Source organism: Rhipicephalus sanguineus, chromosome 3, assembly GCF_013339695.2.
Source record: "Rhipicephalus sanguineus isolate Rsan-2018 chromosome 3, BIME_Rsan_1.4, whole genome shotgun sequence".
Classification (NCBI taxonomy): Eukaryota; Metazoa; Arthropoda; class Arachnida; order Ixodida; family Ixodidae; genus Rhipicephalus; species Rhipicephalus sanguineus.
Genome location: NC_051178.1, coordinates 126,048,113 through 126,120,201, shown reverse-complemented (window position 1 = coordinate 126,120,201; position 72,089 = coordinate 126,048,113). Strand labels below are relative to the sequence as shown.

The window sequence follows — 72,089 nt, the reverse complement described above, 5'->3', positions numbered from 1 at the left end:
CAAGAATATACTGTTTACATTTTATAAGACACTCTGGGGGGTTGAACAAGAGAAAGACATAACGTTTGTTAGAGTTTGTGACTTTAATCGGAAATAAGCAGATCTGATCGGAGTACAGTTGGTAAATAAACGTATTACATCGACGATTTCCTAACACCACTCGTGGTTGTGGCGCGTCTCCAGCGTCAGTTGTGGTTGCAGTGGTGGTGGTTGCAAGCTTGCAGTGTTCGCTGTCACCGTATAATAATGTACTCCTATGACTCAGCAAGGCATAGCCTATTGCTGGTCGTCCCCGCATGAATGCGCCAACGAACGCTGCTTGCACTTCGTAAAAGTGACGTCTTTGTTGTAACGTGAGTGCCGACGTGACGTCGTACCTTAAGCTATCACTTATACGCCAGTGTAGTCGACGTGCCTGATAAGCCCCCGTTATGTACGCAACTACTGAACTTACACAAAGACGTCGATCCACCTCGTAAAACTTGGCTCAAATCTATTACCACAATGCGTGAGATCTGCCATATTTTTTTGCGAGTGCCTTTGACTTCATGGTGCTGTCTGTGGAGAAGCACGCGTTCGCCGTTTTCATCTGTCTTTTCCTTCTTTCAGTTCTCCTTTCCCCCACCGTAAGGTAGCCAACCACGTGCTTTGCTGGTTAGGAATTGAACTGAAACCAACTTTATTTGGTCCTGAGGAACACGTCGGGTTCGTGCTACCGGCTCAGTGCTACGTAAGGACCGGCAAGCCGAGCCTGCCAATCCCTGTCTTTATTTCTTTAGTCGTGCTCTCTCTCTCTCTCTCTCTCTCTTCTCAGTAGCTCGCACCAGTTCTGTGGCACTCTTCTTCCCGATAAGAAAACCAATCGGAGCGTCATCAACGTCACGTCATGAGTCAAGCTTCTGAAATACTTTTCCTCGTAGGCTATTGCTCATTATCAGGGAACGATCAGTTGAGGTTTCGAAACTTGTGAGCGGTCTAAACTTCACGCTTTCTTGCAAAAATCTTGCCAGGGACGCAGCTTGACGCTACTTTAAGAGGGCTACGGTAAATATGGCCAAATAAACTTCTTCGCGCCGCCCATGCGCTTTTTGAAAGAGATACGCAAAGTGATGCTGGTAAGTGTATTTAATGGGAGTAAGTGCAACGGGGCGTAACGCAACTTTCATTTCATCTTGTCTGATCTGAGCCGGGGAGAGTGTTGTTAATTATTTAAGTACTAACTAGCTTTTCTAATCACTATGTATCTATCTATATATATATATATATATATATATATATATATATATATATATATATATATATATATATATATATATATATATATATATATATATATATATATATATATATATATATATAGAGAGAGAGAGAGAGAGAGAGAGAGAGTTTCATTCATTCATTCATTCGTTCATATTTGAAAGTGCTTATGTACAGCTCTGGCCTCAGTAACGGTTCACTTTTGCTGTCAAAGAAGCAAAATACTAAAATATAAAACCCGAAGAAGCAGTGGTACAGGATGTATCAAAAAGTTTAAATTAGTCAAGCACAGTATTCAGACAAAGGGCAAGTACAAGAACTAAAAATCTCAAGATTGTGGCGCACGGTATGTTGGTCGGTTACAATACGTGTAGTAGCGCTGGAGGAACAGACTGGGCCTGGATACTTACACAATGAGTTGAATTCACATGTGAAATGCTAGGATTACTAAGTTAGGGCGATGGTCGCAGAAAGTTATGGCCTACATTAAACGATTCAAGTTGGAGTCTGTTACGTACTTGCGATATCGCTACGCGAATAGCGACGCTACACTAAGTTGATGTGTTCGTGACTGCAGTAGCACACAACTTTCGAGACAATACGACTTTATGATGTCCGAACTTCGACGCATTATTTTGCAGCGCTATATGGGTACATTCAACGTCGTAGCTTGTCCAAATTTATACTGCGACAGCCACCACGCTTCCTCCGCGAGAGCGCGCTTCTGCAGAGAAGAGTGACGGGTACTTTCGGCGGCGCTATGTATATACCGTGCTAGGTAAACACCACGTGACCCCACTCGATTTGCAAACCAGCCCTCATGTTCGCTCTGCTCTGCCCCGTGTGTTCTTTTCTTCTTTTCTTTTTCTTTGCCGATCGCCTCACAGCTTGAGCCGCGGCCCAGCAACATGTGCTGGCCAGCAGGACAGCGTAGATTGATGCGTTCATATCGCCGAGTGACCGCGCTGCTTCGGAAAGCCAATAAGGAAGCGATGCTGGCTGGGCACGCCAGAAGCTTTCAGCGGCGTCTTCGGCTCGGGGTAGACGCGGCTTCGCGTCGCAACTACCACCGCCGCCGCTCGACCAAACGGACCACACGACGCGGTGAAATTCAGGAAGCACACCAACGTTCCTGACGCAGATCACATCCAGTGACTTGTGGTAGGTTGCGCACGTTTCGCATGTACAGTACTCACGCATTGAAATGCGACATCGTTTTAGTATAACGACTGCTATGAGCACTTACGCGCTATAACCGCGCCATGTCGCTGCAAATCTGGCTGCTATGGATAACGTTGGCTCTGATGAAAGTGTTAGAGTCGGAACTACGCCGATATGACACGAACTGTATAAGCTGGAAACGAATATAATAATACAATTGCTGGGATATTACGTCTCAAAACCATATGATTATGAGAGACGCCGTATGTAGGGGGCTGCGGATATTTCAACCACCTAGGTTTCTTTAACGCGCACCTAAATCTAAGCATAACGGCCTGCTGAAAACGAAAGTACGAGCATTACTTAGATCTATATATGTTCGCGTTTCAATCTGCGAGTCTGTAAATCAAAGAGTGCAAGTGTACTAGACCACAAAAATTATTCATTGTGAAGCAGCAGTTTTTGATTGATCACTGAAACAGCAGTTGAATAAGGTGAAAATACTTTTTTTTTATAGATAACCTTATAAATAAAAGTGCGCTTAAGCTGCAGCTTAATCGAGATTTGTCGCTGATTTACAATGTAATTGTGTAAGGCCCCTGTTCTCGTAAAAACACTATACCCTCGAAATGTTCGTATAAAGACAAGAGAGAGAGAGAGAGAGAGAGAAACTTTATTTGCGTATAACGCGGAGCAAAGCAAATGGTCGGGCCCCTATTCCAGGGCTCCGCTGGCCCTTGCCATCTTCTCTGCCCGTTGGATCAGACAAAGCTGATCATCAAAGGCCGAGCTGGACAGCAGTGCCTCCCATTTTTTCCTCTGTGTTATTCATGTTGTGGTGTTCTTCGTTGTGAAGTGTACACTCCCACAAATTCCAGGCAGTTCTCAACTCTGACCATTGCGGGAGGTCGATAGTCATGGAGGAGCAAATACCATGTAAAAGTTCTGTGTACTCAGCTTAATATGTTACCCACGCATTTTGCTTACAAAGTTTTCTGTTTGGGATAGAAGCCTCTTGTTTGTCGCTTAAAATGTATGCCTTTCACGAAGAGCCGTGGGCCTGAACATTCAAATATTTACCATTCAAGTTAAAATATCCCTCGAGAGCTTTTAGAGAAACATAGAAATGTTCAAAAGTTACAGCCAGTCGCGGCCAAGGCTCATTAGCCTTGACTTTCTGACTAATGCAACGCAAGAAGGGGTATCCGTTCGTCAGGCTAAGGACAGTCTTAACATAGCTGATCAATGATTTTGGTGCCTACGTAGACTGCACACTCGGCACTGCAAGTCATTCCGGCGAAGGCAGCGTATATTGGCCGCGAGATCGACCTATAGGTGGCAGCACCGTCGCCGCGTTAGTGTGGATAGGCGGTCGGGGCCGCGTATACAAATGCACACAGCGGCGCTTCGTTGTGAGTGATTTGCGCCGATTATCGGCAAATAAAACGTGTTGACTGCAGCTTACTGGTAATATATACGCTCTTCATTGTTGAATTCGTGCACGAAGATTATCCAACGTTACTATTACTAGTGAGAGAAGCGGAATCTGCCGATGAAAGGGATGCTCGCCCTGGATGACAGTCTGCGCTTACGCACTGTGTGACGTTTTTTGGCTGTTTTCTGTGTACGTGTTTAGCTTGTGTTCTGTGTAGTACGCACTGTTGTAGCACGACTGAACTATTTGAGTATTTACTTGTTCATTTGTATACCAGCCAATATTCCTGTGCACTGAGTTCAACAGCACTGTTCGCGCGAATACGCGACGCATTTTTTTATTGTTCAGTTCTCCATGAAATGTAGGACAGTTGATAAGTTTAGTCAGGCAGGGCCGTACCCAGGAATTTTTTTCGGGGGGGGGTTTGCGTGTAGAACGGCTGCCATTTTTTAAGATTTATACTGGCTTATTTTTGTGAATAAATCAAGTACATCGCTTACTTGTAATAATTCGATGGTACTTTTCAATTATTTGTACCCAAATAAAGAAATTGGTATGTCAACCTCAAATTCTGGTTAAAGCAAGAAATAAGTTTGGACAATAGCACCACCAAAGCCGGGGACACCGCGACCAACGGCTCCTGATGAAGTAACACAATGTAACCACGGTACAAAAACGGTATGTATGTGTTACAAGCTGCCACTCTAGCGTCGCCAGCGCGAAGTCGGCGACGGGAATGGCAGCAGGTTAGGTCGTTCCGTACGTAAGCAGAGACAGTGAAGAGATCAGAGACGTGTGTGGGGAAAAACAAAACTCTAGTGATATTGCAGCACGAGGAATCTAGTACAACACTTAATACCAACTAACAAAATACATATAAAATCAATAAATCAGCTTACAAGAGAGAAGTATTACAAACTACACAAAACTAACCAACAATAAAACTACAGATGAGAAAGTCCGAAGGTATAAGCAGGTGAAGGGATACCTGTGATGACCGCCAGCTTCGAGTCCACGACGATCGGATGCAAGAAGTCAGAGAGAGTTCTGGCACAACTGCGATGTCGGCGGTGTTGCAGCGCTGGTGTTTCCGGTAGGCTAGTGCTTGAAGCCGATCTCGGGCAGGTTGAACTTACTCGAGATTCAAGTACCGATGCCTACGTTACAGACGTTAATTTCGCGTCACAACTAGACGAATGGCTAAGTTTAGGTGGCCAGCCGATACGGAGCCACAACCACTTAAGGGATACTTCTTGATCTCCTTCTACACCATGTTCAGCAACTACACCATGGTCAGCAACTAGACTGCTTAGCAAGGCGAAATCCTGCGCTTAAATCGACCTCCGTGTCCCCTCATTCTCGTCCTGGGGGAAAAGAGACCTCTACATGGGTCCAATCATGCACGTTTCATTGTTAGAAACTCCACCCTAAAAATATATTGACCGCGTCCCTTTTTAATTAGGAGAGGGTCCTCAACTGAGCGAGAGTGACAACCTGTTGGGGTTCTCTCATACGGCTTGTCCACAAGCAGTTTTGCCCGTGGGAATGGTCAGTTTCCTTGGTTTCAGCCGGTGCGTCTTGCAGTCTACAGCTGGTTCGGGGTGCATCGCGGCCTTTGACGACCCTGCCGACGCCGCCGTAGGTACAAAGGATCAAACATCGGCGACTAACGTTTGAAGAAGAACACCCATTCAGTACTTCCCTGCACTAAAGACCAGTCTTTTCATGAGCGAACGGTTCCACCGGTCAGCGGGGGGAGTGCGGCGCCCGTTAATTTGCCGTTACGCCGGGTCGCAAAAATGGCAGTCCGTGACAGTATGTATGCAAGCAAACAAACAAGTCGCCCGACATTCCGATCTTCTTGTTACCGTTCGCACATTCTGCTTGCTGGATAGTTTCCTCGTAATTGCGAAAGAATAGAAGGGTTGAAGCTTGGGCTAGCTGGGTTTAGCTTTTAATCGACTCTTGAAACATAGAGGGAAGTTTAAACGAGGAAGTTTTTCCTTCTCGGCAACTTGCAAAATTCTGTGAGGACTTGTTCTGGGGTCACTTGAAGTTCTCGATGGATGCTGAGCAGTGCTAGTCCGGTCATCTGTCGTTGTTCATATGATTTCGAAGGTAGCTCTTCAGCCTTCTCAGTGTGGAAAAAGTCCGTTCCGGGGTCGACGTCGACACGGGTAAAGTCGCCAGGATAGAAAGTAGGCTGTGGATGTTCGGAAAAAAGTCGCGGTTGCACATCTCTAAGGGCCTGTAAAGCACAAGCTGGGCGATTCTTTTCTTCGATCTGGCAGCATTTGTTCACCCACAGTGTGAACTCTGCTTCGATGACATTAGCGGAAGGAATGTCGCCAAGGGTAAAACTGCACTGCATCATCAATATCAGAAAGGCTAGCCGATGCGCAGAATTTCGGCAGCAGCATATTAAGGCCAACCACGACCTTCTTATGGGCATCGAACCGGTCTCTTAATTGATTTTCGAAGTCAGCCAGCAAAGGCAAATACACATTCCTCCGGTAGTACTCTTCGGGAGTAGCAGAAGGTACGTTGCTTCTTTGCATCTGCCTTCCAGTGATGCGTGGTAGGGCCATCTCAACATTTGTGATCTTCAGCAAAGAGAGCGACTTCAGAAAAATCTTATTAAATTCCGTTTCCGCACTAGCCCTTTTTGTGGAAAGAACGTCTATAACCCCTTAAGTGCTTTATTTTTTTGAAAATTTCCCAACCAAAAGTGCCTATTTTTTTTATTGCTGATTTCGAATCTGATTGTACTAAAAATAGCTAGTCGATGTTAAAAAAATATTTGTACCACATACTTAGTCAAATCAAAACATGGAATAACGCAAGGGGGCCTGTTGCAGCTCCTGCACCAAAAGCGAGTTTCCTTTCTCAATTTTTTCCCGTTTTCTCCTCGCTTCCGAGAGCAAACGAAGCACATTTGAAGAAACTGCTGAATATATTCCATAAGGTCATCTAGCAATGACAAGTTGAAAGTCTTGCCTGGAATGACCAAGAATGGAAAGCGAGGAGGCTTCACAAGAGGATTGTCCGCATCAAGCAGGATCCACTGGCGAGCACTCGCAATGTTCACTTCCGAGCTGTTTTCATCATCACCGGAGGAGATGCTCAATTCGCCGCCTTCGCTGTCTTCACTTCCGGACACAAGATAAACATCTGTATCCGAATGATCATCACTCGAAGAAGATGATAAAAACGAAAAGCCTCTTTTCGTGTTGACGAGCCAGTTATGCATAGGTGCCCGCCACCGCAAGCCATCTTTTCATACAAAAACCGCGCTCTTTCCGCAGGAGAAAAATAAATTGCCAAGTAAATGCTGCCATCTGGTGGATTACATGCAATCTAAGCTGTAGAAGAGCGCCTCTTGCCCTGAACGCTAGAGGGGAGTACCTATACCGCTAGGACGAGCTCTGCTCGTCCAAAGCAGTTTGGGGACAGTTTGGGCAGGACGAGCTCTGCTCGTCCAAAGCAGTTAAGGGGATAACATTCTTTACGTGATCGCACGCTTGAGCCAAGTCACAGTCAATTTTTTGAAGAAACTTGCAAAGTGGCAGTGTCAAAGAGAAGAGGTCGCTACAGATCTGAAGCGAAACGACAAACTCGGGCTTCGTAATGGCATTGATCAGTTGAGAAGCTTTTGATGAAGTATCAGATGACGCGGCCTCTTCTTCCAAATATTCGAGGAATTGTACAATAGGCACGTACAGTTCAAGGAAACGCTGAAGTGCATCGTGACTCTCTACCCACCTTGTTTGGCAAAAGGAGAGAACTGATTTTCTTTTTTCTTGTGTTAAATCTTCTACTTTGTCTCGCAGTTGGTTCGTCCTCTGTGGCGAAGCTCTCACAAACGTACAGGTTGAGGATACAGTTCCCAAACAGTTGCGGATGCTGGGGAGTTTGCATGCGTGAAGCAGAGCAAGGTTCAACGAGTGGGGCGCTACAATGCACGTACAACGCTTTGGGCGCTGTTTGACGAAATGAAGGCTTGAACACCGTTAAGGTGGCCGCTCATTGATGCCCGCGCCGTCGTATCCTTGCCCGCAAAGTAGGTTCAGGTCAAAGCCATGACCTCTAAGGCTGTTCAGGATTGTGCTCGCCAGCGCCTTGCCAGTGAGATCGTACACGGGAACGAAATCTACAAAATCTTCTTTAAGTATGGGCACTCCCGACGTGTCGTGTCCAACGTACCTTACACATAGGGAAATGTGGGCGGTGCGAGATATATCAGTGGCCTCGTCAGCTAGAACTGAAAAACACGAACCTGAGTTGACGTTTTCAACTATCTTTCTTTGTATGATTTTACCACAGAGGGTGATCAACTCATTTTGAATTTTTGGGCTCGTGTACAGCGCATTCGCCGGAGATGTTTCCATGTGAGCTCTCAAGGCGGCATCTCCACATTTTGCTCTCATCCTAAGCAGTGCGCGGAAATTTCCATCATTTTTCAATGGCAGCACTTCAGACATATTTATCGGACCAGAGTCGTCTGTGCCGCGAAGCGGTACTTCTTGCCTGCCACAGAAAAGGATTGTTTCTATTATTGGCAGCAAGTTCTTGCGGTTTTCTTCCGCCTGCTTTTTAAGACCGTGGTCAAGTTGTGTTAAGATGTCATGCTGTGAGCGGGACCGGACTGCTAAAAAGTTCTCCGATAGCGTTGTTGACATGGCGTGATAACTGCTGGATGCGTGGCTCTTAAAGGCGTCCATGGCTTTCTTGTAATTGGTGAACTCCTAGTTACAAAACAGCCCAAGCGCTGGTGCTCCCCTTTTCCTGCACACTCGCTTGCGAAGACTACGCAATATTTGCATAATGCTCCTTGAAGCTTCTCTGAATAAACAAGCCATGGGTAACGATTACCCAGTGAGGTTGGAACTTCAGATTCCTTTTCCCTGTGGCTGGATAATCATAGTTAGCCGGAGGGGTCCACGGATTGAGCAGCAGCTTCTCCGTCGTCTCTGGATCATTTACATTATTGCTTTTCGAGACAAACAGTCCCAAGTCCAAAATATTCGCACTCGTCGCACAGAGGGGAGGCGAACCAGAATGTGTAGGTGCCATGCCACTCACCTTCCTTGGGCATTGCCCAGTGGTAAAGGCGTCACTTTGCCCAGCGTTGACTGTAGAACAAAGGTCACTTGGAGTTGCACTGCGGCCACCATCATTTTCCGGCGGCGCATGGGTGTCCTGCTTGTGTTCGTTCTCAGGTGATTCACATAAACCGGTGCATTCTCCTGAGTCGCTACAGAAGTTCCGACGCGCTTGGCTTTCCACCAGTGCTGAGGAGGGCGAAGTTTTATCCTTCGAAGGAGGCGGTTCTTCTCCGTCCGCTTCATCGGTTCGAACTTTCTTGAAGTAAGACGCAAGACTCCTTTGCTTCGTTGTTACAGAGTGTCTTTTCATTTTGCTGCCGCAATCCTGTGCACGCACACAGAAGTGGCCAGTGGCTCCAAAAAGACGTTTGCGACTGCTTCGACTGCCTGGCGTGAACGGCGGGCGATGTTTTCTTCCTCTCTTATCCACTTTACAGTGGCTAGAATGTAGAAGTGTGATGAACGCGCCGGCTCCCGCGTGGCGCATGTGTTTTCTGAACGCCGCTACAGCTGGTGTGCATGCAGGACCATTATTGTACTCCCGCTGCAGCAAACTGGATTAACGCTACTTAAAGACCTTTTCACAGAAGACTCCATGGGCACTCCATACTCCCCTTAATATACGTGAACCCCCCAAGAATGCACTGCCGAGACATTTGCACTCCCGTGGTACAGTCCAGAAAGCAGGTGTTGCTCCGTTCCTGTGAAAAAAGTCACCTTTTCACAGACGGCTCCCTGGGCGCCTGCATAATTCTCTCTGGGCTGCGCTAATTAAATAGCCGTGACCCCCCAAAAATGCACTTTGTAGGCTGTGACGTCAGCCTCTGTACTCCCGCGCGCAGCCCAGCTTGGCGGCGTTTTTTCTCTCCTGTGAAAGTTGACCGCTGGTGCCGGATTGTGTGCCGGCTGTATCCTCGCTTTGTGTGCTTTGTAGGGAGGCGCATATACCTGTGTGTACAGAAGAGGTAGATTTCCTTGCGTGTGGTTAAGGTTGTTCGAAGTTGCTCGGATATGCCAGTCTTTCAGTAGATGTCATCTTCGATGATTCGTTTCGGTGGCGAAGACTACAGTTTGAGAAAAGTTTACCCTGCAGCCTGCGTCCTCGGAATGAAGTTTTTCCGCTTAGGGGTTTCGTTCCCTGGCAAATTTGCGCACGTCGTGTTGGTGTTGCCGTTGCTGTCGAACTGTTTACTTTCACAGAAGGAGACGCGCTTTTCGTAGAAACCCAAAGCCGACACGTGCGGTCCGCACAGACGGATAACTTCTCCAGCGGCAATGCACAAGGAAAGCATCTGGAATCAATAAAGGAGCTGCTACGGGGTGAAAGACGAAAAAGAAAAGACTCGAAGGAACGCGAGGGCGAAGTGCAAAGCTGTACAAATAGGGCAGGTGCGCGTGCGGGGGAGGGAGCGCTGAGGTGTTCTGGTAGGTTTGAAGAAAGGAAGAAGAGGGAAGCAATGCCAGGAAAGTTGCAGTGTAACTTTGGCAGCTGGGGGTCGCTGTGAAGGCGTTAAAATATTTTAGTATCACCCGAAAAGTTAAAGCATCAAAAAAATTTCGGGGGGGGGTCAGAACCCCCTCAACCCCCCCCCCCCCTAGTTACGGGCCTGTAGTCAGGAAAGCTACGTGGTTGACAGCGCTTTAGCGCCACGGAGGCGTTCAACGCGTACGCACTTGTTCTTGCTCAAGTAACAGAATAAAAAGGTAAGAGTTTAAGACAGAGCTTTCATCCATTGATTACGTGCACGACAGTGATGCAACGAAGGTTCGGTTATATTATAGAATAAGTGTTTGTTTGTTTTTTCAAACTAATAATGTCCGCTGCCTTCCATCAATGCATAACAACTCCACACAAACGCTTAAGATAATGTAAAAAAAAAGGATGAGGTTTTGCGTGAAATTATACGACATAAATGTAAGGCACGCCGTCAGAATTACGAACATCTGGGTTCGTCAAAGCGCACTTAAATCCAAGCGCACGGGTGGTTCTGCATAAATTTCGCCCCAAGTTAAAATTGCGCGCGGCAACTTCGTTTTGTCACTGCCGTGTCATTCCATTGTCTGTTTTTTTTAGGGGACAGTTTGAGTACCGAAGTGTCAGACTTCACTTGATAGAAATATTTCGCTGTAGTGGGACCACGACCGTACAATAAAAGGACATCTCAAGCACAACTAAAGCTCAACGCATAATCGATTAACTACAGCGCCGCAGTTATACACCTAACAACAACGCGAAAGTGCATGACCTAGAGCCTCATTTTTGTTTACCACCGAGTCGGTAAAACGCTGCGTTCACACATTATTTAATGCTCGTCATGTTTTGGACTATGCCAAGCGCACTTTACGATGGGCTTGAACCAGAAAGCGGCCACAACACTGAAATTATTCTGGCGAACGAAGGGTACGACACCAGTACACAGATCTTTCGAAAGTCGCGCTCACTGATCTTATTACAATACGTATGCAACCTAGCAAGCCCATTTGCTTCTGTACACCATGTTAGGTATACGTGCAAGCAGTTAAACTCGCGCTAACATTACAGAACAAACCGCCCTTTGAGAACGTTCATGACGTACGCGCACATGCAAACACGACGTGGCTATAGCAGACGACGCAGGGAGAAATCCACACCAGGCGCGCTTCAGCCAGTAGCCGTCAGGCGGCGACTCTGCTCGATCTCGCGGCTAATAGCACGTGAGTGTAAAGGTACAAACAGTGCTTATGTATATACTAACAGGGTTCTGGAATTCGTATACCTCACCGTTTTATCGGCGCACAAGGATGTGATGGCGCTCTAATGTTTTATTAAGAATAACTGGCCTGTGTAATGTCATTTTACCGCCACATAACACCGATGAGGTCATCGCCTTTTGTAAAGAAATGTTTCAAAAGCCGCATGGGGGAGGGGGGGGGGGAGGGCCCGGCCCCCCCCCCCCCCTCCCCCAATGTGAAGTAGGTGTGTTTTGGTGAAGTAGATGTGTTTACCAAAAATAAATAATGAATATATGTGTTTTTCTCAAATAGTCATGGTTTTCAGCAAGTACCCCTCCCCCCCCCCCCCCCCCCCCCCCCCCGCCCCCGAAAGAAATTCCTAGCTACGGGCCTGGCTTAAGCAGGCGGTCAAAACAAGTTGACGTATCTTACACTAACAAAACAGGCTCAAAATTCGGTTCAACTTTAACAACCTCAATTATTGTGCATGTTTCTTTTCTTCTGCTTAGGTTGGTCTTCGCGAACGCAAACCACACTCCACCACTCCCGTAGAAGCGCTATCTCGAAGGCACCGAAATGATGTTCCGGACTTCAAAAACACGGACGAGCCCCCTGGTGGCACCCGAGTCCATGCTCAACGGACGACCCAAGGTGATACGCCTGTCCAAGTCTGCCTTCCGCAAACACCGCTTGGCGGACGAGATGCTGCGGCCGCCTTCGCTGCCGCCACCGTCGGCCCCGGCCTCTCGTGGCTGGCCAGGTTCCGAAGTCGCTGGTTGCCTAACATCAACAAGAACGTGCTCCTACCGGCGCTCATCTCGTTGCGCAGCGTCGGCCTGCGAATCATCGACAGCAACGACCACGTGGTGCTGTCGGCCTGCTCCACGCTGTGGGCCATCATTTCTGTCGCCTTCCAGAGCGTCAACGTCTGCATGACCGTCATGGGAGTCGTGTCCAACAATTTTCACGGCTACCTCCTCGATCAGGTCTCGTTTGCTCGCTTCTTATCCATCGCATTGAGCTTTGCTGTCATTGATCGCTGAGTGGTACTTCTTCCTTTGTCTGCGAGTGTGCTAGAAGCATAGGCGTGCGCACGAGGGGAACATGAGAGGCGCCCCCCCCCCCCCTAATCAACTATAGAGAGGCGTCATTTCGGCCCCATACGTTCACTCAGTCGGACCTTTCACGTAGTTTTTTTATGCTCAGGGTTGTGGCTACGCATGGATTTTGTTCTTTTTTTGTTTTGTTTTTTACGATAACGGTGACGAGGGACTCTTGATGTTGCATTCAAAGAACTGTTTAATTCCCACCTTTACCCCGCAAAGCCGCGGACCAATGGCAGGCCTTTATGAAAAGAAGGTCATCACTTATAAAAGGGACGCTATCCTCAGAGGCTCGAGCAAGTGGACACGTGTCACGTGATGCTGTTTCCAGTGCAAAAGCAGGTAATCGACGTGTTCGCTACGCAAGATCCAAACACGCTTACAACTACCAGCACGCCTGTCTCTAGCGCGATAACGCGCCCTTAGAAATATATGTCAGCCGCTTGTAGTCGTGATATCTGACTCGAGACAACCTGTATTGAGCGGTATGGGCGCTGCCAGTCGCATTTCCTGTTTATCGCTCTACAATTCGCTTTCACAAGTGCGCGTTGGCCTAAACCAATGTCGGCGCTATGCGTGTCCTATTGCTTCGCACAGCCAGAAAAAACGTTAGCAGGCTTGTAGTGCGTCTGCGCCGCCTATTTGCACAGATTTCCCTTAGACGACAGCACTGTAGCACATTTGCTGAAATTCAAATGATTAAGGCCTGGTGTTAGCCGCGGATGGCACAGAAAGCCTTTCGTGGGAGCACTTTTCGAGCAACGCAGCTCTGGTGACCATCTGCAGTCCTTATGCGAGTTCTTATATACCGTGTGCGTACCGTGCTAACTTTTTCTCGTTTTCTCTCTTCCTCTGTCGGTTCCCTATTCATCTTACACCCAGCGTAGGGTAGCAAACCGTATGCTCGTTCAGCTGACCTCCCTGCCTCTTCTTCCTTTCCATCTCTTCTTCCTCGAGTTCGTAGAACAGTCCATCCGGTCAGCAGTCAGTAGTACCTGTATTTCAAGCTTTGCTCAGTCTAAAGGAACTTGCCTTGATCAAGCAACGTCAGGTAGACAGCCGCAAAAGCAATATGCAATTTACAAACGCAATCAGGCTGCTTAAGTGAGGCGTAATTACATACTTGACAGAAGTGGCATATATTTTTCTCGCGACAGGTCTCGCTGGTATTGGCTACGCTGTGCTCGATCATCTGCTCGGTGCTGCTGGCGTTCAGCCCGGGACGGCTGAATGCGCTCATCGAAAAGGTGGAGGACACGCTGTTCGAGCTGCACTGCCCACGCGACCTGCGCCAGTACTGGATGCCCATCAGTCTGCTCACCGTGGTCGGCTGGCTGTACATGGCGCTCAGATTCGTCGCCGTCACCTGGGTGCTCGACAACCAGCCGCCAAGAGACGTCTTTAAGGTAAACGACGCTCCTGCTCGGCGTCGTGTGGCGCAGCTTGTGATCCCAATCAGGGAGGCTACTTCTCTCGAACTCGAGTACTAAGAGAACGAAAACTCTGCGTATGCAGGACCATGTGCAGGAGACCAAAAACCGGATTGCCAGTTCGTCTAGATAATTCAATGGCTGTTTTCCCATGCTGTTCTAGTACTTCGTCAGAAGTCAGAGAGGCAGTCGACTACGTTGTCAATAGGGTTGTTAAATTCTCAGAGATTAACAATTAGAACGGAATAGAACGAGAGAAATAAAACGCCTCAATAATCTTATACCGGCCTAAGATACCTTGCACGCATCTAACGCATCGTACTCATTTTGCGACGAAATTGCGGCAGATGACAAACGGTCATCTCGATCCAGAGTGCAGAAAATTTCGACCTGACTTAACTAGTTCGGTTGAATCGGAGAAGTTGGATGATCACTTTGATAAAAGAGAGAGGCTCTGGAATACACAGTGAACCAAGTTTACGCATGTTTGCCATTCTTCAACACACGTCAGCTGAGTTGTGTTGGAACTAAGGCTCGCCGTTATGTACTCAGGTTAACCTGGACATTTTTCACCTCGACACATTGACGTAATGTATTCTGCGTTCAGCTCAATAACACAGCTCCACATAATCTGAGTATGGAAAATTTTTATGAATGGGAACGGTACCTAGCAGACAAATGAAAATCAATGCTTCTTCATCGCCATTTGTTATTCAAGTGCTCTTCCAGGACCGCGTAATTGTTTTTAAGGCAAGCATGTATTCGATCCGATACCCGTTGCACAGGGTGTGTTCTTCACGGAGGCGAGCCGCAACTATTCTGAGAACACGCTGCTGTTCCTGGTGGCGCTCATCTGGTACCTGAACACCCTGTTCGTCTACGGAACCCTCGTGTTCGTCCCAATTCTGTTCATCTCCTTCTGCATGATCCTGGCGCGCGCTTTCCGAGTGCACAACGCCGTCATCCGTGACGTGCACCGGTCGGGCCGCTCGGTTGAAGCCGACACCCTGGCTCAGATCCGCATCTTCTACGAGCGCATCTGCACTCTGGTCACCGACCTGAACGAGATCTTCGGTCCGGTCATCTTCTCCTGGTACATCATGATCGTCCTCAGCGTCTGTATCGACATGACCCAACTGTTCAGTGACACAAACCTGTTGAAGAACACCAAAGAAGACGAAGGCTTTCTCTTCAGCCTGCGTGGCATCTACTCGCTCCTCTCCTTCCTGGGGACGTGCCTCGCAGCGTCGCGGGTGTCAGAGGAGGCGCTCGCGCCGCTGCCGCACCTGCACGAGCTAACTCTGCGCAGCTGGCGCCTCGACATGAACACCAAGATGGAGGCGCATTTCTTTCTCAGCCGCCTTTCGTCGTCGCCGGTATCGATGACAGGCTGGAACTTCTTCACTATCAACCGCGGCTTCATACTGAGCGTATGCGCCGCGCTCACCACGTACGTGGTGATTATCATCCAGATGAACCCAAAGGCCATGAAGACCATCAATAAGTTGGTCACCACGGCGCTCAACAACACCGGCAACGGCACCGCATCTAGTGAATAGAGTAGGTCGGCTGTACTTGCTCCTTACTTACCGTGTCCATGTACTGGCTTTTATCGTGTCAAATTGTCAGAGACAGGGGAGTTAAGGGTGACAATTTTAGGATAACCTGTTAAAAAATACTTCGTATAAAAGGTATATCACAATGTACCTGCGTTGTAAACACTGCTTTCTACTTATATTCTGGTTGAAATGCATTACTTCGCATTTGTTCACCTATCACCTAAGAGCTGTTCGTAATAATAATACCACTGTAGTTTCGGTTGAACACAACTACTGTGTAAGTATCGCTAGTGGTGTGGAAGCTCATTCCCCGTGGCCTAATAATCTAGCCAGTATAGCGTCAAACTATTTTGTTGCAGAAAGCCTAAGAGCTAAAGAGATAATGCAAGTTCTCCTTTCAGCCCACTCTTTCAGTTAGCTTTTTGATGTTGATTGATCATATTACAATATGAGACGTAACCTTTAGCCCATGGTTCTTGCGTGCTATTTAGGCGGACAACACTTTCGTCAAACGCACGGGATCTCAATATCCACCGTTTGTGAAGTCAGCTATTGTGAAATGCCAGCATGGACCTCAGGTGCAGGCTGATCCGTGCTGCCTTCAGTAAAAAATATACATATCAGGAGGATGTCAACGGTCGGAAACCGAGAACTTTCACTTTGGCTGTCGAACTCAACCTGCGGATGCGGAAATTTTGTTGTCGGATGAGTTCCTTGCAATCATTTAAACGTGTCATATACCTCTTTGAATATACATACCCATACTTTCACGTAATCATCTTGTTTATGTAAACTTTCAAGAATAAGCGCTTGCGTATTGATTTCTCAAGACCACGTTTCCACTATCCATCTACATTGCTACAGATGGAGTGCCGATAATAGCAAGGCGAAGCATGTATGAGCTATTTCTTGCGAATAACAAGTCACGTTACTGGGTCGTTAAAAGAACCACCGAATTTGTAACTGAAAGAATAGTTTCCTACACAGTATTGCAATTTCATCCTAATGAAAAAATTTGAACCCTCCGAGATTAATGTAAATGTAGACAGTGTTCCCCGGCTGGGCTGATCTTTTACCAGCAAATACACGACATTGTTCTGTTTTAGCCTGAGTAACAAGCAAAGGTGGTTTGTTACCCTAGAAAAAAACAAACGTCGTTGTGCATTTGTTGGTACGTTGTTTTTTTAACATGTTGTGTCTTGTTGTGTCCATTTTTCGGGATTTCCATTCGCGATCCGTCGCAATGCCTCTCGTTCAGGATTCTTGCTCGGCTCGCACGAGCATTTGCAACCCCGAAAGCGGACCGAAGAAACTTACTTATTTTTGGACAGCACACAACAGACAGATTGTTAAGCATGTTAACAAGTGCAGTCGGAATCACACTTGTCTAGAGCAGTCGAGCGCGTGGCTGCTACCTACGCAGCTGCTGCTTCACGTTAGCTGCAAGCTTCTGTTCATGCTTGAATTAAAGCACAAGGCCCTAGCATGCGGTATGACTATGCTTTGTATCATTACGGCTTGAACTATACATATTTCTGCAAAAAAACGGCAGCTGAAGTGGCCGATTGGGCGCTCTAGACAAGTGTGATATCAACTGTACACCATCTGTTCCTCTGAGGTAGCGTACAGAATTCTTTGAAAGGAAAGGAAGAGTGTCATCTCATCTTGCCGTCCACTGTCATGAGTGCAGCTGTGCACCTTAGTTTATGAGAACCTCCATTATCACGCAGCATCACGATCAGAGGGCATGGGAGATCGCGGAGGATGGGGCGGCTTGGGGTGGGGGGGGGGTTCAAACCCCTGAAAATTTTCAATTCTGCATGCGTATATATATACACACGCACACATACAAACGTGCGCATGAACATACATAAAGTATGTCCCCCCCCCCCCCAAAAAAAAATGTTAAAAATTCTGGCTATGCTACTGGCTGAGGCATGCCACATTGCTCAGAATGAAAACAATTGCATAAGTCAGCCATCCGTTTTGTTACCTGAAGAGGAGATTGTGTTCATAGGTCACTCATAGGCACATCTGTGTTTTTACGTGTAATCCACTCCCGTGTTTACTGTACACATTCGTTTCCTTCAAATAAACCTTTCACTTGTTAGACCAGCGCTTGTCCTGTTTTCTTTTCGTCTATTGCCTGTTGTGCGCTTGTTGCATTTGCGCACCGCGTATCGCTTATCAGCCAGCGCCCACGTCTGGCTCAACTGTTCAGTGCGATAATCTGTTGCCGGGCGTGTGCGTTGTGTTTTCACGCATCCTGTGATCACGGCGTTCCATTATAAAGGACTGTAGACCACGCCGTAGGGCCATTCTCTTGTACACCATCTTTCGGCAAGCATGCCGTATTAAAACGTTCGTTCTTCGTTCTCACGGTGTCTTCCTCTCCCGGCTTGGAGCCCGTCTCGGCCAAACGTAACAGCTGGTGGCAGCGGTGGGATGGCGGCCCCCGGGAGCTCTGCGGCAGCAGACGGTGAAGCTTTGGCTTTGTACTCTGGTACGCGGAGTGCTATAATTTCCGGTCAGGGAAATAAGAGAGGTGGCTAGAGAGGACTTTTGCCACAGTTACGGTCTCGAACATGGACTTGAATAGCTTGCTAAAAGTAGATTTGTTGGCCGTAGCAGAAGAGCTCGGCCTAGAGGTTAGCGAAGTTGTTCGGAAACCCGAAATTGTGGGCAAAATTTTAACCTGTGGGGCGGGAGCCGACGAAATTGCTGAAGCATTTGAAGTGCAAAGGAAACGCCAAGTGATAGAAAGAGACGAGGAACTAACCAAATGACAATTAGAGCAGCTAAAGCGGATTTTGGCCACTGGAGCAGAGCCAAAAACCGTCAATTATGACATGAGAGGTTTTCTTCAGCCATTTGTAGCCATGAGTAGTGAGTGGGGGCTCTTTTTGACAAATTTTGAGCACACTTGCACAAGAATGGGCTTTGAGCTGACGTCCTGGCCTCAAAGACTTGCCGGCGGAAGCCGAAGAAATTCTAGCTAGGCTGAATGATGAAGAAGCGGAACATTACGAGGACGTAAGAAGGGCCTTGTTAGCAGAGTACAAGTTGTCACCCGAAGCTTTCCGGCTGAAATTTATAAAGCGGTTAAAAAGCCGAATGAAAGATACTCAGAGTTCGCGTACAGGCTAGAAAGCTTTCAAGAAAATTGGTTAAAAGTTGCCAAAGCGTCCGATGACAAGGCAAAAATGTTTGAGCAAATCTGCCTGTTCAGAAGATTTGCTGCAACCTTGCCTACATGACATGGAAGTTAACGGCCGAGAATGTGAAGTCTTGCGCGACATAGGTGCGACGTATGCCGTGGTATTTACTTCCCTAGTAAGTACTGGTGACTTCACAGGTGATTACGTGTGCTTAAGGCAAGCGTTGGAAGAAAGCACTCGGAGCTTACCAGTAGCAAAAGGAACATTAAAAGGGTCGTTCGATCAAATTAAGACCGAAGCAGCAGTCTCGGATAGTGTATTGCCACGGTGTCCATACTTGCTGTCGAACAGAACGACAAGACCACTGCTGAAGTCAGGCGTCACACTTGATATCAACCCCGTAATGTTTGTCACGCGATCAATGGCAAAAGCAACTGACGCTCACCAAAAGCCCTCTTCACGTGTTGTCAGTACCCGGGATCAAAAACGCGGTTTATCAGATAACAGCGGTGATGCAAGCTCAGGCACGCATGAATCCGCCCACGATGAAATCGAACAGGCAACCAGTTTCATTCAGCCCAAGAGCCGAGATTTTCAGGCGTTATATTCTGTCGATAAAGCCACGTTGGTCGAGGAACAGAAAACAGATGCAACCTTGACAAAATGCCACCAAAGCGTTGCAAAGGCAGGCACAGGCAGTGGTTCGTTCTTTGAAAGAAATTACATTTTGTACCACAAGTTACATGGCAAGAAAGGTGCAAACGCTGACCAAATCGTGGTCTCTATAAAGTACCGCGAGAGCATTCTAGAACTTCGGACTTAATAAGACAAAAGCGAGGCTGCTAGGCGAGTATTACTGGGCGGGCTGTTTGAAAGATGTGGAGGAGTTCGTAGTTGTGACGTTTGCCAGCGAACTGGGAGACCAAACGAGAAACGCAAGGCACCTATATATGACCATATGTCGGCAAGCTCGCTCATGAGTCGACTCACTCAGGCTCACTCAGACTCGCATCGAGCCGCGACTCTGAGTCGGAGTGAATCCGGGTGAGTAATACTTTGGTGAGCTTGAATCCGAGTGAGTCCGGTAGAGAAAAATTTTAGTGAGTCTGAGTCCGAATGAGTCTGGTAGAGGAAAATTTTGGTGAGTCTGAGTCCGAGTGAGCCCTAAGCGCAAAATATATTTGTTGCCTGAGTGAGTTCCACACTTTTTCCCGACCTATGGTTCTATCTACACAACTTCAGCATTTCTATCAGCCTTATGTCGGCTCTCTTTTGTACTCCCACCGACTCGCTTCAAAGCACTAGCGTTCATACGCCAGCTCAATATTTATTAATCAGAGGAGTGAGTTACGTAAGGGGGGGGGGGGCAGGTTGATCTTCCCCCCGCAAACTCTTTCACAGGAAGTTTTTGATAAAAATATCTTGTGTGAGTCACCACTTTCAATAAAGATGTCCTTACTGGATTGCAGCCCCTGAGAACTCATATTTGACGGTTCGAGATCAAAAGATCAAATAAGCGAGATATTGGTGTTAACGAGCATTGACACCATGGTCAAAAAAGCCAATTATACGCTAACGGACTCATGAGTTGACTCAGACTCACAGACTCAGATGGAGCCGTGAGTTTGAGTCGGAGCGAGTCCAGCTAAGAAAAATTTTAGATTCTGAGTCCGAGTGATCTCTAAGGGCAAAATATGTTTCATGAGCGAGTCTGAGTGAGCTCCACATATTTTGCCCGCCTATGCCTGTGACTGCAGTTCCCATTATCACTCAGCCGTTTCGTCGAGTTGTAATTGACATTGTAGAATCCTTGCCGGTGACGAAGTCGGGATATAAATATCTCTTGACAATGGTGTGCCCTGCAACCAAATTCCCCGAAGCAGTGCCGCTGCGTTGTCTTACATAGGAAGAAATGGTAGATGCCCACCTTTCGATCTTTTCCCGCGTCGGTTTTCCGAGTGAAATATAGTCAGATCTCGGAAGTGTCTTCACAAGCGAGTTAACAACCATGTTTCTTAACAGGTGCGATATTAAGATGCACCACAACTCTGTTCAACATCCGCAAAGCAAAAGTGTAGAGAGGGTTCATTCTGTAATGAAGCGGGTATTGCGGGCTTTGTGTTATGAGCAGAAAAAAGAATGGGACACTGCGTTACCAGCTATGCGTTTTGCTTTACGTTCAGTGGCGCATGAATCAACAGGTTGTAGTCTAGCAGAGCTTGTGTACGGAAGGGCGCTGCGCTCCCCGCTTAGACTAGTTCGTGAGAACTGGGAAGAGAAAGGTAGTGATCCGAGCGTGGTCGAGTACGTTTGCAACCTACTGTAGCGCTTGTACGACACGCAAGCTCTGGTGGAAGCTAATATGGTTGAAGCTCGGGCAAAAGCAAAGAGCGCTACGATAAAAACAGCAGTGTGCGCCAATTTCTCTAAGTTCAAAAGGTGCTTATGTTACGTACCTCAAAAGCTAACTAATTGGAGGTACACTGGGAATGCCCCGGTACGATACAACACAAGCTTTCAGACACAGCCTACGTTGTTAGACAGCCAGGTCGTAGGAAAGAAGTACGTATCTCGAACTGTAACCTCATGAAGCCCTACGTAGTGTGCGTGCAGACTGTGAACTTGTTAAATCAACCCGAAGTAGCAGCCGAACTTCCAGACATTCCCCGTGAGAGGACTTGTTTTTCTGTTGAAATCCTTAATTTGACAGCAGACAGTGCTGCTCTAGGGGAAAAAAATCCGGCAGATCCCGCGCACTGTGGGAATCGATGTAATGCGAAGCAGCCAGCAAAGAGCTGCATACATCGCTTTGTTTATTTTTGAGCCAAATGAAATCATTCATGCCATGGCATCTAGTTCACCATATATCGCATGTTTGCCATGCACGCGTGCATGCACAATGTGGTATATACCATGCCAATGAAACGTATATTCTGGTATGTACACTGCATGACCACTCATTTCTGTTCATCACGCGCTCCTGTCATGCCATACCAGTTTTGCTATATATCCAGTTATGTAAACGACCGGAAGCCCACCATAACAGTGTCATGTAAACCATACCCTACATGACATGCATAACATAATTCGCATGTTAGGACCTGTCATTTATGTTCGTCATACAGTCACATCGCACAATACCAATTTTCGTGTATATCAAACAAGCGAAATGGCCGCGGGCCCACCATGAGCGTGGCATGTAAATCATGCCATACATGACATGCTTGTCATGGTTTTCATGTTACCACCTGCCATTTATGTTCGTCATACATTCGCGTCACGCAATACCAATTTTGGTGTATATCAAGTGAGCGAAACGGCCGCGAGCGCACCATGAGCGTGCCATGTAAATCAAGTCGTACATAACACGCATGTCATGATTGTCATGTTACCACCTCTAATTTACGTTCGTCATACAGTCGCGTCGTGCAATACCAATTTTGGTGTATATCAATCTAGCGAAACGTCCGCGAATGCACCATGAGCGTGGCATGTAAATCATGACATGCATGTCATGGTTTTCATGTTACCACCTGTTATTCATGTTCTTGATGCAGTCACATCGCGCAATACCAATTTTGGTGCATATCAATCTAGCGAAACGGCCGCGAGCGCACCATGAGCGTGCCATGTAAATCATGTCGTACATGACACGCGTGTCATGATTTTCATGTTACCACCTCTAATTTACGTTCGTCATACAGTCGCGTCGTGCAATACCAACTTTGGTGTATATCAAGACCGCGAAACGGCCGCGAATGCACCATGAGCCCGGCATGTAAGTCATGACATACATGGCATGCATGTCATGGTTTACATGTTACCACCTGTTATTCATGTTCTTCATACAGTCACATCGCGCAATACCAATTTTGGTGTATATCAACCTAGCGAAACGGCCGCGAGTGCGTCATGAGCGTGGCATGTAAATCATGTCGTGCATGACACGCGTGTCATGATTTTCATGTTACCACCTCTAATTTACGTTCTTCATACAGTCGCGTCGCGCAGTGCCAATTTTCGTGTATATCAAGCCAGTGAAACGGCCGCGAATGCACCATGAGCGTGGCATGTAAATCATGTCGTGCATGACACGGGTGTCATGATTTTCATGTTACCACCTCTAATTTACGTTTGTCATACAGTCGTGTCGCGCAATACCAGTTTTGGTGTATATCAACATAGCGAAACGGCCGCGAGTGCGTCATGAGCGTGGCATGTAAATCATGACGTGCATAACACGCGTGTCATGATTTTCATGTTACCACGTGTCACTTATGTTCGTCATGTCGAAATGTGTCGTCATACCAGTTTTCGTGTATATCCGTTCAGTTAAACGGCCGCGAGCGCCCTGAGACCATGTCATGTAAATCATGCCGCACATGACATGCGTGTCATGATTTGCACGTTAGGACCTGTCATAATGTTCGCCATGAACTCTTGTCACGTCCTACCAGTTTTGGTATATGTGAAATTAACGGAATGGCCGCAAGAGCCCCAAGGCCGTGGAATGTAAATCATGCTGTTCATGACATGCATGTCATATGATTTTCATGTTATGACCAGTCATTTATGCTCGTAATACGGTCATGTTATTCCATACCAATTTTGGTATACATCCGATTAACGAAACGGCCAGGAAAGCACAAAGTCGTAGGCGGCTAGATAGATAGATAGATAGATAGATAGATAGATAGATAGATAGATAGATAGATAGATAGATAGATAGATAGATAGATAGATAGATAGATAGATAGATAGATAGATAGATAGATAGATAGATAGATAGATAGATAGATAGATAGATAGATAGATAGATAGATAGATAGATAGATAGATAGATAGATAGATACGCTCAAACTCGCAGAAGTTCGCTAAGAAATGCTTCGCATTTAAAAACAGTCATTCCCAATGCTTATTATGCTCACGAAACTGCCGCGTCAGTGTCATATGGAGCCAGAGACGCAGCTGTGCTTGAGAGGCGATGCGAACGCTGCTATCACTGGGGTTGTGTGTTGGACAGCATCGGTGTTTTAGCTTTCTAAACTTCCACAACGGTCGCTTTGCTTTCATCTTTTACTTTTAGCACTCAGCATGCATAAATACATTCCTGAACGTGCTTTCTGTTTTAAAATGAGCACCCGCGAGGAAAAAAAAGCAGCTCGAAACTTGCAGCTCGCGGTGGTATCAGCCGAAAAAATACAAAAATTCGGGGATTAACGAAAGAATACCAAGATATAATTACAAATGCCGTAGCTGGGAACTTCTGAATTATTTTTTCCACCTATAGGGTCTTTTTACATGTACCTAAGTCTCAGCGAAGTGGTGTTGTTGCATTTTGCCCCCATCGAAATGCGGCCGCCGCCGCATCGCAAGCTCCTTTCGTCTCAGCACTGCAATAGATACAGCTTTTTAACATTTCCGTCAAGTTAAACACCGTGCATTCGCAGCAAAGTGCCAGCGGCGGGGCTGGGCAAAGATACTTTGAAATTGTATCGCGATACGATACAAGATACTCGGGTAAAAAGTATTGGAGATACAGATACAAGATACTACCGCAATTATTGTATCCGATACGATACCTTCCAAATGTATCTTAACATACGTTCGATACATTCGGAAATTTGATATTAGAGATCTACGTAGTGTAGCAGCAAGGACGTATACATGTATACACAGAAATGTAGGATTGAAAGCTCTTAACTGCGACCACATTTTGCTTGATCTGAATGAAATGTTTGTTAGTATTTGAACGGTTTTCTATTTATTGCTCAATGTGTATCTGCTTCATTCCGAATCAGCTTATTGGGGTTGCTTTAGCTGCTTAACATGAGGGCTCTTTATACACTGCGCTGTAAGCGGTTTTTGCGCGTTGCTTTAGTAAATGATGGAAAAGGCTGCCTTCTTACCGACGAGCTGGCGGGTTGCGATCTAATCACAAGAGTTTAAATAAGAAACCTCCGAGCGATGGTCCGAATACCGGTGTGGAGTTTCACCTTGTCCGTAAACGTACTACCGTTTACGCAATGCTGGATCACCGGGCAGATGTACATCGGCAACAGCTCTGGTAGCGAGATATTTTGTGATGCATCGTGTTTTTGTAGAGTACGTAAAACTACAATGACTTTCCATGTTCTACTCATCTGCTAGCGTAAAGCGTTCTGCAGTAAAGTACTCGCTAATGAGCAATCTTTCAACAATTCTTCTCCTACGAGAGAACATGTGCACTCAGAATCGTCCGAGACTTATTCTATAGTTGCACAAAGCGTCGCAGGCAACCGCCACTATTCACACTCTTGCCACTTATAGTTCCGATTACCTGGTGATTACTAATAGTAAAAACAATTAAGGAGGAGTACAAAAGGAAAACGTATATATCTAAGTAAAATAGAAAGAGTGTTTCGTATCGAACAGTTATAGTGAATAAGTATAGAAAGACGATACAGGCGGCACCTTTAATTGCTATCACAATTAGGCATGAGGTATCGTGAGCTCATCTGTTAGGGTAAGACAATAAAAAAATCAGTGTCCATGGAAGATAACCTAAAACGGCTCGTTGCGACGCTCAGGGAAAAAAAACGGAGGATTTGGTACAGCAAGGTTTCTCGAAAACCCTTCGTAACACATTTAAGATGGCTCCTAATCATTTCCATTGTTACAATGCAAACTCAATTTCGCTATTTTACTAAGTAGTAAGCAGAATTTTTGTTATTCCAGGCATGTCGAGATTATTATATGTTCGTTCTCAACATCGCTTTCACATAACAGAAAACTCAAGTGGAATGTAAATATAAAAAAGCAGTCGAAATGACGCAGACAGAAAAAAGCAAGAATAAAGCCGAGAGCTTATTTTGGCAGCACGTTACAAGAGACGCATTGCAGTAAACAGACAAGAAAAACAATATACGGACCCAGGTAATGTACGGGATGCCCACGAAGGACTCCTAATAAAGCACCTATCTTGCTAACAATCAAATGATGCTTTTAAGGACTCTTATGAATAAAGATTGCCGGAATAAAAACGTACGGTACGCCAAGATATCTTCTGTTAGGTAAATGCTTGTTCTGTTAGATCTAGCATCGCTACCAATGGTGCTATAGATGTGAAAATCTTATTTGCATACAGGTCGTCTCATAGCGAATAAGTAAAACTTAAATCCGCGAGATCCTTCAAATCACTGGTGCGTGAAAGCTACGAGATGCAATGCAACCCTATTCTTACATTCTTCGGACTTCGTAAAGAAGAACCATGCGCAAGAGAAACTTTGATAACCACACTATAGCGGGATGACAATTAGCGCAATAGGCGCTCAACGAATTGGAGTAGAGGGCAGAGGCTAGAAGCAAGTGTCATGGTACTGACACAACAAAAAAAAATAAAGAAATAAAAACAAGAGGTCAGCTGAGCGTAGACATTCGAGCGCTTGTATTTTTCGAGACGGCGCGAGCGCCACCACATGGCTCGGTTCCACCAAGAGGGACGCGCAGACCTTATCGCCTGCCCTCTCTGGAGGACTCCGGCGGAAAGATAACAGAATGTCACTCCCTTTAGTTTTATGCAGGTGGCTTTACCCCCGTATTCTAGAACGTCCCTTCACTCAACGCTCCACCTTGACTTGAGAAAGTCGATGGGATCGCCGTCTCTAGGCAGAACAAGTCACTGCATATCAGCGATAATCTGCAGCGATTCTTGCGAAGCGCGGCGTCATTTTCAGTCGAGCAGCGGCGCTGTGCTCAACTCGGTTAAGTGAAGGACGAAATTTGAATCCAGGATTGTTTGAGAATACGGGGGGTTAGTGACGCAGTATCCGCTTGAGAAGCGGAGTTTTGCCAATGTTTATTCTTTCACACGGTGGCGTTGGGATCGATGTGTCTTGTACCTTAAGATACACGATACATTCTTTAATGTTTCGGAAATACAGATACTGATACACAAATCGCGAGACGTATCGCGATACAGATACAAGATACTCAAAGAGTATCTAAGATAGTATCTAAGATACATGTATCTTCGATACTGCCTAGCATTGGCCAGCGGTGCCATTTGTAAACACAGGCAAAAATACGAGCTGTTACACGCCCATTCGTGTGGCTACGGTGCGTAGCCACACGAATGACTCTGGTTGAATGAATTAATTGAATGACTCTGGTGAAAGTCAGCTTGAAGATTTAACAGATTTGATAGCTGAGCATGACCAGGATTTGGGGACATATGCACGTAGCGCCATCTGTCGTCGGGGACTGCGGTGGCCTGCCGTAACTGAATGGGAAATAGGCGAAAAAAATTGTATCTGACGAAAAAATACAGATATCAAAAACGACTCCCGGCTCTATACAGCAGAGACCTACTTGAACATTCTGTTAAAATTACAGTGTGGCGCTACTAACCGCGTGGCTTCCCCAAGTGTTTAAAATTTTACAATGGGGCCCCATGTATTTCTAATGGGCGGTGTTCAATTGCCCTGGGAAGCCACAGGCTTTGTAGTGCGATACTGCAATTTTACCAAAATGTTCCAGTAGGTCTCTACTGTATAGAACCCTGAGTCGTTTTTGATAGCTTGCTTTTTTCAAGAGATATGATTTCTTTTCGCATATCTCCCATTCAGTTATGGCAGGAGGCCGTCGTCACCGCCGAGAGATGGCGCCACGCACAGATGTCCCCAAATCCTGGGAATGCTGAAACAAGTGTTCTGAAAGGTGCCCGGTCGGGACCACTTTGATGACTCATGATACTGAGTTAACAGCTGAAGCTGACAGCCCAACGCCGCACAGCAGCAGGCGATGTGAAGCTTACAGATGTTCACCGCGCCAACCAAGAAAAATTGATGAGGGTGGCGGTTGATCAGATGCTGGCGCTTAAAGTGGCCGAACGAGGTGAAGGAAGCTTTATGTCCCCAACGATAATTGTAGAGACTAACGGTGAAGAACAGCGGCTTGTATCGATTACCGTAAGCTTAACTCGGTGGCTGTTACCAAAGTGTATACCCCTTACCGCACGTAGAAGATTGTCTTCAAAAGGTGAGCAAAGCCAAGTTCATCTCTCCGCTTGATTTAGTGCGAGGGTACTGGCAAGTGCCGCTAACTGAGCGAGGGAGCGAACTGGCTGCCTTCGTGACTCCTTTCGGCACCTTACGCCCTTTGGTTCTTCCATTTGGGCTTAAAAATGCTCCCTTCGCCTTTTCAATACTGATGGATGAAGTGCTAGCTGGAGCGTAGGCATTCGCACTACCCTGTCTTGACGACGTCGGAGTGTTTTCGAATACTTAGCCGGAGCACGTAGACCATCTGCGTGAAGTTTTAGGTAGGCTTGGCAAGGCTGGCCTAGCTCTAAAAGCGCAGAAGTGTAAGTTAGGTTGCTCAGAAGCCGACTACGTAGGTCACAGGTCGGGTCAAGGACATCGAAGCCCACTTGAATTAAGGTTCTGCCGATCAGACTTCCCTCAGCCGAAAACGGAACTCCGTACTTTTTTAGGAATGGTAGGCTATTACCAATACTATATGAAGTGTTTCTCTCAGGTTGCCAGCCCACTTACAGACGCGCTGAAGAAGGGCGCTCCTAATCGTGTACAGTGGGACGAAGCAAAATAAATTGCCTTTAATTCTTTGAAGGTCGCTCTCACCGCCAAGCCAGTCCTGGCAAGCCCAGACAACTCGAAACCATTTCTTGTGCAGTGTGACGCAAGCGAAAAAGGGGTAGGCGTCGTTTTAAGTCATTAAGACGAGCACGGGCATGAGCATCCCATTCTGCACGTGAGCCGAAAGCTATCTGCTCACGAACAAGCTTGCAGTACCATAGAAACAGAATGCGCGTGCCTCGCAGGGGCTGTGGAAAAACTTTTTTGTTATTTGGCAGGTTCAGAATTCATTTTTATTACAGATCCTCATCCGCTTACGTGGCTTCAACAGATGTCCAACAAAAATGGCAGGTTCTTGAGTGGGAGCCTGTTTGCAACCGTACGCGTTTACGGTTCGACATAAGAAAGGATCGCTGCACGCATATGCAGATGGTCTGAGCAGGGCTTTCTCTCCCTCGGCGCCTGTCGATATAGTGGCACCAAAGTTTTGATTCCGTATTCACATGCAACCGTAACTGTCGCATATCCTCGACAGTCAATTTTGTTTCCAATTGTAAAGTTCACAAAACACTCTGCGTGTAAGGGTCTGGCCTGGCCGCACTCGGCGGTTGTTTGTGGTGTTTTCGGGGGTGCTTGCTGTTTCGCCTATACCCAGGACCCTGGCCCGAGATTCGTGCACTTCGCGACGCCTCCAGTTTCCTGCCACGCCTTGCACGCCGTAACGATTCCGCACATTGGCCAACCACAGAGCCGGATCCTCTGCACGTCCGTAAGGGACGCTTCCTTCGATCCGCGAACCCGTGCACCAAGTCGTCGGACCTCGGAGGATATCAAAGGTCCCGTCGCCTGATCCTGACAGTCATCGGTCGCCAAGCGCTTTGGCGCTTCTGTGCACCCCGGAACTGCCTGTCAAGCGTGCACCCGGCTGAACTGGCGAAATTTCCGAAAGTGCCGTTTCGTCGAAACCTTTGGTGCGCCTTTGGAAAAACCGTTCGTGTGCGGACGTTACTTTCCTACTTGGTGTTCTTCCGTGGGGAGGGGCTGTTGCGTTTGCGCACCGCTTATCAGCCAGCACCCAAGCCTGACATAACTGTTCAGTGCGATAATCTGTTGCCGGGCGTGTGCGTTGTTGTTTTCACGCCCCCTGTGATCACGGCAGTCCATTATAAAGGACTGCAGACCACACCGTGGGGCCGTTTTTTTTTTTTTTTTTTGCACACCTTCTTTCGGCAAGCGTGCCGCAATAAAACGTTCGTTCTTCGTTCTCACGGCGTCTTCCTCTCCCGGCTTGGAGCCCGTCTCGGCCAAACGTAACACGCTGCCCAAGAATGGTTGAGCACATTCCACGGCGTTGCGCGCTATGTAGTAAACGATAGTGCCATGAAAAAATCCCGCTAACCCCCTGTACCACAGTTAAATTATTACGTACTACATGCAAGAGCTTTGTTGTTTGTGTGTGATCACTGTAGCTGCTGCACAACAGCTGTTTGTTATCGATGATGAGTGGCTGCTGATAGCCGTACTTCTCACATTTACAAAATGAAGCTGTCTTTTTTTTCTGCTTGTTTTCTTGCTTTATCACTTTTGTTTCGGAATTCTGTATGTGAGCTGAAAGCTGAGTTTGTTTTTAACTTCTCTAAAGTGCCTCGGAGATTCTACTCCATATACGACGACTTCGCAAATACTTTTTTTTTTGCACCGACCTTCTGATCACTTCAGCAGTATCCCGTCGTTTGAACGTTTGCGCGCAATTTCGGGAAGGCTCCCGTTCGCAAAATACGCGTCCGTTTGCGCGTAACCCGAGGAATATAATTTCGTTCCTGAAGAGATTTTCGATAGGTTTTATGTTCAACTATTTGAGAGATGGAGGCTCACTTGGTGATCGTGCTTGTCTGCAGCTTGCGACGAATGGGAACGCTAGTGACTTCCCCTCATTCTTGAATCTTCATATAGCAGCAAACCGTTTGAAAAGTATTTAGGTGTTACGCGGCACATTGTAGCACGTGACAACCGTCGAAAAGACGACTGCAAAAATGTCTTGATCGAAGCCTGGAAGACCCACTTGAGGATGTCTTGCTCTCTCGCCTCGGCTGCCGATACGTGGACTCGAGGAAAGCGTTCAGTGCTACAGTGTCACAAATAGGCCACATAATGGTAGGAAGAAAAACAGAGATGTTTATTTCTTAGTTCAATGTTTTATACAAAAGTAAGGCACGTCGGTGTTGCTCTGGCTCCAAAGGCAAACACGCAAAGGTATTGCTCGATGGGCATTCAGGACATATGAGAATATAAGAATGTAAAAAGGATATCTAAGTAATATGATGATATGCACAATCGGACATAAGGACAACGACTAGACATTACAAAATAGTGCGTATATTTCGGAAAGGCACACTCATGGACAAATAAAAGATGAACGGGGTCATTAAAGCACAAAAAATGCTGTGGTTTAGGTTATTAGATCTCACAAATAACGTGCAAATTTTCTTTGGACCATGAACTTAATCGTATTGAACAACGAAGTTATATTCCACCCAACTCTCCGAATTATCCGCTTTTGACTTTCCATGGTTAGAAGTACCCCGTTCAGATTCCATTTGACCACTATGGTTAATATAAAATGGCTGCAACACATGTACGAAACTCTGCTGTGGTGTGTATCTGTTGAATGTGTGTATCTGTATATCGGTCTATCATGTGTATCTGTGTATGTGTGTATCTTATTGAGCAATGACGTTTACACTGACTGCACACCGTATACACAAACGATACAAGTACACAATATGTGGTACAAAATTATTTACAAGTGTTTCTTCATCTGTCATCGTACACGAAGTATTCGCTGACGATACACAACAGAACGAAGGCACTTTTTGGCACTGTCACGGACTTCGCTTCTTCCCGCAGAGAAGATAGCAAAAAATGCAAGTCTATGGGGGAAAAAAAGACGTTATACTGACTCGTAATTTCAGTTATGACACTAACTTATCACACGTGTTGCATGTCTTACAAAAACTACAGCTTTGTTTTTCCGTAGTTTTAACTGCAGCCACTCGCGACCGCGTTCACGCCTTACAACCGCCATCTGAGCGAGCATTAGATACCTTTTCAACTGCTAGTGGTGTCTTGCAAGACAACCTTTCACAAAAGTTTGAGATCTTTTAGATGCGAAGTATCTTATGGCGGAGTTCAATCTGGTGGTGGTGTGCGGCGTGACCACCCTTACTGCACATGCGCATACCCGCTCCACTCACCCTATCCCCTCCTCCTCTCCATTTCCCCTCGCCCCTTTCCCTCTCCACTTCCCCTCTCCCTTCCCCCTTTCCACTCTTCCTCTGAAACGCGGGCTAGACATGCCGAAAATCTCTCCTGCGCAACGCCGCGATGAGCACCAGCGCATTCGCGTCCCCTCCCCCTCTCTTGCCTCTCCTACGCTGCCCCCCTCTCGCACGCCTGCCGACTGCGTTCCCCGCTCGCCCTGTGAGAATTAACGGCCAGGCTAGAGGGAAGACAAGACGCGCGTAGCGTTCCTCTTCGCGTTCCACGACGCGAGGTCGGTAGCATGCCTAAAGAACGCCAACGGAACGCGATCGTGCAAGTGCTCCGGCTTCGCATCGCCTCATGGTCCCCTTTAGCGGGAAATGGTGTAATTTTTTTTTTGTCTTCCGGTAAATGAGCTTTCGAAACCTAACCTAGGCTAAGATATACCAGGAGCACTCTTTGGTCTCATGGACACAATTACCGATGCATCTGTCCTTGTAAATCTCAACAATGCTTTCATGTTTACGTGATGAGCGATGTAATCAGCACGTTCAGCGTGACACGCCGATTCCGCATCCGCTTCAACCATTAATACCGCGGACCTTCCCCGAAGGCAAACGTGGGGCCCAACACACTGCGCCACGGAAAACACTAATTAAAACTGAATGTGGTACATTTGCGAGTACGAAACAGGAACTCGGCGCTACACTCGCGATGCCACTCCATATCGCCACATCGCCATTCGTTACAATCGTCTCGCAAAACAACACAAACGACACAGACACGCATTGACCAGAAAATGCACGTGGGCCCGCCTTATTGTCAATACACGTATTGAACCACACATGCCGCAGCATAATTCAGAACTGTACAAGTATGAATAAAGTACACGTAGGTGCAATAAGAACACTTAGCTTAAATGTGCGAAAGGTGGTGTTGCAAAGTGCATGTTTATTTTCGCTCCAGTGTAGACATTATTTATAAACACGCACTAATTACGGGTAGCGGGGTTATCTGTTACAGAGGAATGTGTTTGTAAGGCTGGAAAGAACGTGTTACACATCGTTTACTACATATACCAGGTCAGTCAACTTCAAAGTGTTACTCTGGTTCGTTTAAATCTGAAGCGCACTTCATTTGCACGTAGATGGAGTTGCTAAGCATGAATCGTTTAGAATACGGTATTGGAGAGCGACTCCTGTCTGCGAAGAACTTCTCTGTTTTCCAAGTCAGCGCTAGTCTCACTCGCCGGGAAAAAAAAGAGAGACAAGAAAATGTTTCAGATCAAATACCTCTGGCATGACACAAACAAAATAAAAAAGCTGGACTATATGTGTATATACAAGAGGTAAAAAGGGGCATAAGAAAGAGAGCAGGCTGGTAACTACTAACAGACAAAGTACACATAGTACAGCCGGTTCACAAGAAGAATTAGCTAGGTTCGTAATAGCCCCCACTCAAGAACCCCAGTCCTACCGCTCACGAGAACCATCACATTCGCGATCTCGTGTCTTTTTTCTTGTTTTCGTTTACTAAAGCTAACCCGCATAGTTCACTGTCTTCCAGCACATCCTATTTGGAATAGCGTTTAGGCACTTGAATGTATATGAAAGTCGTGTCCCTCACTTCTGTCACAAAGCTGTGACACCAGTCACGTGGAAATGGACAACGCGCCAGCTGTGCCAAAACGTCATCACAACTCACTGCGAAGCGTCAACATAGTCTCTTTTCCTGCAGGCAGTCACAACTTACACCGTAGCGTCAACATATTCCTCTGCAGTAGGTCACTGGAGCGCGCTGTGACGGGTCTCGAGACTCAATGGACGAGCATGTACTGGCTTCTCTCCCCGCACGACGAAAACGAAGCGCGCGCATTTTTAAGTGAAGAAGTCTAGCGGTGGCAGCGGCGACAGGGAGTTGTCCTTTCCCTTCATCATGAGGTGCGGCATGGCACCCATCTGGTGCAGATCGGCGGTGTCCAGGAGCCCGTTGGTGCCCATCAGGCCTCCGTTGCCGTTGCCGCCGCCCTGCTTCTTGACGTTGTCGGGGCTCGAGGAGCAGGCGTAAGGCATGGGCGACGAACACTTCTGGTGGGAGTCGGGCGACGGCGCACCGCAGGGTCGCTGCCCGATGCCCGTAGCCGCCGAGCTGACGGGCGGCTGGAGCTGCGGGAGAAGCTGGTCTTGCGTAGGGGGCAGCATGGTGCTGTAGAACGAGCTCGGATTGGCCGCCATGCCGCCCATGGAACCCGGAGGCGGTCCCGCGGTCGAGAAAGTGGCGGCGCCGTAACCCTGCCCGGGCGAACCCTGCATGGGCGATGACGTCTGGAAGCCGAAGTCATAAGGGTTTCCCGCGCTGAAACCCCACGAGTCCAAGGGAGCGTTGAGCGGAGGAAGTGTCGGCGACGCGGTGGCGTAGGGGTGGCCGCCCTTCTGCATGCTCTGTGCAGCCGCTGGGTTCGTTGTTTTCCCGAAGGCGAAATGCAAGGTAAAGAAACGTGGGAAAGCAAGATTAACTTGTGTATTTAATGATGTTATAAAACATGCGCCTGCTAATGGTCAACTTCACAGATCGGCAAAGGAAATCTTCCCGGCATTAAGTTAAGGCAGCGTAGGTGGTGTCTAAAGCATAGCCACCATGACGTTTTTTTTTTCGGTGACGGCGATTGCTTCAGCAGCTGCCAGGCTTATAAATCAATTTTTGTTACATTTTATCATATTCCTTACCCCTCACCAGGCCCGTAGCCAGGCTAGAGGACCATCCCCCCCCCCCCCCGAAATTTTGGTGAAGTATGCGTTTTTACCAAAAATAAATAATGCATATCGCTGCTTTTTTAAATAGTCATTGTTTTCAGCAAGTGCCCTCCCCCCCCCCCCCTCCCCGAAAAAAATTCCTGGCTACGGGCCTGCCCCTCACTGGTACGGGATGTGGACACCACGTGAACCTTGGCAACATGATTTTCTCACTGAGCCTCTCTCTATCACGCCCAGTAGAAGGGTTTCTCAGGACTGGCGAACTTACATGCAAGAAAACAAAATTCGCAGAAAATGATAGCCAACAATCATGAACATTCATCCAGGAATGCCACAAGTAATAAAGGCGTAAGTCAAAACAAGAATGGGCGTTTTTATATCTTTACTTTTTTTATTATTGGTGACGCCTATAGATCGAACTATGTGAAGAGACGCCGTAGAATCCTTACCTGCTTGAAGAAAATTTGTCTTTCGAGGTGGTTCCCTTTTCCTCCACTTGGCACGACGGTTTTGAAACCACACCTGAACACAAAAACAAAAAATGTAGAATGTATCAGAGCGCTACATTGCCGTGGGCAAGCTACCAGAGGAAACCACAAATTAGTACACTCAGCACTGTCCCAATAGAGACAATTTCGAAAAAGGTCGAATACAAGCCTTCAAGAAGTACACTCTTAGAATATTCATCTCAATACTAAATATTGTCACGTGGTCGTGACGTCGACGAAGACAGCAGTCGGCGTTTGCAGGTTGAAACTGTTTATTTGGCCGAACTTGTGGCCGGAAAATGAGAACTAGCAATACAGCAATACACGCTGTACAATGATAGCGGCGAACAGGGCGTCGTCCGTCGATCAACTGACAAGCGATCAAGCGCGTCGGCTTTTATACAGCCACTATCGAAGTTTCCAGCAACATCGCTGGTGGCGGTGTTATCTCTAGACAAAGCTGGAACATTCGCGCGCGGGGCGCAATCTTAACAATCCGATCTACTACAATCGCGACGCTTCTAGAACACTACTTCGCGGACAGCGTCGAGCGTTGATAACCGTCCCTGCCGGTAAAACCCGAATACATCAAAACAAGACAAGAAGTGGGCGTGGCATTGCCCCCCTCTGAAAAAGCATCGTCCCGATGCTTGTGAAAGAACATAGAAGAGAAAAACAAGACAAGTGCATACACAATTAAAAAACAATAACAAAAGAAAAAGTACAGTCCCTAGGTTCGCTAACGCGCAAAAAACGGCTTAAGGCGCACGACATGGACGACTTCAGGTCGTGCGCGGCGTCGCTGGGAGTTCGTAATGCCATCCGGGACGACCTCGTAGTCAAGAGCGCCGTGACGTCGAAGCACCTTGTATGGCCCGAAGTATCGCCGAAGAAGTTTTTCACTGAGCCCACGTCGGCGTATCGGCGTCCAGACCCACACACGGTCACCGGGTTGGTACTCCATGTGGCGTCGTCGAAGATTATAGTGACGGCTGTCGACCCTCTGCTGGTTCTTGATGCGCAGGCGGGCGAGCTGTCGAGCTTCTTCGGCGCGTTGCAAATAGGCGGCCACGTCGAGGTCGTCTTCGTCGGTGGCGGTTGGTAGCATTGCGTCGAGCGTCGTTGCCGGGCTCCTTCCGTAGACCAACTTGTACGGCGTCATTTGCGTCGTTTCTTGCATGGCCGTGTTGTATGCGAAGGTCACATACGGAAGGATGGCATCCCACGTCTTGTGTTCGACGTCGACATACATGGCCAGCATGTCGGCGATGGTCTTGTTTAGCCGCTCGGTGAGGCCATTGGTTTGTGGGTGGTACGCTGTGGTCCGGCGGTGGCTTGTTTGGCTGTATCTCAGTATTGCCTGAGTTAGGTCAGCAGTAAACGCCGTACCTCTGTCTGTGATGAGGACCTCTGGGGCGCCATGACGGAGGAGGATGTTCTCAATGAAGAACTTCGCTACCTCGGCGGCACTGCCTCTGGGTAGGGCCTTTGTCTCGGCGTAGCGGGTGAGGTAGTCGGTAGCTACGACGATCCATTTGTTTCCGGTACTGGACGTCGGGAACGGCCCCAGTAAGTCCATCCCAATTTGTTGGAACGGCCGTCGAGGTGGCTCGATAGGCTGCAGAAGTCCGGCTGGCCTAGTCGGCGGTGTCTTGCGTCGCTGACAGTCCCGGCAGGTCTTGACGTAGCGAGTTACGTCGGCGACAAGGCGCGGCCAGTAGTACTTTTCCTGTATTCTTGCGAGCGTGCGAGCAACACCCAGGTGTCCAGACGTCGGGTCGTCATGCAGAGCCTGGAGGACCTCTGGTCGCAATGTCGAGGGCACTACGAGAAGGGAATCGGCTCGAAGCGGCGAGAAGTTCTTCTTAAGGAGAACACCGTTGCGCAAGAAAAACGACGTCAGTCCTCGCGTGAATACCTTGGGAACAACGGTGGTCCTGCCCTCGAGGTATTCCACAAGGCCCCTGAGTTCTGGGTCCGCTCGCTGTCGTTCGGCGAAGTCTTCGGCACTTATGGTTCCCAAGAAGCAGTCATCCTCCATGTCGTCCTGCGGCGGTGGGTCGACGGGGGCGCGGGACAGGCAGTCAGCGTCGGAGTGTTTTCTTCCGGACTTGTAAACGACGGTTATGTCAAATTCTTGAAGTCGTAGGCTCCACCGTGCGAGGCGACCTGAAGGGTCCTTCAAGTTAGCTAGCCAACACAAGGCGTGGTGGTCGCTCACAACTTTGAAGGGACGGCCGTAGAGGTAGGGGCGAAACTTCGATGTAGCCCAGATGATGGCCAGGCACTCCTTTTCTGTTGTGGAGTAGTTGATTTCTGCCTTTGATAGCGACCGGCTAGCATAACTGATGACCCTTTCGAATCCGTCGGTCTTTTGCACAAGGACGGCGCCGAGTCCTACGCTGCTTGCATCGGTGTGGATTTCCGTATCGGCGTATTCGTCGAAATGCGCAAGTATGGGAGGCGTCTGCAGGCGTCGTTTCAGTTCTTGAAATGCTTGAACTTGCGACGTTTCCCACCTGAATTCGACGTCAGCCTTCGTGAGTTGCGTCAGTGGCTCGGCGATCCGTGAAAATTCCTTGACGAAACGTCTGTAATAGGCGCACAAGCCGAGAAAACGGCGTACGGCCTTCTTGTCGGTGGGCGTCGGGAAGTCAGTGATGGCAGCTGTTTTCCGCGGGTCCGGGCGAACACCATCCTTGCTGATCACGTGACCCAAGAACAATAGCTCCTCGTACGCAAAGCGGCACTTTTCAGGCTTCAAGGTGAGTCCGGAGGTCTTGATTGCTTGAAGTACAACTTCAAGGCGCCGAAGGTGTTCGTCGAAGTTTGAGGAAAACACAACGACGTCGTCCAAGTACACGAGACACGTCTGCCACTTCAAGCCGGCCAGTACTGTATCCATAACCCGTTGAAAAGTCGCAGGTGCCGAGCAAAGACCAAAGGGCATGACCTTGAACTCGAACAGGCCGTCTGGTGTTATAAAAGCAGTCTTTTCTCGGTCTCTCTCGTCGACTTCTATTTGCCAGTAACCGGTCTTGAGGTCCATCGACGAAAAGTACTTTGCGTTGTGTAATCGATCCAAAGTGTCGTCTATCCGGGGAAGGGGATACACGTCCTTCTTCGTGACTTTGTTCAGGCGACGATAATCGACGCAAAAACGTAGAGTCCCATCCTTCTTCTTCACTAGCACCACCGGGGATGCCCACGGACTCTTCGACGGCTGGATGATGTCGTCGCGTAGCATTTCGTCGACCTGTTTCTTAACAGCCTCGCGTTCTCGCGTCGAAACTCGGTACGGGCTCTGTCGGATTGGTCGGGCACCTTCTTCTGTTATGATGCGATGTTTGGCGACTGGGGTCTGTCGAATTCTTGACGACGACGAAAAGCAGTCCTTGAATTGCAGAAGCAGGGCTTGAAGCCGGTCTTGCTTGTGCTTCGGGAGGCTCGGGTTGACGTCGAAATCTGTTTGGGGATCTCGATCCTTCGAAGCAGGTTCAGTAGCATCGAAGAAGGCGAAAGCATTGCTGGCGTCCACGAATTCGTCGATGTAGGCGACCGTTGTACCAATGTTTAGGTGCCTATATTCGTGGCTGAAGTTTGTCAGCACTACCTTTCCTTTGCCATCGCGCAGCTCGGCTATGCCTCTTGCGACGCAAATCTGACGGTTCAGAAGCAGGTGCTGATCGCCCTCGACGACGCCTTCCAGGTCTGCTGATTTCTGAGTGCCGACGGAAATGATGACGCTGGAGCGAGGGGGAATGGTGACCTGGTCTTCCAGCACATTCAAGGCGTGTTTTTCTGGCGGTGTGTACGGCGGTAGTGCTTTTTCTGTGGATAATGTTATCGACTTGGATCTCAGATCGATGACTGCACCATGAAGGCTTAAGAAGTCCATACCAAGAATGACCTCTCTCGAGCAACGCTGCAGGACTACGAAGTTCGCGGGATAAATCCGGTTGTTAATGGTGAGTCTCGCTGTGCAGATTCCCTCCGGTGTTACTAGATGACCTCCAGCTGTCCGGATTTCGGGGCCTTCCCAGGCTGTCCTAACTTTCTTCAGCTTCGCGGCGAACGGTCCACTGATGACAGAATAGTCAGCTCCGGTGTCGACGAGAGCTGTGACGTTGTGGCCGTCGATAAGGACGTCGAGGTCGCTAGTTCGTCGTCTTGAATTGCAGTTAGGTCGTGGCGTCGGGTCACGGCTACGTCGGTTTGTTCCGCTGCTTCCCCGTTGCGTTGTCAGGTCCACTTCGGTCCGCGAGGCTTCGTCGTCAGGGCTCTGTCTGGTTCGCGTCGGGTCTTCAAGGTTTCGTCGTGGTGCCGTCGTCGGCGGCGGAGGATCTTCGATGTTTCGTCGTACAGCAACCGTACCTCCATCGGTTGCTGCCCTTAGTTTCCCGGATACGGGCTAGGCGACCGGCCCCGGAAGGGGCCAGTGTACTGGCGGCGTTGGGGAGAGGCGTATCGGCCTGGCGACGGCGATCGGGAAGGTCCTCGGGGGGTCCACTGCGCTCCTGCCAGATAGTCGGCGATGTCACGTGGTCGTTCACCCTGCTGTGGACGCGGCGCGTCGATGGCGAACCCGCGCAGGCCCATCCGTCGATACTGGCAGCGGCGGTAGGTGTGGCCAGCTTCTCCGCAGTGGTAGCAGAGTGGACGATGGTCGGGGGCGCGCCAAACGTCGGTCTTCCTCGGCGTGTATCGCTGACCGGCTGGCGGGCGGTATGACGTCGGTGGTGGCGGCGGTGGTGCCTGGCGGCGGAACTGCTGGGGCGGCGCGGCGTCTTGACGTGGGCGAGGAGGGGGGGCGTTGCGTCGGGCTGCAGCAGCATAGCTCATTGCTTGCAGCTGCGGCGGTGCCGGTTGAGGAACACCCAGTGATTGTTGGATTTCCTCGCGTACAACGTCCGCAATCGACGTCACTTCGGGCTGTGCAAAAGGTGCGAGCTTGCGCAGCTCCTCTCGCACGATGGCTCGGATCGTTTCGCGCAAGTCGTCGGAGCCGAGGGCGTGAGCTCCTGCGCTGTCTTGGAATGCGCGGCGATTGTACTGCCGAGTGCGCATCTCGAGCGTCTTCTCGATTGTTGTTGCCTCCGCGAGGAATTCTTGGATGGTCTTGGGTGGGTTTCTGATTAGTCCCGCGAACAGCTCCTGCTTGATTCCTCGCATGAGGAAGCGAACTTTCTTCTCCTCAGGCATCTCAGGGTCTGCGTGGCGGAACAGTCTCGTCATTTCTTCTGTGAAGAGTGCCACATTTTCGTTTGGCAGCTGCACGCGGGTTTCGAGCAGAGCCTCGGCCCTCTCCTTGCGGACAACGCTGGTGAATGTTGCCAGGAACCTGCTGCGAAAAACGTCCCATGTTGTCAGGGTTCGCTCTTGGTTCTCGAACCATGTTCTAGCTGCGTCCTCCAAGGCGAAGAAGACATGCTGTAGCTTGTCTTCACTGGTCCAGGAATTGAAAAGGGCGACTCGGTCGTAGGCTTCAAGCCAGCTTTCCGGGTCTTCGAACGACGATCCGCGGAAGGTTGGCGGCTCCTTGGGCTGACGAAAAAGGATTGGCGCAGGCTGCACGTGGTCGGTCATCGTCGCTGTGGTCGATATTGAGATCTGCGGCTGCCTGGGTTTTTCGGGAAGGAGCCCGTGCTCTGGCTGCAGTCCCTTCTGTCTGCGGCTTGTTCGACGATCCGGGACTTCCTTGCCGTCGTCCTCGTCGCGGCTTGGGCTTGGGTCAGCGCTCCGCGGTGGCGTCCGGATCATGAAGCAGCACCTCCACCAGATGTCACGTGGTCGTGACGTCGACGAAGACAGCAGTCGGCGTTTGCAGGTTGAAACTGTTTATTTGGCCGAACTTGTGGCCGGAAAATGAGAACTAGCAATACAGCAATACACGCTGTACAATGATAGCGGCGAACAGGGCGTCGTCCGTCGATCAACTGACAAGCGATCAAGCGCGTCGGCTTTTATACAGCCACTATCGAAGTTTCCAGCAACATCGCTGGTGGCGGTGTTATCTCTAGACAAAGCTGGAACATTCGCGCGCGGGGCGCAATCTTAACAATCCGATCTACTACAATCGCGACGCTTCTAGAACACTACTTCGCGGACAGCGTCGAGCGTTGATAACCGTCCCTGCCGGTAAAACCCGAATACATCAAAACAAGACAAGAAGTGGGCGTGGCAATATTCTTCAGATTTTATTGAATTAAACATCGGTGGTAAAAAAAGGGTATTGAGAAGCTTATTTAATTTACTTCAGTAACGGAATATTATTTTGGGAATCCGCAGAATGGGCAGCTTTCAAATAAGGAATAAGTAAACAGCCGTCACATTTCTTGGTACTCTTACAGTGAGACATGAAATGGCCAGTGAGTCAAATGCACGGGTCCTTCTCTTTTATGACTGGCAGCCTCCAGTAATCGTAGTAGCTACCAATAGTCGGCAATGGTCGACAGTGACGGAAGTATTCAGAAGGGAGCACACGCGACATCATCTCAGCTGAAAAATTCAGCAATCCTTCTCTCGACCAAAATAAAGTTCCCTCATAATCATCATCCTATCTCCGAATTTTTGTCGTTTTTACCTGTACTCTGGACTCGCTGAGGTTGAGCCTGAGGGCCAGGTCTTCCCTGGCGAAGACATCTGGGTAGGGCGCCCGCTGGAAGGCCCTCTCCAGTTCATCCAGCTGGAATGCCGTGAACGTCGTCCTGCGACAGTCAAAGTGCAAGGCATTGTAAACGGTGACCGCCGTCGTCACTTTCTCGCTGACTCGTTGAACAAGTTTGTCCGTGTATCAGCACCGGCAAACTTATGAAAACATTAAGCGATTTCGTATGGCTCGCTGAATATTGTTAAAATTACAAAACGCGCACAGAGCCTCATACAATGACAAGCAGGGATGGAAAGGAAATAAGTAAAAAAAATAAACGCAGCTAATTTAACACACATGTTGTAGAGCTCAACGCCGACTTGCATCATGTTTATGAATCAAGGGCGCCGAAACTCGTGGTTTCGGACAGCATATGCTTTCCATGAACGAAGCCTATTAACGCCTATGACGTCATGCTTTGAGCCGCAACGTCATGCAAGAGCAACAACTTTTACGTTTTAACAGGAATTACGGACAACGGTTTAAAAAAAGCATCTTTGAAGACATGCTGTCCAAAGGGAGTGGCAGCCTTCTTAAGTGATGTCATAGCCATATCACCTAGGACTGCTCAATGTAATAAGCAGCACCAAACACCTGAGCAACGACAGATAGGGAGGCAGCTTTGACAGCACCTACGTCAACAGCTATATAAAACTTCCGACCTTTTGTGCGCATGCCAAGCCCTCGTGCGCCAGGCGCGAACCAAAACTGCTTTTCGTGGTGGATGCGCTTGCGCGTTGGCATGTACTTATGTAAATGAGGGGCCTGCAGGTATACACAATAAAACACCTACTACCGTTACAGAAAGAAGTTAGCCCAATACTAACGAATCTACTACAGGACTGCCCCAAATACCCAGCCCTACAACGAAAGTACATGGGGAAAGTGGCCAGCCTTGAGGACTGGATCAGTCCTTCTGTAAAAACCTTCAGTGAAAACTATCTCGGGAGTACTCTGCACTTTTCCTGAGGAGTAGGCTGTCCTACTATTGTGCGAATGAGCATTAAATAACTGGGTCTGTCGGTATCTCCCGTTTCCGAAACCCCATTACCCCTGGTAACAAGACGAACCATCTATTCTAATGAAGCTTTATCATCATCATCGCTAGGTGCTGCGAATACGTCGCCTCTTGACAGGCTGAGATCTTGGTAAGACTACCTCTTCAATGGAGGCATTAAAAAAGGACCCGCTAAGACCACATTCAAACCTAAATTTATTCAAATCTTCCTTGCTCATTCCGCGCAAATTGAAACAAAGGCCTCGTCATAACCTCGGTGCCAGCGACAGACTGGCACGACGCTATCAGCCCAAGCGTCGGGCTCTAGTCGTTTTGTCCGTTTTGAGCCTCTCGTCGAAAAAAAAAACACACAAGCGGACGCTCCAAGGAGCCAACGATATTGCTCCCCAGCGGATTGCCGCGTGGATAGCGTAGGCGACGATCGAATTGCTTGCTGTCTGCCGAAAGCTTCAATGGTTACCCAACCGAACCTCGAGTGCGCTTTCGCGGTGTTCGTTTCTTCTACTCAGTGAACACTTTTCGCGCCCCAGAAAGTTGAAATTGACTGCTTCACACAACGGAGTCACGTTGCGTCATCTCGTTGAGAAGAGGCACTAGACCATTCGCTTTCTTCCTCTCGCTCTTTTTTCTTTGCATGTCTCAATTTCGAAGTGGCGAAAAAGATTGCTCCGAGAGCCTGCAGCTAACTCGCCGTATTTGTTTCGTTTGCTCGCACTTCTCCGGCAATGCGTTTTGGTGCTATTCCCCGAAATTGGACTCCGAGCCGAGTTATACTTTTCACATAATTTGTGTCTTTGCTTCTTGCAATCGGTTTACCTTTGTTCTGATCGCGCTAAAAAGCTTCGCAAGAGCCTCAGTACATCCACAAACCCCATTGCGCCAGTGTAAAAGAAAGATGCTGGCACTGAACCTTCGCTTTGCGACAATACAGCTACAGAACTGCACAAATTGGAAAGCAGGCTCGTCGACGCAAGCTTCTCGACGTCAAGGACTCTTCGTTTGCAAGAAGGGGAACCGACATTTGACGAGTACGCTCTTCAGGAATGACCGAGTTGCACGATTCGAAGGTCTCAAGCCCGAGTACAGATACCGAGTTCTCTCCCAATTTGACTCTTACCTTGTCTTCTTCTTTTTCACCGTCTTGTCGGCGTCCGAAGACGAGGATTTCTCGGACGATTTGTTCTTCTGCGTTTCTGCAACAGAATATGTGGTGACTTAGGGTAGAACTGAAGTACTTTACTTACAACCACTCGCGTGAGAGCCTTAGATCTTACGATGTGAAAAATCTTGCACGTCGGACTACGCGTGGCTACCACATATCTGCTTGCTTTACAACGCAGTCATAAATGAACATTTTATTGTTTCGTGCCGCACGAAAATCAATTGCCTATTTCGTGATCCTTCATATAAAAAGTCCCCCTTGCAATATTTTCAAATACCAATATTTACTTAGCAACCACTGCTATTCTGTTTTTAATCATACTCAAAGGCGTCCAGAAAGACATATCTTTAACGTTGCAGAAAATACCTTAACTCGACAATGCTTAACACGTGACTTTTTTTGTATTTACAACAAGTACTACTCCACACGCAACAAGTCTTCACTTTCCAGCTTAATTTAACAGTGCAGGGTAGACGGTGTGATAACTATAAATCAACATTGAGTTTTAGCCTCGCAATATCGTGTCGTTTGCGGTCAAGAAGGGGGTGTCTTACGTATTCGTCAGCGTGACCACCAGCAAACTGCGGACTAATGACACGCTTAATTCTGTGCTAAAAGTCTTTCTTCAAGTTGTACGTGTCGCCAAATAGGTACAGTCATCCGCTCCTGAGTCCGACGTGTGCCGTAGCACGCAATCACGCTATAAGTGGACTTTAGAGGTAAGTGTAAGTCAACGAGAAAAAGAAGTTGATTCGGTCTGAGTCCGTGTTTCGTGTCTTTTTCTTTTGGAAAAGCATACGTTAATAAGACAAAGCACACCTTCTTTCCGAGGTGCTGGAGCAGGCAAACTCCCGTCGGCGCCACCGAGGCAGCCCATTGGCTGCGCGGAAGCCATGCTTGGCAGTGGACCCGACAGGTCGCGAGTTCGCATCCCGACGCACGGTGCCATGGACATGAGGCCCGGCAGGAGGCCGCTCATGCTGGTTGCCATGGGGTCCAATGTGGAGACACTTGTGGCGGGAACGTAGTCGACTAGGCTCTGGCTGCACAGCTGGAGATGAATGCATATAACAGTGAAGCAGTGATAAGTGTTTGTGCTAATTTAATTTAATTGCAATCTCTCGGGTATTCATTTTTTTTTACTAACCCGTTCTGCTGTCGAGAGCTCGGTTTAGCGGAGGCAAGATTTTCTCGATGATTGGGCACAAAAATACGCATTTAATACTCCACGCAGACTCTACTTTGGGAGTTCTCCGAGTGATCTGTAAGCATAGTTTGTAGGAACGAAGGAGCGTAGCCCAAACGAAGCCCCCCCCCCCCTCTCGAAATTTTTTTAGTTTTGCATGTGTATATATACAGGGCAACATATAAAGGCAAGCACGAATATACATAAAGTATGGTTATTTCATTACAATTCGTCTTACGTGTCAGAGGGACTGGTGGACATAGTTTCTGTTTACATACAGCGGCATCTCAACTACTGCCAAGGTGTCATAGTTTCTCCTGCTATACTCAGCACATCTACGCAGTAAAGCAACAAACGTTACATTATTGTCCGCATCTTAATCAATCTACGTGATAATGAGCCAGCTTCCTTTCATGAAGCAATCTTGTCCTTGCGTCCTACCTCGGTGTTTCCGGTTTGGTGCACCTGTTTGGTCAGTTCTTACGTATTTAAATAGGAATCTTCCGAGCTAAAGGTTCTCCTGATGCGTTCGCTTCACCGCTATAGATGGCGAAAAACTTGGAGGACGCTTGGGCTTCGCTTTCGTGAGTAGAACGTGATAGCGCAAACGGACCGTGTTCGTATCTCCTTCCCAATCGCTAGCCTTGCTTCCCTTCTCTGTCATCACCCAAACCGAGCCGCAAGGAAAGTCAAAGTGCGGACGCGCGCCGGCTCCTATATGCCCATACATGCGGCGCGACGAAACACAGAAAGCGAGCCCGTGGGCCCTTTGCGCCATCTCGCGGGATTTCTGTCAAGCCGCTGAAGAACCTCCGAGATGTGCGTACCACCAACGCTAAATGGTGCATAGAAATAACTGTATGTTAGAAAACTACGGCATATGTGCGTGGTGGCCGATTGCGGGACAAATTACCGGAATATGTTGTATCGTCATATGGCTCGCACTGCGGGGTGGTGAAGGGTTTTTTGAGAGAAGTTGTGTATGCTTTTCAGTTTCTTCAAGTGCATTTTTCTTTTGATTACTTGGCCTCAGTAACAAAAAAACAACTGTATAAGGATTTAGTTGATATTATGTGCCCTGTACCTTTATACCGTAAAGTGTATGTAGCAGGACGAAATAAGAATGTGTTTAAACGCGTAAATAGAATGCCTATTAGAGCATCAACTAAGACGTTCCTTTTCTTGTTGCACACAGGCACGCTCCCTGTTAAACCATGGCTCAAAGATAAAGGGTTTTATTTTCCTTGGGGTGTTAACTGTATGATTTGCAGGAAGCCCGAAACAATCGAGCACATCTTTTTAGACTGCTATGACTCAGTGTTCCTGTGGGACGTCCTTCAAAGGACGATAAAGAAAGACTTTCAGCTCACGCCATTCGGTATTCGCTTCTTGCCATGGGAGCCAACAGATGACGTGCCATGTGATCTGATAATGCTTATTGCTATGCATAGCATGTGGAAAACTAGAATGGATTATAGACATGAACACGAAGATCCAAAACCTGCTAAGGTGTATTTACATGAATATCTGTTATATGTTAGAAGTGTGTTACGTGAACTGCACGAGCCACCTCACTGGTTACCCACACTTGACAGATTGCTGACAGCGAAATATTTCTGACTATGCAACACGGGACAAGCTGTCGGTCCCGTTTTTTTTAGAATGTACATATAAGTGTCTTGTGAAATGATGAATTCAGAGATATGAATTCTTGTGCGCTGTGTTCTGTAATTTGTGCTAATAAACCAGGCAATAAAGAAAAAAAAAAAGTGCGTGGTGGCCGATCGGCTAAGCGCATCGCGCCGCGGATTGAGCGGTAGCAGGTTCGAATCACGACTCGAACCAACAAAGTTTTTTATGATTCTTTTATTTGCATTTACCTCGAATTTTCGCTCACGGACAACGCTGATTTTTCGCTGACAACCAAAGACGCCGACCTCGACACCGGAATTTCTGCAACACGAGCTCTTTAACGCTATCTCGTTAAAAGCATTCGAAATAGTTTAGGCCTTTACCACGCATGATAAGGCTCAACTTATGTCTGACGTCACACGAAATGTCGCGTTCTGCATTGGCTGCTCCAACGCGCTATCCGCAGCCAGAACGGCCCCCTGGAGAAAAAAAAATAGTGCAGCTTGCACTAAGTCGTGCAAGGCTGGGTCACAGAGTAGTTGGTGGACTAATGGTGGATTTGTGCAGTGCACTTATTATGTACAGTGTGGTTGACTAGAGCCAATTGTTGCCGTCCATCTCCTCGTCTTCGTCGTCCGACCTGGTCGGGGCAAAGGGTAGGTCCTCGGCCAAGTCTTCGTCACGGTCACCTCACTTCCCTTTCCCACCACCTTGCAGTACTATTCTATGCAAGGATATACTCTTCGCTAACAGTGTTCCTCGATAGCTGAGTGGTTAGAACGCTCGCCTACGGAGTGTGGGTACGCGGGTTCGAATCTCGCCTCGGCAGAACAATTTTTTGCGCCAAGAATTTTTTTCTTTATCTTTCTATTTCTTCCGCTCTCCGTGTCCCTTTTCCCTCTCTCTCTCTCTTTCTCTCTCTGTACTCGTTCTTTCGCCCATGAAGTTACTGCATCACTCGCCCGACAAGTCGGCGCCCGTCTTCTGCTAGCGAAGGAGAAGAGGAAGGTGATGAAGGAGAGGACGAAGATTCCGCGTGCCGCTTCATGATGATGTTCATATTCTATCGACGACAAACGGCCAACCTCGACCTTAACAGCTCTGCTGTCAAATGGAGAGGGTGTGTCATTAACAGACTCTGCATCACCCTCTTCCCCAGTCGAGACAAGAAGTTGGCTTCCCAACAACACAGACCGTGGAAAAATATTTTGGGCCGTTTCTGACACCTGCGGAACGCAAAATATGATTAGTAGGTACATCGTTGCAAGGTGTGACGTCAGACAAAAGTTGAGCCTTATCATGGGTGATAAGGGCCTCAACTTTTTTAGCGCTTTTCGGCATCTATAGCGGTGAAGCAAACGCATCAGGGGAAGCTTTAGTTCAGAAGGCGTTTGTAGGCATGTTACTATGCCCGTCGTTGCAATGTGTGACGTAAGACAAAAGTTTAGCTTTATCATGGGTGATAAGGGCCTCAACGTTTTCTAGCGCTTTTCGACATCTATAGCGGTGAAGCATACGCATCAGGGAGAGCTTCAACTCGGAAGATTCCTATTTAAATACATAAGAGCCAACCAAGCGGGCGCACCGAACCGGAAACACCAATAAATGAGGTATGGAGAGGTTTGCTTCATTCAAGGAAGTGTGTTCATTATCACGTAGATTGGTTACGCTTAAGAAAATAAGATAATGTTTATTGCTTTACTGCGTAGATGTGCTGTACATAGTAGGAGCAACTAGCAATTCGGAAGTAGTTGCGATGCCACTGTATATAAAAGGAATCCTGTAATACGGGGTTCTTAAAACACATGAGCATTTCTATGTCGACTCAACGTGAAAGCTTTCTTTACCCGTTCATCTGTCATCCAGGACAAATTGCTCTAAAAAATAAAAAAAGCTTTTCTTGGCAGCCTTGGGATTTGAACCTGAGGTCTTACGCTTCGAAGCCGACTTTCTTTCCCTACTTGGCTAAGCAGCAACGCTTGCAGAGAGTGAATAAATCTAAACCATATGAACGCGTTGAACCAGCGATACAAAAAAAAAGTGGAACATCTTTCTAGCCTACGCTGGCGTAGGCTAAAAGATGAAAGACGCCGTCACGACGCCGACGGACAACAGGGTTTCAGAGAAGGCGCAACCGTAGAGTTTCCCGCCAACTCTACGCTTATACGTATCGCTCGGACAACTGCCAAAACGGATTCTTGTCCTGCCGATCCTCCCCCGCAGGGGCATCAGTACATGGGAGGAATGGGAGGCCCTCCTTGCGTCGCAGAATCTGGACGAACAGCTTCGCTGTCTCAACCGGGGTGCCAGTGCCCTGGCCCTGCGTGGTCTGGACACATAGGCGCAATGTGATGGCCGTGGTGGCCCAGGGCCTGTAAAGGGCCCAAACTCACTCGTCCAATAAAGTTCTTCCTTCCTTCCTTCCTGGAGATTTAAATGCGTATTTTGATACCGACTCAACAATGGAGCTGTGTGTCCATTCGTAACTCCTGTCACGTAATACGAATCGCAAAAAAGAAAGGAACAAGATTAAAAGGGCAAATCGAGTAATTTTGATGGCACTGGGTTTCGAACTCACGTCCCCGCTCTGTGAAGGCGAATGTCTTAACGACTGGCCTACGCACCCAAGCTTGCGGAATGAGAATATATCTGAACCATACGAATGCGTGGTGCCGGCGATACAAAATAAAAAAAGTAAAATGAGGACACTTTCTATGAAAGCTTTTGTTGACATATTTCGTAACGGTGGAATGAAAGCCCCGAAGAAAGAAGCCGGGCCGACGCCGCCCTAAACAACGTTCCAGTGAAGGATGCAACCATACGCGTTCCTAATGTAAGCTCCGCGTTCACGCATCACGTAGACAACATGCAAACGAGATTCTGCTGCGTGGGTTTTCTGTGCCCACTCAATATTGCCCACTCAAATTTCTGTGCCCACTCAATAAGAAAGCTCTGTCCGTCCGCTTTTCTGTCACGCAAAATGGACCGCTAAAAAGAAAACAATGTATTTGAAACAAAATAAATCATTTTCGCGGTGTTGGGTTTCGAACCTAGGGCCTCACGCTCCGAAAGTCAGTGTCTTACCAACTGGGCTAAGCACCCACGCTTGCCGAATGCGAATCTGTCTAAAATTAGTGCGTCGTACCGGCGATACAAAAAAAAAAAAACACGTCTGATCCCTCAGTCATGGGAATCGGTGTAACACGAAAGCGAAACGTGTCTTCACAGAAGCATGTGCTTATTATGTAGTCATATATGAGAGCTTGTACAATGTCTATTGGTGTTAGGCAGTTATAGCACAATTTGACGTTGATGCACCCACGTTTACGCCTAGTGGCACATCACCATCGCGATGACTAACGACCATGATCATGATTTAACCGTTGTGGTAGCTGAAGTTGTTAACGTATACCTGGACACAGCGCATCCCTTGCCAAGGTATCAACAAACACATAATCAGCGCCTCCTCTGACATAATATGTGCATTTCTTCAAAGCGTCGTCAATTAAGGAGAGAAACGGCACGGTGTACGCGCCCGAGTAATAGGACAACCTACCCATATGCTCATGCATACGCTACCACATTGTGCTTCAGCAAACGCGGGAAGCAGAGGCTTGGGCCGCGAACGCACCTGCGGCCTCTGACAATTAAGGAGAGAAACGACACGGTGTACGCGCCCGAGTAATAGGACAACCTACCCATATGCTCATGCATACACTACCACATTGCGCTTCAGCAAACGCGGGAAGCAGAGGCTTGGGCCGCGAACGCACCTGCGGCCTCTGACTCGCTCCACCAAGGCACGACATTCGCCCTTCTGCATCGTTGCCTTTCTGCGGCGTTTATTGCAGCAGTTTTATTAGTCGGTGCGGTCGCACTCGAAGCAGTCGGCGGCGGAGAAACGCTGTTGGTGCATGTGGAAACTGCATTACTGGCACAGCTCCGACAACTAGCCGTCACACGCTAACATGAAGCGAAAGGCAAAGAACGTAACTGCGTCTAGGGCAACTCCCCGATGCTAGCGCGGCCAGTGTTCCTCGCTGGTATCGAGACGCTTTAACCATGACCCACGAGATTGCACGCCGGCAGGAAACTTGCCGGCGTGCAATCTCGGAGGCCATGCTTTCACTGCATCGTCGCTGAATCGCTCCCTCTCGGCGCTCGTGTCATGACGCAGTACTTTTCTTGGTCGCTCACAGACGGCGGCACTAGGCGGCACCACCCCACCCCGCCTGGCCCAGCCAACAAAGAGCACCGCGCGGTAGAGAATGTGCAAGAGATATAAAGAGCGTTTGGGGAGTGTTGTGCGTGTGCCTCGGTAGCCTGGTCGGTAGAACGCCGGTCGCTCGTCGTCGCGGACCGAGAGGTCGTAGGTTTGATTCCCGGCGGCTAAACCTTTTCTTCTTCCTCGTCCCTTGGCGTCCATTTTCTATACGACATATCCGTGACAGAAATACGTCACTGAAGCCTCAATTGGTGGACCCCAACATATAACACTTCCGTGTTAAAAAACTGTATGAGGAGAATACTTTCGATGAAGGCTTCGTTGAACTTTTCCGTGATGGTGGAATAAAAGACAACAAGTAAAGCCGACATGGACACATCAGAAAAGTTGTGACATTGCGAAAATTCCATACCAGACACGCGTCTCGACGGTCTTTCGTTTTGCCATTCCAGATACTGACGAACGCTAGAAACGAGAAGACGCCGTGCCGGTGCCGGCTAAAGCTATAAAGGCTCATCACGTCCCTGCGACTTGCACCGGTCGCGCGACCATTTGCGACTGGCGACTAAAAAGCAACTCAAGGCGACCGATGTTCTGAACCGAGTGCGATTTATACCCGTCGACACACATAATTCGTGTCAGCATTGTTATTGCCCCGCAAAATAAGCTGACGTTCTTTTCCTGAGCTAGTCACAGATTAGAACGAGCCTTAATATATAGTTTTAGCCGGCTTTTATTTTACACTGTTCATCGTATCTGATGTCAAATGCGAATGCGGTTGCGCAGGCTTTTCATCAACCCTATATATATACATATGTGTGTGTGTGTGTGTGTGTGTGTGTGTGTGTGTGTGTGTGTGTGTGTGTGTGTGTGTGTGTGTGTGTGTGTGTGTGTGTGTGTGTGTGTGTGAAATTTGGAAGTTAGCACCTGTCTTCGTCGGTTGTCACTCGGTCCTTATCTTGTGCTCTAGGGTGCTGAAAGCTTGTCTCTCCTCTCGCAGTACGTTGGTGGCATGCGGCATTGGCACCGCACGATGATGCTGTGTTCTGACTCGGGCGTTCAATTGGAGATATCACAGTGCTTTCGCGTTCACAACTAATGAGAAGTGCTTATACTCGCGAACAGCTTTTCTTGGCAATGAAGAAAAAGCTACGGTGGCGAAACTTCCGCACATGTACTCCCACGCCAAGTAGTCCAGTTCGGCACGCGTTTCGTACCGCTGTGAAAAGTGATGGCTGCGTGGCATATAAGCGTTTCATACCATTTGATTTGTCTGCCTATACTCCATCTCACAAGCTGGTTGCAGCACTGTGGAAGCTACGAGGCTGCTTAACCAATAGGAATAGCGAGCACTTCTCACGATGTGTTCGTCCGCGCCGCATCGCATGCTATGGTGGCTTACCATAGCGTCTGCGCACACGCGTTCGGCGAGGAGATCGAGTGCACGGCAGCAACCAACTCCAGCAACAGCCCAGCCGCAAAAAAAGAAAAAGATAAAGCAACGCGCTTTGGGCGAGTAAATTGAGCGCACGGTAGTAACGTTAACGCGTTGGGCAGCAACCGTAGCGCCGAAAAAAAGAAACAACAACATGGCAGCACGCTTCGACGCTGGTTCCTTGCGCCTCGAAATTATGAAATCGCCGTCGTGAGCTGCGTAGCTCGTAAGTTCTAAACTGACGCCTGTGTTTGCGTTACATTTGCGTCCTGACGCTTCGACAGCAAAGTATCCGCGTCTATTTTGCACTGTTTCCAAGATTCATTGTCAAATTTTCGGGTACAAGGCTTAGCAGGCGTGGCTGAACAAACAGGTAATCTCACTAGTAAGGACAAAACGTACCTGATACTTGGTCCTCATCATGAGATGACAGACAGTGATAGCCGATTCCACAGTGTATTTACTGCTGTCTCGACAGTGAGCAAGTAGCAATCGCGAGTTCAGATCGAAGCGGGCGATCGCGTCTGCATCGGCGCTGCCATGCTTCGTAATCACCATTATCGGCAGTTACCTATACAATAATTAAATGCTTATGAACTACATTCGAATCATGATTAGCGTATCACGTATTCCTGTGACGTAGCACGCGCCAAACAAACGCAGTTTTCTTAACCTTCTCTAGTCATAATGCAATTAAAAACAGAGCCATGTTCTGCTGCGAAAGCATGTGCTTTGTTTATACCTCGTAGCTTTCACCCTGCTGCAACCAGCTTGTGAGATGGAGTATAGACACGGCCGCTACATAAAAAAAAACAGCCTAGACAACCATTTGAGGGTAAGGCTCGACGCAAGTTTCTGAGGCGAGAAGACGGAAGAGCCCGAATGAAACGGACGCTAACCTAAAGACGGAGACGCCATTGAGCGTTTGAGGGACACGTAAAAGGCGCGACATTCTCGCTCAAAAACGCGAAATGATAGCGTATCAAGTAAAGCAACTATAAATATCTTACTGGGGTACGCCAACATGTCTCAAAGAGCTTTCTGTAGAAAATGACGGAGATTCGATTTATTTCTCGCCTAGAAAACCCGGACGCAGTTGCAGGACTACATTCATTAGCGGTAGCGTGCGCGCTGTTTGGCTCTGTAGCCTTCGCGTCACTGCCAAGGAAAGTTGTCCGCTAGTGTAGTTGTCCTCGGATATTTTTGTTTTTCTATACGTTTCACTTGCAACAGTTAATGAAGCAACCCTGCTAAGGAAAAAAAAAAAAGACTTTCAATGCCGCGAAATAGTTGTTAAAACATGAGGATGTGTTTGGAATATCATGTCAATGTAAAAGAGAAACTCAGATGAGGACAGAGCAGCGTCCTTGCAAAGCAGAATGCACACCTGATGTTGCTGCTGCTGCGGATGCGGTGGAGAGGAGCCCGTGTGCTGCTGGTGCAGTCCCAGCATGACCTGGATGCTGTGGAAATGCCCGCGGGCGTCTTCCTCGGCCTGCGGGTCCTCATCGACGGACTGCTGCAACGCCGACTCGTCCTGCAGCATTGATGGGCCGATGTTGGCACAGCCGCTGCTGCTCAGATGCATGACCCGATCCAGCTGCCGCTGGATGGATGATGGCGCTCGCCGCTTGGCTCACGGGCCCGTTACTGCGTTGCGATTGTGACTGAAGTTACTTGCAATTTACTCCGAGCGAGAACAGTAAATGGGCCCACCGTGGTGGTCTAGTGGTTATTGGTGGTCGACTGCTGACCCGAAAGTCGCTGGATCGAATACCGCTATAGCAAAATACTAGGGGCCGGTGTACTTGGATTCAGGTGCGCGTTAAAGAACCCCAGCTGGTCGAAATTTTTGGACCTCCCCACTACGACGTTTTTCATAATATCGCGGTTATAGGACGTAAAGCCCCAACAATTATTGTTAATAATAAGATGATCCGATAATAATAATAAGTGTTCGGGTTTTGCGTCCCAAAACGACGATATGATTCGGAGAGACGCCGTAGTGGAGGGCTCCGGAAATTTCAACCGCCTGGAGTTCTCTAACGTCCGCCCAAATCTAAGTACGCGGGACTCTAGCATTTCGCCTCCACCCGTGAACTTCGGTTTAGCAGTCGAACACCATAACCATAGACCACCGCGGCGGGTATGAGTAACATAGTTTAACTCAAATGTAGAAAGTGTTCCAAAGGGACGACTTACTGCGCTAATGAAATTGGTCTAACCCACTTAATTCTATCGTATAATGCGCGCAGTGCTTTCAGAGAGGCGGGACATGTGGGCTCGACTCTCGCATCTGTGGTAAATTATATTTTCACCGATGTTTCCTTTCCTTGTCCTATTGATTCCTGCGTTTTAATTAAACGTAACAGTTAATTGTTCCCTGTTTTTTTATGCTGCTTTATCGTATGTATTCCACACTCTGATGTATGCATCCTCTACACTCAAAACACAAGAATTTGTGTTTTGGAGAGATCCTGACCGCCATCGTCTCTCAGATTCGTACGACGGGCTGGACGGCCAAGGCCGCCATGGCTGAGCCGCGACACACCTAACTAGTCCGCTGAATTGGTCACTTGCATTAGCCCCACTTTAAATTCTACAACCGAGTCAGTTTTAAGCTATTGTAAATGTTTTTTTTCTCTTGTTCTTGTTTTTCGTTATTTTGTTTTTCACAACCACGTTTCTTATTGCAACAGGATAGATAGTTGGGCTAGTTGGTACAAATGCATTCTCGATGCAGCGCTAAAAGACAATTCACACAGGACGAACGTATCTCGCGTCGCACTGTTGCACGCATAGGCGTGCGCACAGGGGGGCAGGGGGGGGGGGGGGCGGCCGCCCCCCCCTAATCACCTAAGAGGGGGGGGGCGCAAAGTCTGCCCCGTACATTGACCCTTCTAGTCACCTAAGATGGGGGGGGGGCGCAATATCTGCCCCATACTTTGACTTAGTATGGTGGGGGGGGGCGCTGCGATGAACCTTCCCCCCCCCTGATGGTGAACCCTGCGTACGCCTATGGTTGCACGTGTGGTTGTTCTCCAGTGTTTTCAGATACGAAAGTCTCGTCGTCACACAAATGCAAGGTCACTCGAGAGGTGATAGAAGCCTTCCATATCAAAAGAATGGGTGACGCATGCGTCAGTCAGGCATCATTGTCACTGACGGAAAAGGAGATTTCTTTTCTGCTGAGCACGTGTTCTTTGAAGTAATGCTTATGTTAGTGACTAGATTACCCCCCCCCCTTTTTTTTTTTTGCTTTTGCACACGGTTTTACTTGTCTTTCTTTGTTCTTCTTGTTCTCTTGGACGATCTTTTCAAATAAATTTTTCGGTTGCGAGTCCGCGTTCGTCCTGTGTGAATGTTCCTTCTTAGTCTCTGTCTTTTAGCGCTGCATCAAGAATGCACATTTCTTATCTTGAACAAAAGCCGAACAATCCTTAGGAAAGGTATTCAGGAATGATATTCCATAATAGAATATCGCGCTGTGGCCGTAACTATAGCGACGTGTGTCGGTCTCCGATTTAACAGTATATTCCTAGTAAAATCTCCAGCAAGCACCTTCCTTCTTCGGGAGATTTCAAATATGCGGCCGCTTCTCCCCTCCCACCATTTTGACTGTTTCATTCGCTGTTCCTATTCGCCCGACGAAGGCGAATGAAAACAATGAATACATGCGTATCCAATAAAGCATTTCATGAGAAGCACGGTATTCTTAGCGGCTTTTCCACCGCCTTCTTGAATTTTGACCTATGACCGAGAGCCCCCCCCCCCCCAAATCTTGTCGAATTATCCTTCACCAAAGAAAGGAGGGGGAGGTGGAGGGGGGCAGGGGCGTAGCCAGGAATTCTTTTCGAGGGTGGGTGGGGGGGGGGGGTTGGTTCAACCATACTTTATGTATGTTCGTGCGTGCGTTTGTATGTGCGCGTGTATATATAAGCAAGCAAAACTGAAAAATTTCGGGGGGGGGGGCGGTTTGAACCCCCCTGGATACGCCCCTGGAGGGGGGGGCGCTTGCTCGGGATCTTGCGGTATTTCTGGCCAATTTTGGGGTACAACTACGCCGCACACAATTTCAGGCTACGGATTCGCTTGTTTTGAACTTAACCGGCAGAAACTGTCAAAACTTATGACTCCGCAGAGAACCTGGAGCCGGTGGGCTAATCTTGTCCCTGTGCTTTCTTTTCGGGCTGCTCGTTTATGGAAAATAAAATAAGGCTCTTTGTATAATACAATGTTTAATTAATACATAATATGTGTTTGTGTGGCCTTTATCTATTGTGTGCGTGTTTAAACACCTATTTTCTTTCATAATGAGTCCGCGTACCAACTAGCTCCACCTTCTGTCGTTTTATAAATGTGGTTGTATTGATCTGAACTGCAAGGAGCAATTACCACCTACACTTCGTTCTTTACCTATAATCCCCTTAACTATTGTCGAGTCTCCATAACGATATCATCGACATATCCGAGTAGGTTGGCCTGCTTTCTCCCCCCAACACGCCCTTATAAGTGCTTTAGTGGACGGTTGTATGAACGCGGATGAGTACCAGTGACGGTGAGCGGACGCGACTACGAACGTACAGTCGGGGTCAAAAGTTTAGGGACCACTAGGCCCTAGGAAACTTTGAATTTCTCAGCAATTTGTGACTGTGTTCAGTAGAGAGATATATATATATAAAAGCGAAGGAAAGGCAGGGAGGTTAACCAGGTTGTACCCGGTTTGCTACCCTACACGGGGGGAGGGGGAAGGGGAGAAAAAAGAATAGAGAGAGCAAGGAGGAAAGACCGTATATGTTGCTTGCGCGTTTTAGATCAGGCCGGGAACCTAAATTCCAGGCTGCCTGCCGAGGCAGCGGGAATATTCAGCTTTTTCCTGTGTCTTGCGGTCTCTAAACAATAGACACTGATTCTACGTGGCTGTCAGGATGTGTGCGAGTGACCGCGTCGTATGAACGCGATTACGCGCCGGTAAGTGTGATTGCACGGACGCGAGCGTGAGCGCGAGTGAGTGCAGGTGAGTGAGTTGAAGGGAGCATTAACGCGAGCGAATGCAAGAGAGGGTGGGCAAGCGTGACTATGAAAGTGAGTGTGAATAGACGGTGAGCGTGAATAGATGTAAGTGTAAGCGTTAGTCAGTTCAATGCGATTGTGAGTGCGCTCGACTACGGGAACGTTGGTGAGTGCCGACGAGTGTGAGCAGACGTGAGCTTGAGTCTGAGTGATTCCGTATACGTTGAGAAATATTGGCAGGTACCTACCTATTCAGCCGGCCTACGGTTCCTCTTAATTACAGAAGTGTAATAAGTTATCATTTGTAGTTAACTTAATAGTACTTATCAGTATCCTTGTAAGCACGGGAACTATTGGCAACTAACTGCTAAATCCAAATAATGTTCTGCGGCAAACGCACAGTAAAGCGGAATTTAAGACGTGACTACAGTGGCACGACTTAGTTGACGAAATCACTCAGTCTCAGACCGCTCTTTAAAAGAACCAGCAACTAAAGCAGAAGCAACGTATGGAACCATCTGTTATGGTTGTCTGGAGTGTCGCCATTCCTAGTTCCGATACCTACATGTTACCTCCGACAGATTCCAATGCTTCTTGGAAGAATACCCCTTAGTAGATATGCGTACTCCTTTTTTTTTCAGCATTTTGTTCACCCCTAGACGAAATAGTAAGGACATATATTCTGTGCGACGATTTTAGCATCGATGCAGAGGCACGTGAATTCCGCAAATGCCGTAAATGTCGTGGTTATTAGTAGTCCCTAAAAAACGCAGTGCACCGTGATTTACTTCCAGCATCAACTGCTGTCAACTGCTCTCATGTTCCTTTCTTCTATCGTATATGCCTCCCTGTCGAGGACAGGGCGGTTTCCAACGAGAAACTATGCCCTGTAACGTTTAACGACAACTTTTGAGCTTCAAGGTCCGTATTTGCAAGAACTTCTTAAGCCGAAACAGTTCGCAAGGGAAAAAAATTTCGTCCAACCCCAACGCTGAACATATTATTAGCGATGGTTGCCAACGAATGTCAATCGAGGCGTATGAAAGTATGAAAGGTTATTACGTATGAAAACCTTGATAAAAGGTCTGGTGAAAAGCAGGAAAGACGGTCACAACAATGAAAAGAAAACTAATACACTGGCCTTCGAAAGAGGCACATACCTCATGGCGGCTGGAGGGCGTGGTAGCGCCAATATTCCATTCTGTCACACTTATTTCGTCTAAGGGTCGTATCCAGTGCGGGAGTTTCGAAGTACCCACGAAAGACCGGCACGTTGTAAGAATCAAACGCTTCGAACGGCACATCATCCACGAAAACGGTGTGGCACGAATCTCGGAATACCACCATTGTAGTCCTTGCAGATAACGCTTGGCGATATTCAGAGTCGACAGCGATGACTTTTGCAGCCCATCGAGAGAAGTCGAGGTTTAAGCTCGTATAACTGAAGTAAACATTGTGTAGACGGACGAGCGTTTCGGAAAGCAAAATCGTGGCCGCCCAGAAAGACGCGCGAGGAAACCAAACACACACGGCCAGGACGTCAGAGCAGCGCGACTGTGTCTGGACCATAAGCCAAGTTGGCTAGGCGCGCGCGCGGCGCCAAAGGCCCAAATCAGGACACGGCCCTTCAAAAGGAACGAGAAGAAATTGCCGTCATTGACGGTGAATCGCCGGCAACGATGCCTGATTGCGCCTAACTTCTCTAGATGAGCTCCGCCGGTCGGACTCATTGGAACCAATTAGCAATCATCAGCGATATTAGGGAAACCCGGAAGATGGCATTACAATGTGGCGCGGCCAATTGAGACCTCCCACGTGCTAGCGCCCCTTTCTCGGCGCGTTCCGTCGGGTTGCGCGGCTTTCCAGGAACCTGCCTGAAAAGGAGATTTTGGAGATGGAGAACCTGGTCTCACCTGAACACAGCACCTTGGGTCCCGGACAGTCTGGTCCTGTTCACCGTCCGCTGGGCCGTGGCGTAGACAAACTGGCTGGGCCCTTTTAGGCTGCGCAGCAGCGCTCCCTGGTGTCTCCCGCTTGCAAACTCGGGACTTGCCCCTCCGCTACCGCTTACTCTCGCTATTCGGCGTCAATTGGAGGTGAAGGCCTTTCGCCCATATTTGGACGTCTGGATCGGGCAACGAGCGTGTCGCTGATAGTTTAACGAGTCAAGCTCCGCCCACTCTGACCCGACGCTCGCTACGCGTCGAGGGCCCCGCTCGGGCCAATGGGAGAGGCGCCGGCATGTCGGGTGCCCAAACATCATTCCCCGCCAACTCGCCACTCCCGTTTCATTTTTCGGCGCGCTTTGTTGCTTTCGGTGTAACCTGCTGTTGTGGTGCATACTGGCGCCGCGGGGAGGGAGTTGTACCGTGCCGGGGTTGGGACCCCCAGCTCGTGAGAGAGTGGAGCGCCGGTGCCGGCTCGTGGATCCAAAGTTCCGCCAACGGGACTGTAACTTTCTGTAGGTGAGGAGGTTGCCGGCACCCTCAAAATGGAATAAAGTAAAGCTAAACAACAGCAAGAGTGGAAAGGGCTTAGCACATGTACTCGAAAATTACTTCAATTTGACGTCAATAGTGAAAGAACAAATGGACTATGCAGACAATGCGTGTTTCTGCTCAAAGCGGGCTTTTTTTTTTTTAATTCTGCTAAACTAACGCAGCTTACGACGATGTCGAGTCGAATTTCTGCTTAAATTACAAACAAACAATGGTTCTTCCGACTCTTAATTTTACATTTAAAACTGTAAACATTTCTTCAATATAACATGAACCGTATTTAGCATACTATTATGCTACGTAGCGCAACTACCAGATCTCCGTAAGCATTAGTAATATAAAACTCACTGCATTTCTCCAAATCGTCTACGGGTACATCGACCTCTTCTGTGTACACATAGTGCAAGAGTCATAACGCATGAACTTTCCCTCCTGCGAGCAGCGCAGGCAGCGTCCACGAATGCTTGTGCGGAGTAGAAACACTGTTTCGATTTACAAACTGTTCTGAGTCATTATCTAATCAAATCTCATTTGCGGGATGGTGCGGTAGGTGGCAACTTCAAAAAATTGGCGAACATTCGTGGCTACATGCGAACGAGTTGATTTTCAATAAATTAAATCATTTTCTTAACCAGTCAACTTGTGTTGTCTGTTTGGACAAACGAAAATTACCTGGGGCTGAATTCTTAAATCTTTTCGCTCTCAAATTTTCTTTGCCATTGGCCAATTAACGTAGTCGCCAACGGCATTATCAGCATCGTGATTGGCTGAAGTTACCTCTTACAAACAATACTAGCGTAAGCGCTTTCTGCTAATACGGGCCTTGTTGGTCATTGGCATGACAAAAAGGCAAATGAATGCCTGACAAAATGTATCAAGTCTTTTTTATATAACATGACACAACAGTCACAGAGTAAAAAATAAAAAGGAAGGAAACCATACATATTGCATAAGAGGGCTCTGGCGAGCTTACACTTTTGAGTTATTGAGAAGAATCACAGTTTGTTACCAACTCCTGAACACACACACCATAAGAAGGCATCAGTGAATCACGAAAAACGAATAATCAAGGTAAATTCATTAAACAAAAAGTAATTTTCTCGGGCATTTGGGCGTCATGGGAATCATGCTTAAGCTCAACTTTCACCATGCGATGGCAAAGCTGTGCTCAGGATAAACTCGTGTGCCTTTTTTTTTACTTATATATTTATTAGCCAGATGCATAAGAGCGGTTATTAAGAAGGCTATCGACGGGAGAACGACCACCGCCGTAGCTCATGGTAGAGCATCGGGCGCGTAATTCGAAGGTTGTTATTCCAGTCCAGACAATCGGAAAGTTGTATTTCAGTCCATTTTAATTCCTTTCAATTTACGCCATATAATTACTACACTGCAATTAAAAAATACGAACAGTTTCCCCTGTGCGTTTTCATTTGCTTCATTATGGGTTGAGTCTAACAAAGAAAAGAACCCCTCAATCCACTCCCCTTCTTTCGGTCGTGGGTTCGGCCCCCACCGACGGAAAGGGTGTTTTTCTTTTACTATAATTCCCTTAAGTTCAGGTTATAATTACTATATTACAGTTAAAAACAACAAAATATTGGCCCCTACGTTTTTCCTTGGCTTAATTGTCTGTTATATTTATTTATTTATTTATTTAGTTATTTATTTAATTATTTATTTATCAGCCCACGCACCTCACCAGGGAGGTTAGCCAGGCTGGTCTTGGCTGGTGACCCCGCACTGAAGAAAGGAGAAAGGATCTGAAGATTATGAAGAAAGAAGTTCAGATTTTCCACGGACGCACACTCGCGAAGAATCATACACAGAGTGGCCATACAAGGTTGCACATCTCGAGAAGCTTTGGAACGTTTTTGCATAGCAGCCCACATCACAGATGCCGGAGGCCATAGCCCCAGATCCCTGAGGCCTGTCACCGAAGTGCGCAAAGCCTGCGCGTAGGACGGGACTTTCATTTTCGTACATTGGGCAGTCACGGGGGAGGCGTTTCACAGTCCTTCTGCAGCGATGCTGTATAGGGCTAGGTGTCTGTGTATGTTTTATGTTTGTGCGTCCACAATACAATAGGAAAGCTTGGGTCTATCCCGGAGATAGTGCAATACCAAGGCAACCCTGGCCGGAGGTGAAGCAGGCTTCAAGCACTCTGCCCTTAACAACTATAATAATAAATAATAATTGTATAATGAACAAATAATGGTGTATATGCTTCAATATACGCCCCCTTCACTCGCCCCAGTCTGGGGTGACGTCACTCCCACTGCATATACAAAAGTGCAATAGGCATTTTGCATGGGTTAGCCGGTAGGACACGACCCCTGTGATCATCGTTGGAGACTTCAATGCGGACAGATCAATAATAATAATAATAATAATAATAATAATAAGAAGAAGAAGAAGAAGAAGAAGAAGAAGAAGAAGAAGAAGAAGAAAAATTTATTTGCACAACAATGTGAACCCTCGGGTGACGTGCAGGGCTAGACAGGAAGGAAATTCCCTTAAGCACGTGCGTCTGCTAGCCCGTCACCGGAGGGCAACGGAGATGGGCACGAAGAGAGGGAGAAGGGGAAGAACAAATACAGACACACAGAGGGGAAAAAAAGCGCGGGATGAGGAGGTATTATGCAAGGCCTCCACGAGTCGCTGGATAAACGGCGGCTGTACAGAGAGCAAAGATGTTTCGAGTCTTCGCTGGTGCGAGGGGGAAGTGCACGAATACTCATGGGAAAGGTGAGGAACTCACGCACGCGGCTGGGATGGTGGAGGAACCATGGCGTTTAGTCCGTGAGTGTACAAGTTCAGGTTGGCCCGTGCGCTTTATGAGTGGTTGCAGCCTGGTCGGTACTTCATGAATACAAGGAATGGTGCGCTTGTCAGTTCAACAGTCGTAAGTGGACTCAAAGAGGGACATAGAGATGATCACCGTCGCACTCAAAGTATAAATGCACGGATGCACCTACCTACCTACCTACCTACCTACCTACCTACCTACCTACCTACCTATCTATCTATCTATCTATCTATCTATCTATCTATCTATCTATCTATCTATCTATCTATCTATCTATCTATCTATCTATCTATCTATCTATCTATCTATCTATCTATCTATCTAGCCGCCTACGTCTGGACGCTCTCGTAGTCGCCTCCTCAACCTGACGCATACCAAAATTTGCATAGGAAGATATGAGTGTATGACGAACACGATTAACTGATCATGACATAAATAACGTGACATGGCATTCGCGTACGTCATGAAACCCTTTCTCTCAGTCACGTTTGGCCCTGGCGCTTGGACTGCGGGTATGCGCCACACGCAATTCACAATCATTATCAACTCAGGAACAGCGAGAACAGACTTTGGAAATCTTAACGCTATAACGTTAAGGAGCCCTTGTCGCAGAAGATGTGGTGCCTGCGTCGGGAGCGTTAGTGGTGAGCGAAAAATCACATGGACGCAAGTGATAAGACCCACAGGGTCCCTTTGCATTCACCTAACACTACTCGAATGCGAAAGCCATCTTCTTTTTCTTCTTACTCGATGTGTTGATCCTGCCCCGCCACCCTCCGAAAGCTTTCTAAATCTAGCATAGTTTTGCACTGCCTCCGTGATCGGCCCACCTTTGACCAAGCTACGATGTCATGCAGGGCTGGGCAAAGATACTTTGAAATTGTATCGCGATACGATACAAGATACTCCGGCAAGAAGTATTTGAGATACAGATACAAGATACCACAACACCGATTGTATCCGATACGATACATTCCAATTGTATCTTAAGATACTTCGATACATTCGGAAATTTGTTATTAAATATCTGTATATACGGTAATGGAGCACTAAACGCCGATGCAGAAATATGTTCGCTTGAAAGTTTATTAACTGAGACCAATTTTGCTTCATTTAAATGAAATGTCTGTTAGTATCTCAAAAGTCTTTTTTTTTTTATTTCTTGCTCAAGGTATATTACTTTCGTTCCGAAACACTTTATTGGGGTTGCTTTAGCTGCTTTATTATGACACCTCTTTATACACTGCGCTGATAACGGTTTTTGCTTACCGCCTTTGTAATTGCGTGGAGTCGATGCTCTGCTTGCCGACCAGCTAGCGGGCTGCCATCTAATTACAAGAACTTCAATGAGAAGCCTCCGCACAATGGTGCAAATACCGTTGTTTAGTTCTACCTTGCCCGTAAACGTATCACAGTTTTCGCAATACCCGATCACCGGACAGGTGTACGTCAGCGTGAACGCTGGAAGCGACATTCTTTGCGACGCATCGTGTTTACGTAGAGGCCATAAAACTGCAATTACTTTGATATTCTAGTTATCGGCTGGCGTAAGGCGTTCGTTAGTGATGCAGTCAGTAATGCGCGATCTTTAAAAAATTTTCTGTTATGAAAGAACATCTGAAGCCTAGAAAACGTGTCAGACGTGTTCTATATTTGCATAAAAATGCCACAGGACACCGTCGCTATTCACACTATATTGCCAGTGAAGCTCCGATCACCTGGTGATTAGTAACATTAAAAACATTTAGGGAAGACTAAGAAATAAAAAACAAATATAGCTAAGTAAAATAGAAAAGCGATTCTGTATCAAACGCAGCGAATAAGTGTAGGAACACGATACAGGCGGCACCCCACAAAGCTAATAATAATTGTTGCGTTTAACGTCCCACAGAATCACGCTATTAGATAGACGCTGTAGTGGAGGGCTCCAAAAATTTCCACCACGTGGTGTTATAAAAAAATTACAGCATATCCACGGGTGAATGATGAAGAGCTTGGGCGAAGCTCCTGAAGCAATCATGGTTACACCGTGAAATATTCAGTGGTTTCAACAAGCAGTCATCAAAGCGATACGCCGCTTTGATTATTTTTCCTTTTTCCTTTTTGTCTTCTTCTTTTATGTTTTTCTATGTCTTTGTTTTTTACTTTTTTATTTTATTTTTATTTTTTATTTTATGTTTTTTACTTCTTATATTTTTTCTATCTCTATGGGACAGCGCCATCTAGTATATCGTAACCCAACTGCAGTTTGCATGCATCTCTATGGGACAGCGCTATCTATTGAATGATACGGGAGACGTGATGGCTGGGACACGCCGGATGGAGCGACGACCGACCAGGTGATGCTATATGGAGCTTTGCTCCTAAAACTTAAATATAAGCACACGGGCATCGAACTGCGGCCGCCGCGACCTACGGGTTCATGGTGCAGTCACGCACCATAACCCCTAGACTACCGCAGCGGGTAACACCTAATAGCTATGAGAATTAGGCATTTAAGGTAAGACCACAGAAAATTCAGTTCCTATGTCAAATAGCGTAAACCGACTCGCTGAGACGCTTATTAGAAAAACGGAGCATTTTGTATAACAATGTTTCTCCAATCCCTTTTTCTCCAATCCCTTTGCTAACATCTTTGAGATGGCTCCTAATTGTTAGGATGGCTCCAAATTGTTAGCATACACCACACTTGTCCGTTCAAAGATAGAATATGCATCCATCATCTGGAACCCACATCAATCATATCTGATCGATCAACTAGAATCGATACAAAATAAAGCGGCAAGATTTATCACCAAGAAATACTCGCGCAACGATAGCATTACAGTTATCAAACACTCACTTTCCATTACCCTCTCTTCAAAAACGCAGACTACTAGCACTGTTGTCACATTTTCACACATTTTATCATAGTCAATCCCGGTTCCGCGAAGCTCACATTAAAACACCTCATAATATTTCCCAGCGTTTTGATCTCGCTTTCAAAGTACAGCATTTCTTTGCACGCACTAATACGTATCAATGTTCACCATTACTTCTAGCCATACATCACTGGAACGCACTACCGAGGGACATAGCTTCGATCATTGATCATGACGCTTTTGTAAATAACTTGAAGATTTTCTTGAATGTATGACTAGCCTATACATATGGGTATGCGCATGTATGTATATATACAAGTTCTTTCTTTTCCTTTTCATTGTACAAATCGATTTTTTCAGCTTAACTTTCATTGTACTTTTATTTTTCAGTGTATAATTGCACTGTTCTTTTTATCTCTCGCTCTCTTTTGCATCCTTGATTTTGTAACTTTGTCTTAAGAATTTGATTTATGTTACCAATCTTCTTGCATCCGGCCTTGTTAAGAGTAGTATGTTTTATATTGTTTACTATATTCAGGGTATATTACCAATGGTCTTATTTGCAAGTTTGTTCATATAACTGTATCAAAACCCCCTATGTAATGCCCGAATGGGCCTTTAGGGTATATGAATAAAAAAAATAGTTTACGTTATTATCATGAAAACTCAAATTTGCCATTTTACTAAGCAGTAAGCAAAATTTTTGTTATTGTATGTACACCAAGCACGCACATTATTATATATTTGTTCTCATCGTCGCCTTGACATAACAGTAAACTTAAGTAGAATATAGGTCTGTAAACAGTAGCAGAAATGATGCAGACAGCTAAAAGTCAGAATAAGGCAGTGAGCTTACCTTGCCAGCCCGTTAAATACATATTGCCGTAAGCAGACCCGAAAAAAGCAATACAGAGACATAGGTGATGTTTGGAATGGAAAAGGACAGCTTAGAAAGAACTTGTGCTAACAATCCAATTATGATTTTGAAAACTCATTGAATAAAAGAAAAAGAGACGTACGCCAGGATAGCTTCTGCTAAGTGAATGCTTGTTCTGTTAAATCCAGCATCGGTATCGGTGGTACTATAGCTGTTCGAATCTTGTTCGCTTATAAATCAATCTCACTGCATGTAAGTCGAATTTTCATCGACGACGTCCTTCGAATCGCCGATGTGTCAAAGCCACGAGACGCAAAGCAACCCCTTGTCTTGCATTTTTCAGACTTCGTAACGAAGCACAAAGCAAGAGAAACTTTGATAACGACACTACAACGGCATCAGAATTTGTGCAAAACACACCGCACGCATTGTAGTACGTGGCACAGGACAGTGGCTAAGAGCGAAGTGCCATAGCATTGACACAACTAAAAAGAAAAAAAAAGAAACCATGAAAACAAAATGTCCTCTGGGCGTAGACGTTCGCGCGTTTGTCGGTCGAGACGAAGCGAGCGCCACCACGTGACTCTGCTTCCTCCATAGGGACGCTCAGAGCTCACCGCCTGCCCTCGCTGGAAAACTCTGGCGGAAAGATAAAATAATCTCACTGCCTTTAGTTTTAATTTGGTGGCTTAGTGGGAGCAGTACCGGCTTCAGAAGCGGAGTTCAACCAACGTTTATTGTTTCGCACCGTTGCGTTGCGATCGCAGTATCTTGTATTTTAAGATACACGATACATTCTTCAATGTATCGGAAATACAGATACTGATACACGTCTTGCGAGACGTATCGCGATACTGATACAAGATACCCTAAAAGTATCTAAGATAGTATCGAAGATACATGTATCTTCGATACTGCCCAGCACTGATGTCATGTAATGACGTCATGATGGCTTCATAATGGCGCCACAAATCCTGGCGATATGTGACGTCATGATGACGTTATATGGTGACGTCATCACGTAATGATGTTTTCGCTAGCTATAGTCAACCGCTAGGCCCTGAAGGTATATACGCCGACAACCGCGCTACTTATGATAGGCACATGATCACACGGTAGCGTGCACTACGTTTCGATAAAACTGACATCTATGCTCTAACGTGAGTGACGACGTTGCGTCGGACTATCAGCTACCCTTTGAGCGTCAGTGTGGTCAATTTGTTTGGTAATCGCACGATACGCGCACTACTAATGAAAGCGAAGAAAAAATTTTAACAGCGCGGAAAAACGCGAACTGGCGGAAGGAGGCGATCAAAGTGCAGAAACTTCGATCCACCTCGCAATGCTGGACTCAACAAAAAATAAAGCGGCGTAGGTTGAAACTCGCTTCCTGCTTCGCACGACCTTGACTACCACAATACGTGGGATCTGCCATAATTTTTCCTAAGGCACCCATTTATGCGACGATAAAGCAACTGGAACGCTAATAAGCTTCTTCGCACATCTTGAAAACGAACATTAGGGCATAGTCTTTATCCTCGAAATCATAAAAAGATATGCTCGTGAACGCATCAGCTACAATTTCTAAATCACAGTATATAACGCAAAGCAATTAGTTTAAAGGGCGATCAGATAAAGTGTGGTGCTTGTCTGATCACGGGCTTGAATTCATCGTAGGAACTATTTCCAACTTTCAGAGTAATCAATAAAGCTCGAGGAGTAGAATTTTACGTAGTAGTGGGCTTTTAAACATTCCTTTTTTATTATTATTGAAATGATGGATATGAGAGGTTGATCGGAGAGGTTGATGGATGGATAGGATGCCTTTATCGTGGCCCCGGCTACTCCTTCTCGCTGAGCAGACAAAATATGCATAAAAAAAATAAGAAGAAAAAGGGCACAAAATGATTTAACTTCTAAATAAATCACCTAGAGACAAGTATTCCCAAAAAGCTCATGCGACAGAATTGTTCGTAAGCGCATCCTATAGGATGCGCTTACGAACCACCAGGAAGTCCACGTATTATATACGTGGACCACCAGGAATGTCTATAGCCATTCCTGGTGGTCCACGTATAATTAGAAAATGCGGCCAGCGAGTGGAAACGAGCATATGCGAACAAAAAGTTTTGCGAATTTTATCCCTAATACATTCTGTACTACGATTACAATAAACAACAGTTGAAAGACAATGCCTTCTTTTGCCGCACGTGCCTCTTTCGCTTCTGGTCCATTCTGACCGCAGAGTTGCCATTTAAATACATTAACATTGTCCTCGTGGCGGTTATGCTGCCGCAACTTAGTTCCCTGCACGTGCGTATAACCCGCATCGCCAGAAGGGTACTCCTGGTTTCTGTGTGTCCTTTTCTTTTTTTCTTTTTTTTCGTTGTGTGCTAACCTCCTTCCTCTGAAACAGACCTGCCGTGGTGCTTAGCAGCTATGTGTTGCGCTGCAAAGTTCGAGGATGCGGGTTCGATTCCCAGCCACGGCGGCTGCATGTCGACGGGGACAAAATGCATGAACACCCACGTACTTACTCCTTCCTTTCAAAACTTTGTCTAATGCTCCAACTAGCCTCTTTCTAGTTCCTCGAGAAACGGTACCATGGCTGTCGTCTTTATATCTGTGCCGCGGCTGCGCTAGACAATGGTTTGTCCTATTCAAGACAGACAATTATCAGAAGTCAATTTAGAATAGGCGAACTTGTAAGCCGTCGCAGCACAGGGCTACGAATGCGTCGTTGCAGTTCTCACGAACAGTGAACCTGCATGAACGAATGTAGTGCTGAAAATTGTCATCCTGTGCTGTGAACGGCACTGATTCTGTGCGTGTGTTCCGTGTCTGTATACATTTTCCCCTCTTTCTTTTCTTCTTACCTTCCTAGCTACTTAATCCACCCCTATAGTGTAGGGTAGCAAACAGCGTATTTGTTCCAACTAACCTCTCAACTTTCCATTATTTTTGTCTCTCTCCCAAAACTTTCTTTGTCATGGTATACAAGGGCTTGGTGACGAGCGGTGCAACTCAAGCCTAGAATTGCAGCCCTGGTGTAAATTATAGGCTTGCACTGTGCAACTTGGTGACTTCATCCCGCTAGAATATGGTGAGACACACGGGATCTTTTATTTTTATTTTATTTTTAGTGTTCCTGCAGCATCTTTTCCCTCAACTTGCTCTGTAAATCCCATATGCATGAGGAAATTAATCGACGCCCTATAGGGTGCCTACATCTACTCTTCACAAGATGCTGGCAACAAGCATCTTCGGATCGGCCAAGAAGACATTAGTAAAAGGGCTTGGCTATTCAAAGGCAACACGAAATAAAATGTGAGAAAATAAGCTCAGCTCGTTATGAAAGACGCACTAAAATATACCTAAAGGGACATTCAATAAAAAGAATTTATACCAAGCCTTGCCTTTGAGGTCTGTTTAATCTTAAACTTAAAACCTTACGAAACGGCAACAATCTCTGAATGAGAGCAAAGGAAGAAGGGCTGCTGCTCGAAAATCTCTCGCGCTTTTTTGACGCCTAGACACGCCTGGGAATGGTAGCAAAAGCGACGCGACTGTACGCGACGGGCGTGGACTGCCACTACTACTACCCCGAGCAGGCTCTCGGCACCGCCGGCGCCTGATTGAGGAAGCGGCAACAATTACGTCCAATGAAGAGAGCCTCGCCGGCTGCGGGCTCCTCTTGGGACAAGAAGGCCTAGGGCTGAAGAGGGGGGCGCTTTCGGCCACAGAAGCCCTCTTCGTCTCCTGCCCCCTCGCCCTCCATTGAAGGTTATGCGCGAAAGCCACTACGTCACGATGCGATCGTCACCATCAGTTTCCGCTCACGCTCCCCCCATATCCAGAGCACGTGGTCTTCTTGCCCTTATAATGGCGGCCCGCGGCTTCTGAGCGCGTGATTACGAAACGTACACGCCGTCTTGAAGGCTGAAGTGCTGCGCCCACTGTGCATCTGCACTTGAATGCTCGCACGCAAGCGGACATTTGAACGGCAATTGACTTTGTTAAATCTTCCACAGCGAAACTGCACTGTTATTCCAAGACGAAATATACAGTTCACGTGCGTAACGAATTTCTTCCATCGTCCAGCCTCATGTTTACCGGACCATTATACGTGCCGTGATTTGCTTCTTTTTTTTAATTCGCAAACACACACAAGCGCACACACACGCACACACACACGCGCAAATGACAGCGATGCAAATTTACTGTCACGGTATCTACTCGGTTCGCTCGAATGCACTAATGTTTTCCTTTAGCACAATTATGTCCCGACAACAGCTCGGCCAAATGGTGCAGCTGTTCAAAGCAGCACAAATCAATGAATGAATGATGTTTCGGACACTTTTAGTTTGCTTTTATTACTGCATCATACGTACACAATTAGCACACCGAACTCGTTCAGTTTTCAATATCCTAAATGTAAGATTCAGTGCAGGAATCTCCTATCATGAATCGTGCGCGTGCTTGGTCGCAGCATGTTCTTTTCCACGTATAGTATATCCCAGCAAACCGTTACACGCCGTCATTTCTTCCGAAGCGCGAAGCCGTCGCCACATCAACGTACAAAGCGCGAACGCAAAGCAGGCAACTTGTAAGCCGAACAAGTCGTCGCTACGAGTACCAGACGCATGGCACAAAAGCTCTATTCCGGTTGGCGATGACGTCAGCGCCGTTCTCGTGAAGGCTTGATTGGTCGCAATGAAGATGGACGGTCGAGCGCAATGCACCGACTGCGTACACGCAGCACGCTGCCCTTTCCCGATGCGAACGCAGTCGCTCAAGTGTCTCCTTTCGTCAGGCACGCCGGCCGGATGGAGCAGGCTGAAAGAGGCAATTTATGTTTCTTTTTTTTTTAACGAAGTCAACGGGCACATGTTAAAGGGCCCCTAAACAACCTCTGCAAATAAAGAGAACGAGCGATTTGTTGTCTTCTGGCGTTTCCCGTCTTTTCGGCACAATTCGTGGCGCCAGCAGTATATGTACACGTGACGTCATGAGGAAATAAGCTCTCGATTGGTCCATATACTGCAGAAGAACTGACATTTGGACAAGTTGGAACTGGTTATGCATCTTTCAAATGGGCAGCGCAAAGACAAGGACACGGAAAATTGTGTGGTCTGTTGTACTTTTTCTCGTGTCCTTGTCTTTGCGCTGCCCATTTCAAAGATGCATGGTTCATATACGAGGGATGTCACCGCCACGGTGGTCTAGTAGTTATGGCGCTTGACTGCTGACCCGGAGGTCGCGGGATCGAATCCTGGCCGCGAAGGCCGCATTTCGATGGAGCCGAAATGCTATAGGCCTGTACTTAGATTTATGTGCACCAACACCAGGTGGTCAAAACTTCTGGAGCCCTCCACTACGGCGTCCCTCATAATCATATCGGGGTTTTGGCAGTTAAAACCCCAACAATTAATATTATTATTAATTGTCTTCTACCCTGCTTTGCCGTGCATTCGTACGCCCGTTCTGCCTCGACTAGCATGACTACCGCGCGCGATCAACTGATCTCACTCCGTTTGTGTGTTTTCGAGTGCACAAGCGGAGATAACAGCGTATAGCCGAAAAGTGAAAAATCCTGATAGTCTCAACGCTTAGTGCTGACGTTGTCCACGTGCTTTATGAAGGAATAAGTGGCGAGGAGGAGAAGGTGCCTGCAGAAAGGGTAGTGAAGACGAGAAAGAAACCACTCTCTTGTCTTTCAACATGGAG

At 47.4% G+C, this 72,089-nt stretch overlaps 2 protein-coding genes across 2 annotated transcripts in view; one reads left to right on the top strand and one right to left on the bottom strand.

Annotated features, from left to right (window-relative positions):
* Positions 1 to 15,788, top strand: part of LOC119385819 (uncharacterized) — a 23,358-nt gene extending 7,570 nt beyond the window's left edge. Inside the window, exons 2-4 of the mRNA XM_049414121.1 lie at positions 12,180 to 12,656; positions 13,931 to 14,179; positions 14,989 to 15,788. Of these exons, the coding sequence (XP_049270078.1) occupies positions 12,180 to 12,656; positions 13,931 to 14,179; positions 14,989 to 15,762 (1,500 nt within the window). The 3' untranslated portion in view covers positions 15,763 to 15,788. The remainder of the gene's footprint in view (positions 1 to 12,179; positions 12,657 to 13,930; positions 14,180 to 14,988) is intronic.
* A 16,041-nt stretch (positions 15,789 to 31,829) lies between these two features.
* On the bottom strand, positions 31,830 to 59,361 carry LOC119387105 (homeobox protein orthopedia B). Its single transcript, XM_049414120.1, has 7 exons — positions 59,231 to 59,361; positions 53,692 to 53,954; positions 44,646 to 44,877; positions 43,782 to 43,878; positions 41,581 to 41,704; positions 34,959 to 35,031; positions 31,830 to 34,208 (listed from the first exon to the last, which is right to left on the bottom strand). The coding sequence occupies exons 2-7, from the start codon at positions 53,890 to 53,892 to the stop codon at positions 33,634 to 33,636; spliced, it is 1,302 nt and encodes a 433-aa protein (XP_049270077.1). The 5' UTR covers positions 53,893 to 53,954; positions 59,231 to 59,361; the 3' UTR covers positions 31,830 to 33,633.
* Between the last annotated feature and the right edge of the window lie 12,728 nt (positions 59,362 to 72,089).

What these genes read in the sequence shown, in the direction of transcription:
- LOC119387105 (XM_049414120.1), bottom strand. Translation starts at nt 53,892, where the DNA reads ATGCATCTGAGCAGCAGCGGCTGTGCCAACATCGGCCCATCAATGCTG. An exon ending in TCCAGCACCTCGGAAAGAAG is followed by an intron (nt 43,879 to 44,645) that starts GTGTGCTTTGTC and finishes TTCTACCCTAAG; the next exon opens with TCACCACATATTCTGTTGCA. An exon ending in GACAAATTTTCTTCAAGCAG is followed by an intron (nt 34,209 to 34,958) that starts GTAAGGATTCTA and finishes CAACGAACCCAG; the next exon opens with CGGCTGCACAGAGCATGCAG.